General features: G+C 43.8%; 1 protein-coding gene and 1 long non-coding RNA gene across 5 annotated transcripts; one reads left to right on the plus strand and one right to left on the minus strand.

The window, feature by feature from the left end:
* Positions 1-7,444: 7,444 nt before the first annotated feature.
* Positions 7,445-9,441, minus strand: LOC136488706 (uncharacterized). Its single transcript, XR_010767403.1, has 3 exons — positions 9,373-9,441; positions 8,903-9,105; positions 7,445-7,595 (listed from the first exon to the last, which is right to left on the minus strand). It is a non-coding gene; the product is annotated as an uncharacterized lncRNA (long non-coding RNA).
* Positions 9,442-10,487: 1,046 nt separating this feature from the next.
* On the plus strand, positions 10,488-32,699 carry LOC136537006 (DNA-directed RNA polymerase III subunit 2-like). Of its 4 annotated transcripts, none has more exons than XM_066529118.1 (39): positions 10,488-10,980; positions 11,092-11,464; positions 11,547-11,649; positions 12,014-12,135; positions 12,222-12,314; positions 15,475-15,541; positions 15,624-15,714; positions 15,818-15,870; positions 16,039-16,103; positions 16,207-16,312; positions 17,366-17,476; positions 17,655-17,714; positions 17,833-17,862; positions 18,069-18,119; positions 18,201-18,299; positions 20,053-20,112; positions 20,181-20,270; positions 21,203-21,304; positions 21,388-21,498; positions 21,602-21,718; positions 22,441-22,557; positions 22,639-22,719; positions 24,835-24,939; positions 25,017-25,097; positions 25,171-25,317; positions 25,393-25,437; positions 25,702-25,779; positions 25,855-25,994; positions 26,166-26,265; positions 26,381-26,499; positions 26,624-26,759; positions 26,838-26,968; positions 28,079-28,204; positions 28,286-28,341; positions 28,709-28,779; positions 29,657-29,741; positions 29,833-29,936; positions 31,311-31,439; positions 32,174-32,699. In XM_066529118.1, the coding sequence occupies exons 2-39, from the start codon at positions 11,433-11,435 to the stop codon at positions 32,222-32,224; spliced, it is 3,465 nt and encodes a 1,154-aa protein (XP_066385215.1). In that variant the 5' UTR covers positions 10,488-10,980; positions 11,092-11,432; the 3' UTR covers positions 32,225-32,699. The 4 variants fall into 4 exon arrangements, 3 of the variants coding, with proteins under 3 accessions (XP_066385215.1, XP_066385224.1, XP_066385220.1); XM_066529127.1 differs by having other exon boundaries at positions 11,092-11,451; XM_066529123.1 differs by having other exon boundaries at positions 11,102-11,464.
* The last annotated feature ends 39,390 nt before the right edge of the window (positions 32,700-72,089 follow it).

Raw genomic sequence — 72,089 nt, forward strand, 5'->3', positions numbered from 1 at the left:
TATGTTGGACCTTACCGCATTATCAAGAAAAGTGGAAGAGTAGCCTATAAACTCGATCTACCACATGAAATGGGAGCTATATTCCTGGTATTCCATGTGTCTCAGCTGAAGAAGTGTCTCCTGTATTCCCAAGGAAAGAGTAGCAACTGAGGAAAATCAACTTGAAATCTAATCTTTCTTATGAGGAGAAGCCCTGTGCAGGTTCTGGATACTCAAGAAAGAGTGACTCGTAGGTGAGTAGTTAAGTTATACAAGGTAGTTTGGAATAATCATAGTTATCGGGATGCAACATGGGAGCGGGAAGATTATCTAAAGGAAAATCATCCAACTTTCTATACTAAATGGTACGCTTTCCAAATCTCGGACTGAGATTTTTCTAAGGGGGAGGGCTGTAACATCCCTATGTGTTTGGCTCCTACAAAATTAGCATTTCATTTCATAAACATGTGCATCATCTATCTCATCATGCCATTGTACTGAAACATGTATACACAACATTCTCAATTATGTTTGTTTCATACTTGATTGCTTGTTAGTGGTAGTAGTGCAACATGTGAATGCAACATGAGTTTCTCATACCTTGAAACATGGCAACTTGGTAGTATAATGTGACAAGTGTAAAATTGCAACAAAGTCATGAAACATGTGAAACATGGAATTGCAACATTAGAGTAAAATTGAGTGTTTTGTTGCTTCATCACATGTGATCCTTAGAAGTTGGTGTAGCACTTGTGTAGAGTGGTTAATTAGGGTCTAATACACCTTAACTACACTTAGGGAAATTGATGGGACATTGTTCATGTGGACCAAAATGACTAAATTGCCCTCTAGGGGAGGTTTGACTTAGAATGACCCATAGAGTGACTCTATTTGACTGATTAAAAAGTCCAACCTAGAGATCTTGCATGGCTGTGCACCCTTTACCAAAGTTGTAGCCAATTTATCAAGGAACAAAAGTCTCAATATGACCCTCTCATGAAAATGGCTAGAACATGTTCAAACAAGGCCCACAAGTCATATTTCCCTGCTGATTTCATACTTAGAAATTTTGCTAAGTCATAAGTACAGTTTCAGTTGGATCGAGCCAACTTTGGCTTGATGTAACTTCTGATCCATGATGAATTAGATGATGATCCTTGAATAGAAGTTGGAGATGGAAGGTAGGGCTACAATTTTCATGTACATGGATTTTTGTGATGGACCAACGGTTTAATCGTTTTAACGCGTTGAAGTTGCACTGTCAGGCTGTTCAAGTTAACTGAATGCGAGCTACAGTACCTAACAGCAATCAGACAATGAGCGCCGCGTGGGTGACACTCATCGCCGGCCATCTGACCGCGCTGCCACACGCCGCTGGATGCCCTAGCACGGCTGGCCAGCAACGTGAACATCCCGTGCGCCTGCCCGACCTGGTCATCAGCTCCATTTACATCTCCTTTCGCCTCCACCGCGCGCAGCGACTAGAGCCACAGCAGCTCCACCAGTTGCCGACCGAGCTTCGCCATCGCCTTGCGCGCTCGCCACTGCAAAAACGTGTTGGCCAGTTCGTCCTTAGCTTCGCTGTGTTCTTCTCCATCCTCCTCCACCTCTCAGCCAGTGTCGATTGGGGCTTGGTAAGGGCGTATTCGCCGTTTCCTCCACCGCCGCCATGATAGGGATCCTCGCCGGAGTTGGCGCTCCACACGGTCAACTACCACTCGAGGCCTTCCCATCCCTCCTCTTTGCTTGGTTAGCTTGGTAGCGAACTCTAGAAGCTCATACCGAGCTTAGCCGCGTCCTATGGGGTCAGACCTCGCCGGAGCCGGCCAACCCGTGGCCAGTGCGCCGCCATGGCCAGTCGCCATTCCCTCTAGCCGCTAGAATCGCTACAATAGATGGTATCCCTAGGTGCGCATGGGTGAGGCGAACATGTTGGCACCGATGGCCTCGCCGGAGCTGCCACCGGCGACGAGCTACTGCCTGTCGTCCTTCTTTCCCTCCCCTAGTCTGTCTCGCTGACTTGCGGGACCCATTTGTCAGCCACCGAGCGCAGGCGGGAGCCGACAGTGGGCCGCGCCGAGTTCTAGGGCTGCGCTGGCGCGCGTTGTGGGCCGTCGTGTTCTTCCGGGCCGGCCCAGTAGCTGAATAGGGTTTCCATTTTTGTGTTATTTATTCTTTTTTCATAGATTTGAGTACATATTCAAAAATGTGTATCTCTTGGTTGGTAGATCCAATTGATGTGGTTCCAATTTTGTTGAGTTCTTGATAATGTCTAGTTTATATTAAAAATATAATTTATGCCATGTTCTGTTATGAAAAATGGAGTTGCTAATTATCTCTTTTAATCATGAGGGAAATAGGGGTAATTATATCTTTTTCTGTGTAGCTCCAAATGGCATGAAATTTTTATGGTGTACTGCTCATATCATGAATAGCTTGTAGTTAAATTTTCATACATTTTGGACACTATATGTAGGAGTTAGGTAATTCTCTTGTTTGCATGGATGGATCTTGTGTGAATTTTCATAATTTTTCTATAGATCCAGTAAAGGTAAAATTTGGTGAGTGCTATTCTTAGGCTAGAATGATGCTAGGAAAAATGTGAAATCTGTTGCTTGACACTTTTCAATAGGGTTTCCTAATTATGCTAGAAATAGCCCTGCCATCTGTTATTTTTGATACAGCAAGTTCTGCTTGACCAATTGCTTTGAAATTTTTATGGTAGTCTATGTGAAGCATGAGATAGCTACTGTAATGTTTGTAGATTTTTCTGAACAATTTTACTATATGTTGCTTTAATCACCTAATTAACTAAATAAATTAGAAAATGACATTAAATAATTTATTTAGAGGTTGGCACTATACTTTCTGATGTTCCTCTGGTATGTACAACAAGTTGGTAAACTTGGTTTGGTCCAATTATGCTTTTGCATCATCACTAAATAATTAATTTAGTAAACCTATCATTTCTGGACAGATTCTATGTTTACCTTAATTTCGAATTGGTTAACGTAAGAATCATGCTTTGATGTTTACAAATGATTTGTAGAGAATTTCATAAGCTTTCCAGAATGTCCTCTTGCAAGTCATTTGAATTTATAGAACTCTTGTTGTGGTTGAATTAAGAAACTGCTCGTTTGCATGTGAAACCTTAACTTTGAATTAAGTATGCCTTTACTATTCCTAAGCTTGTGGTAATGTTCCTAGGTGTTAGGCCTTTAACTGAACATGAGTATCTTTATCTTAGGTTATGCAAGTTAGGTAAGTTGATCTCGTTCTTCTAAGTTAAGTTAGATACATGTTTTAAAGTGATTTGAATAGAGCTATTCTTAATCGGTAAACGAGTGTCCAGTGATGTTTCGTTAAACACTTACCGTGATCCATTCATCATGAGCATCATGTCATTTCCTTATGCATCCATGATATTTATCTTGTGCATCGGTATGCAATAGGTGTACCGAAGGAGTGACACTACTGGAATTCGAGGAACCGAGCGAGCAGCAGCAGCCAACACCGGAGGTTCAGGAGGTGCAGCCCTCGGGAGAAGTGCCAGACGAGGTCGCCGCTGAGTGTCCCGGATCACCGTCCGTGCAACTTTGTGAAAGGCAAGCCCCGGAGCATATTAAGCCTCCTAATTTTTGAAATGCAGTTAAAGTATTATTGTTACATATATATATTGTTGCATTAAGTTTAGGTGTTGGATGTAAACATTTGCTGCATTGGTTATCCAATCCTTGTCCAGATATTGATACCCTGAATCCTATGTAGTTCAGGTTCGTATAGTGCTTAGCCCTGCTTAAACGTGGTAGAAGTCAGGTGATTTCCTGTCACCTGCGAGATATAGAAATATACATATGGCACGGTTGGCTATATTTGCTATCGTGGAAAAGAACCTATCTTAATTTGAAATGAAGACCGGGTGGAGGCTTGCCGGTTTGCAGTGACTCCGTCTGTGTCGCTTAAGGACTGAATCTTAGAGCCTTTCCTGTTCATGTTGATTGCATGCCTCTCTCTTAGTTGGCCGGGTCTGGAGACCGACCACGAAGCCGAGTAGCTCACCTCAGGCCGGGAGTCGATAAGTATAAAGTACGCCTCGGAAGGGAGCCGTAGGCGTGAGTCCAAGGGTAGGTGATTTAAAAGTCCTGATCGTCCTGGCAGACGGGTAATCCCTGAGAGTGCTGGCGCTGATCGAACCCGCGAAGTTGGTTCCTGAGTGGTACCAAAGGTGACCCACGTCAACCCTTGCAAAGTATGCCAGGGTGAGAGTTAGGAATACCCCCTCAGCTGAGTTGTAATTCAATTTCGAGTCGCCGTCTCTCCCGGTTAGTGAGAATTTGACGGGCTTATCTCCAAAGTAGATACACTAAATAACATAATAGTTCGAAAATGATGATGACAGCCTTATTATACCTGCTATGGTTAATATTGTTTGCTCCTAATAAGTGAGTGCTCTAGTACAGGTGCAAATCTAGTGGACAGGTAAATGATGATAAACTTGATGCGAAGTTTAAATAGGTTACTATATTCATAAGCTCTTTTATGCAACTGTGTCCAGCTAGCCTACCTCATAAGCCTTGCATGACCATTGGTGTCTTTTATTTCTGGTTTTGATGGGTAAATCTAGCTGAGTACCTTCTCGTACTCAGGGTTTATCTTCCACCTATTGCAGATGACCAGTTCTACTTTGGTTGCTGCAAGTATTGTCTTCTCCCGGCTGGGGATGAAGACTAGACCGTTGGGCGCGGTCTCTCCTAGTTCTCGTACCTGAAGATGCTTTTGTGGGACATGACTAAGATCTAGCAATGTATTTGAAACTATGAAGTTATGTACTAAACTATATTGCTTCCGCAAATTTAAACTTGGTTTATAATATTTTATTTGAACTCTGATGGATGTAATCTGAATGCCACTTGTGAAATGTTGTAACGAATGATGTGTTGTGTTGAATCACTACAGTCTTGGTTTGTATGTCGAGAGTTGGTTGAAATCCTTTGTGATTTCCAGACTACCGGGATTATGGGAGCTTAAGTACAGGAATTTGATCACTTCGGTGATTATTTTTGTACTTACGTTCTTATGATTTGGTCGGTTCTGTTACAAGTATGACCGACAAGCCTTGGAGCTGAGGACGTGCCTCCGACGCGCCGAAGAAGCTGAGATCTTCACTCGGATGCTCCAGGTGCAACTCGCCGAAGCGCATGCCGGTGCTGCAGCTGCTGAGAGCCGGGAGACTGCCATATCAGAAGCTCTGAAGGAGGCTGAAGATCGGCATGTTCATCAGCTGGGTGAGACCTATCTGTTCACTAGGGCCAAGCGGAGGACGCTGGTTGATGAAAGGCAGGATGACCCGATCTTGGAGGGGGTCCCTATCCACCCGCCTGAAAGAAGGAGAACCGGTGATGTAGAACCGCCAGCACCTCTACCTTCGGAATTGTTAGAAGCAGAACCCTTACTTCCTCTCACTCAGCCATTGCCACGAGAAGATGCAGATCCATAGCCAGGGCGGTAGAAGAATCCGCCGAGCACAGGAATAAAGATATGTGGTTCCAAGGTAGATTAGTTGACTTGGGATGCTGTATCCGTAGTAGTAGTGCTTTTTGTCGCTGTCCTCCTGTATTGTACTCTTGCCATTGTTGTCGTCCGTAGTTGTTGGATGCGTGTTATAGTTTCACCTAAGGAGAGTGAATCCTAATTCACTTTTTTGTAAACCCTCGCGTTAGGAGAAGTACTTGTGTTGTAGTTTTTGCTATTTTCACCTATAATGTAATTCTATCCAATGTTGTACTTTAAATCTAAGTGTGTTAGTTGCTTGATCCTAACTCCATCAAATACTTCTTTCCACTAACATGTCATTGATTTGCTGGCTTAGAATAGACATCATGTAATGATAACCAACCTCTATGTTCATTTACAATATTGAGACCAACCTTCCGTACCAACACGATGAGAAAACATATTAGACATATGAGCCATATTTCTTAAATTTTTCCTATACCAAGCACATCACCCGCAGCGAAGCGCGAGCAACAATGGCTAGTATATATATATGAATGAAAGGTCCAGCCTCCGCGTCGCTTCCCGCCGCCGCCACCATCCCGCTACTCCGCCCGGCCGCATCGCCCCTTCACGACCCTCCGCCACCAGCACCTCCAACCCCTCTACGTTACAGCTCTCATCTAGCCAGTCTAGCCGGCGCCGCCTCTCTTCTTTACCATTGTCCAGAGGCGGAGCCACCACTAGAGCGAGCTAGGACGGCGGCCGCCCTAGCAGGGGCGAAGCTAGGTTGAGCGAATTTTGGCCACGTTGGACCCGGCAAAAATTACGTGCAACCCCCCGGCGGCTCAGCAGTTCCATCGCGGCAATGCCTCAGCCCATCCCTCCATCGTTTGCAAGGAGCAAGAATAAGCCCAGCAGCACACCCAATAGCCCAGCCCAGCTCTCCTTTCGTGGAACAGCAGCCCAGAAGGCCGAAACGTCGCCTCTAGCCTCCGCTACAGCCTAACCCTAATCACCGTTTCATCTTCCGATCTTCATTATTTTCACGTTGCAATCCGTAAGTCCTCCTGACGGTGCCGGCGCCAGCGGCTGCTCCTTAGTATTCATTCTCGACCACGCGTCTCAAGACGCAAATCTCAGCGACGACTTGCCGGTGGCCGGTGGCCGCTGCGTTAAGCTCTCCCTGCCCATCTGCTGTCCAGGTAACCCAAATATCTAATTCTGCAATCGGTAATCAACAATCAAGTCTGAAAGGTGATGTCTTAAGTTTTTTTTAGCAATACGATTGGAACATAGAAAGCGGATACGACGTTTGCGCTCCACTCTTCCAGCAAACAACATGTTCTAGCTCTTTCATTCTGGCAAGATGTTATAGGTATGTATACAGCTTAAGCTTGCATAGTTGCATTTCAGTACTGACTTTTAACAGTATACGCATGGCTGCTTGCACATATTAATAATTTAGTATGGACCTACTTTTTATTGCGTGATTATTTTCATAGGTAACCAAAGCTTTTTAGAAGGATTCTTTAAAAGAAAATTACCCTCAATTATTGACTTGCAGATTACAGAGTTCAGTGACGTTTCAATGAGGTACTGTGTTGTGAAAACTTATTTTGTTGCAATATACAATTTTTATTTTATTAATTTGATACTAGTATATTGCCCGTGCTAACGCTACGGGATATTTCATAATGCAAATCAAACAAGCAAAAGGCAAGACATATCTTAATATTCAAGTATAGAATGAGATATTAAGATTCATATTAGACATGGACGTGCAACCCACACGTGTGTCTATCAAATAAAAGAATTTATTAATGTATAAGATAATAACAAGAAAATTGACAAGTCAATACATGAAAATTATAATATGTCTTTAAAAAATCATTTTATTATGAAAATTCAGATCTCCTACATAATCATTAATTATTTTGTAGGTCCTAACTAAATTAGCAACATTGCCACATCTACTAATCCCCACTTTTCATCACCTTAGTGTATTAACCATCTCACCAGTAACCAAACCACATGAAAGCTATACAGTACAGACAACCTGATTGATGTAGCACGTTTGCATCTGAGAAGTACATAGACATCAATACTCAAGAGCCGAGTACCTGTACAAGAGTAGTTTGTTAGCCAGTTTACATCTGGTGTTAGCTAATATAACAGCTACCTGAAGCAAAAAATGTGTTACAGAGAACAATCCTTGGCAACAAAAATAAAATTTTCTTACTTCTTAAATGGTATTGACATATTGGCAAATAACTTGCATTGTGCTTTCTCAATAGCAGGCAGTAACAAAAACAAATTGCAAAAGAAAGATCAAATTATTACAAACATTGGTGGCTAGCTGCCTAGGAGCCTTTCCCTCCAATCAAATTATTACAAACATGTTTTAATCAGATTTTTCTCTACATTAATTCATCAAGCCTTTTTCTGTGCAAAGTGATCAAATTTTAGATTCTTCAGAGACAAAACCTCTTAGCTATCCGACTACCCTATACTCAGATTTACACCCCTCAAAAAGAACAAATTTAGAAACATATCTAGGGGGTTTGTGAAAAGTCTAGTCTTCTGTTCATCACCACAAAAAGAGATTGTAGGTAGATTTACGGTTTCAGACCCAACATTGAGTATAGAAGTAGGGAACATTTGCACATGAACCATTTTACCAATGTCTAGTAGAGCTGAATTCCAGTAGAAATTTCCATGCACCCCACCTCTCCTCTTTTAACATGCATGTCTAGGAAGAACAAATTATCGATTACTGGAACAGCACTGCAAACTCTCTAGCTTAAAATCTCAATAGTTATGAATATCCAGCTATATCCAATAATCAGCCTTGCGTTAATGCCGCATAGTCTCATTCATTCAGATTTAGTAGTTAGTGTGAAAACATATCTAGGGGGCTCAGTTTGTAATTCCGCACGTGGAAACAGTATAATCAGACCTTTAAGCCGGTAGTGCAATGAAAACTCATGATGTGTGGATAAAAACAGGAAGTACCACTCGTGCAACATGCCAGTCAACTTTGCCCAAGTGTACATTTTACTTGGATCTTAGAAAAACACATAATTTAGAAGGGTAATTCCTAGCAAACTGACTCACTACCATAACCCCAAACAATCTGTGCATGCAGATAGCAGCATGGACATTATCTAGACTTCTGCCTAAGGATCCATTCAGAGCACAAGAATTTCATAAGAGTTCCTTAAACTGAAGCAGATGTTCAGGAAATAACCAGACATTCCGAGATAAATTTTCGAGTGCCGTGAGAATTACACTAACAGGTCAATATAAGATTAGTGTGGCATTTGCATTACCTAGTATCAAACAGTTATAATTGAGAACAGAAAGGATATGTTACAAGGAAAAGCAGGTCCTCGCCGACGCCACTGCCATCGGCTAAGAAATCGCTTACCAGGTCGAGGACAAGGCGGGACAGGTCGATGGTCATGACGATGGCGAGGCTGGCCTCCCTCCGGACCACGGTGAGTTCCCGGTGGTGTGCAGCCATGAAGCAAAGAGCGCATCAGCATCCATGTGGCAGCATATCCACTGGAGCGCAATCTTGATGTCGGTGGGCAGTGGCTGATGGATTCAGTCTCGGCCTCAGCAACGTCTCTAAAATAGAAGAAATTAAACCAAACAATATATGATCGAATTAAGAAATGAAGAATAAAATTAACGATTCAGACATTTGTTCAGCAAGTTTGTGCTCAGCTTAAAAAATAGCTGTTTGTATTTCTGGCTTGATCAATGTTTGGTTACAGACCCAAATTAATTCTCATGTGTCCATGCATGCAGCGATGCAAATTTACAAAACAGTGAACCAAACACACGTACAGAGAGAGATGGAGTGTGGGAATTGGGAGGGCACGCATTGCATACCGTAACACATCGATCGGCAACGCGTCGGCGGCGCGGGGCGTGCCAGAGCGGCGGACAGGTGCGGATCGGATCCGAGCAGCGCGAGGGTGGTGCTGCAGCAGAAGACGAGCGCCCGGTACTCAGCGGCAGCCGCACAGAAGCGGGTTTCCTCCTCGTCCTCCGCCCCAATCTCCTCGTCGCACGGATTGAGTGACGCAGCAGCGGCTGCGGCGGGTGGCAGATCTAGGCTGCCGCGGCCCCATCCGGCCACCGGCCGCCGGGAGAGCGCGCAAGGGGCCTAGGCGCGGGCACCGGCTATCCCCCTGGCCGCCGCCGCTCCGGCAGACCACAGGCCACTGGCCGAGCGTGGGGACGAGACGGTCGGCCGCCGCTGCTACAACCCTAGGGACGGGCACGGGCCCCGCAGGCCTGGCCCGCTGCCGCATCCTTCCTCCGTGTTTCCTGAAGAGATTAGCAGAGGGGGGGGGGGGACTACCGAGGCTGGCGTGGGATTCGATCCCTGGTCGCCGAGGTTGCGCCCTGCGTGGGGGTGAGGGCGTGCGGGAGGGCGATGGAGGGTTGAAGGGGGGAACGAAAAAGCAAGAGAAGGCCGCGTGGGTGGGGTGGAGCGGGGAGAGGGGGGGGGGAGATCCAAATAATATCGGCTGTCGGATGTGGTTGAGTAGGGAGAGAGAATGAGTGAAAGTTAATTTGGTGTGCACGTTTTTAGTATCATCTTTTTTTGTGTGCGTTTTATGGGGTGGACGTAGTTTAGGTCGTGACTGTAGAGGTAGGATTTGTTTGGTGGCTGTAGGATAATTTGAAGTGATGTATTATAGAGATAGAGATTATGCACAGTATTTTATAATTATATTAAATACCGATCCAGCGACAATTTATCCTGGCTTCGCCACTGCGGCCTGGGTCCCCCTGGCCGGGCACCCGATCCCCACCCCTGGAGTTGCGAGTGGCGAGGACGAGGAGGCGAGGGGCCGCGGTGAAGACGGCTGACACGCCGCATGCACGCAACAAGCCAGCAAGGCCCTGAGCCAGCCTCATCCGTGTTATGGCCCTTGGTTGGACTGGGCCGCGGCTATCTCTGGCCCAGCAGCCGCCAGTCTAGGCCAGGTGCAGATAGGGCGAGTGGGCGACCGCGCAACTCCTGTCTACCCGCTCGTTGCTCGACTACGCTGAGCCGCACTCCAGGCTCCGCTCGCCGCCTGCCCGCCTCGCCTCGCCCCTCCCGGCCGCCCCCCTCCCCGCTTACCGCCTCGCTCTCGCCACCGCCGCGCCGGCCGACGGATCACGCACTAGCCCGCCTCCCGCCGGCCACTGGGCGCTCCCAGGCGGCCAGGGCTCAGCGCCACATCCGCTGGGCCGCTAGCTAGCCCCCACGCGGCCACACCGCTAGGCCACAGCGCCCAGCCACCGGCCGGCCACCAGGACCCAGCGGGCCCTGCCCCTGCTGGCTGCTGGTTGCAGGCCTGCAGCTCCACACTACAGGCTGCTGCAGGGTTTTTGGATTTTGGATTGAGGGATTTTAGAATTTTGGTCATTTGGTGATTGATGGGAGAGCAGATGAAGCCGTTGTGGGTTATGGAGGAGATGAAGCTGCAGTCTGCAGATTAGGTAGACATCTTCAATTCCACTATGCAAGAAGCGCTATAACAAACTAGTATTGTCAAATTTGTGCGTAATTATTTGATTTGATTACTTATAGTCAAAATTTTATAATACAAGTTCGCCCTAGGTCATTTCTCGGGCTGGATTCGCCACTGTATCGGCCACCTCGGACCCCAAAGACAACAGGCAGGGGCTGCGCGCCTGTGACGGCGCAGGTGCTGGGGTGGCGACACGCCCCTCTGCCCTTCAGCGCCGCTGTGCCCACCACCTCCGGCTCCTCTACTGTACTCCGCTCTCGGCTTGCCAGCCGGCGCCGCCTCTTTTCTTTGCCATCGGCTGCCTCGGACCCCTAAGACAACGGCAGGAGGCAGCTCACCTGTGAAAGCGGCGCCTCTCCTTCTGTTAATTTCCGCGTCACCTGGCTCCTCTTCCGCACTCTGCTTTCAAGCCCCTCTGCCATGGCCGTGCTCGCCAAAGGTGACAGCGAAGGGTAGCTCGCCTCCTCCACCACAAACCGCCTCGACATTTCCAAACCCTCACCTCACCCTTTTTTTTTTTTTTGCTTCGTGCAGTGGCAAGGTGGCCGATACAATGCCATTACCGACCTACCATTCGTTGGCAGCCCCGGTCAGGAAGCCTGTCGACAAGTTTGCGCTCCTCCCGGCCTTCCTCAAGGTCAGCATGACGTTCTCATTCAACAGTGCTGCCTGTTGATTTATTGTCCAACAATTTTGTCACACTCAGTTTTTAATGCTCCCTGCATTCACGGGGCGATCAAGCAGTAGGCGTGTGTTAACCCGATTATTGTTACCATGCATGTTTGTTACAGTCGTATGCACATCTCAGCTCCTCGCTCTGTTTGCCGCAGATTAAATTAGCTTCTTGCTCTGTTCCATACTTGGGTTATCTTGTATCTATGTCTAATTCATGACTCAAATATCAACTCATGCACATGTTTTTTTATGTGCCAACGACTATTCAGTTTGAAGCTCGTGTTGCTTTGATTTATTTTTCTCTCTCTCTCTGATGGAAACACTAGGTTAGAGGGCTTGTGAAGGAGCACATTGACTCATTTAACTACTTTGTCGACAAAGGAATCAAGAAGATCGTTGAGGCAAACAATCGAATTGAAGCGCGCAATGATCCATCCATTTACCTTAGGTATGCTCGTCAATTTGTGTAATATGTATTCTAACTATATTTTTAACTATTGTTATTAAGTATGTATTTTGTTGGTCACATTGCAGGTATCTTGATGTGCGTGTTGGCATGCCCTCGATATATGAAAATTGTAACGTTGAATCTATCACACCACATCTTTGTCGCCTTACTGACCGCACGTAAGCCTTTCATTTCCTCATATTTTGAACGTAAATTCATTTCCTCATTTGCATCGGTTTGTAGTTTGTACTTGCAAAACTAAGAAAGAATAAAAGAGAAATTATGTTACATATCATTTGAGCTAGATGGAATAAGCAAAAGATTTATGTGGGACTGTTATGGCGCTGGTATTGTTTTCTTGCCTAACATAATTCGGGCTGTCCACATCAAATTTCCTATTGTAGATGTTAATGATGTTAGATGTAAATATATACTTGTTTACATTTCCTTCGATGTATATATGTTTCTTTGTATTTGTGTATGCATATACCTCTTGTAGTTGTATATTATCCTTAAAGGCATGTTGAACAGAGATGAGTTGTTCTTGTAGTTATATATTAGCCTTAAGGGCATATTGAACAGAGATGTGCTATTGTTAACATGGTACCAGAGCTTCATGGTTATCCTAGATTCTTCTCGTCTTGCTTGTTGCCTCTAGTGAGCCGCCTGTTGCCCTGACTAGCTCTTTCCTTTCCTTCTCTCCTTTCCCGCTGACGTGGTGACGTTCTTTGGTCCTGTTTTGTGTACCTTCCCTTTTTTTTCTCGAACATGCAAGAGAATAGGTAATCCGGCCCAAGGCCGAGAACTGTCTGTCTTGTCAAGCCAGAGTCACCTAATGCGCAGAGGCCATCCTAAATACTCCAGATCATGAATAACAAGCCCTCCTTATTGTTGTGGCATTATGACTTGATTCCAGGAAACCAGACAGTTTCCACCATTTGCTTTTTCTTGACCGACCCTCAAGAATCCCCTCGTTATCAATTGCTTTAATCACCCATTTAGGAAGATCCAAAGCAATCATAGTAAATGGGTATAGCGGTCAGAACCACATTTACTGTAACAAGACAGCCTGCTCGATTCATAAGAGAAGCTTTCCAGTTTGGGAGGTTATCAGCCACCTTGTCAACCAGTTTTAGCCAATTTGCTTTGCTGTTTTTTTTTCGGATGCTGGTAAGTGCATGGAAAACCCTTGATTTCACAAGATAAAATGTTGGACCAGTACCCAATCATCATCTTGACATTGAATTGGAGATACTGAGCTCTTGGCAATATTGGCCACTAATCCAGAGACCTGACCAAAAATATCCAGCAGCTCCTTGAGGAGGTTATGATCATTGTGTTTGGCCATAAAAACATAATAACATCGTCTGCATACAAAGAGATACAGTACTGCCCACGCTCCATTGCAAGAGGCTGCAGAAACCCCAACTGAGTGGCCTGGCAAATGAGTGAATTCGGAACATCCATAACCAATATAAACAGCATAGGAGACAAAGGGTGCAGCTTCCCAATAAGCTCTTCCCTGGGAAGCTGCACAAATGGAGGAAAAGTAGGTTTGACCTAGCTTATGTGTTTTAGTACTAATGGGGGCAGTGGGGAGAAGCGTTACCAGGAGAAGCTGTAGAAATGTACGCCTTTTGGCTTGTAGTTTCAGGATACTTTGGTCATAACTCATAAGCACCTTATAAGCTGTACCTACCAGACCCTTTGTTTCCCAGCGACACCATCCCAAATCAGAGGGCTGCCACTATTGATTTTTGTAACCAATTTAGTCTGACACCAGCTAAAATTTGGCACCTGTGGGGCTGCTGGCTCAAAACGAGGAAGCAGCGGGTCCAATACTGGCTCAAGTTGTGGAATCGAGTGCCTGCAAGGCTGCTGCTTCAACTTGCGATGCCTGTGCCTAGCTTAGATCTCGTGGCTCTATCACCTTCTGAGCATGCAATGTGCCCATTCGTGGTTTCCCAATGTGCGTGTGATTAGCCCCGTCCTGGTCTCTGGCTAACTCTTGACTCCGCTGATCTTGAAGTATTCCGTGGGCACAAGTGATGACTACTCCACCATTTCCTTTGCAAACTCTTACTATTATCAGGATAGGTGAAAACACCTTAGCCCATCAGCGTATAGACTATAGAGTATATATTGAAATTTCTAACCCTAATTTCCAGTATCCCCACTCGGCCACCTCTCCCGCAGCCGTCGTCGCGCGAGCGCTGTGCCTAGTGCGGCAGCTCCTCCTGCCGATGCCCAGCTCGCTGCTCGCGCAGGCTCGCTTCAGGCTTCACCAATCCCGCATCCAACCTCGCCCCTATTCCCGGTCGCCATCGCCATGCACGCGGCGCGCCACGAAGACGACATGCGCCTGCTGTTCAGCGTGACCGCTACTGCTGGTGTTGCACTTGAATACTCGATCTCCGTCTAGGAAAACTGCATAGTCTTTCTCTGCTCTCTCTCTCACTCTCTGCTCAGTCCGGAGACCCAAATTCTCTCTTTGCTCTGGTCTGCACTCTACTGGAAGGCAACGTCAAGGACTCAAGGTGCTGAACAATCTCACTTGTGATTCGTGAGATCTGCATTAGATTTTGGCCACCTAGGGAGTGAGTTGGATTATTGGAATCCGTAAATCGGATTTGTGATCTGTAAACTACAATCTTGTTTGATGTTGTTGCAAGATGAGTTTTTTTTCAGTATTTTGTACACTTTTGGTTTGTCGATTTGAGCAGTTCTTTTATCCTGTAGCGGGGATGGGGATCCTCGTCGGCTACGTAATCCCCGCAGGGAACGGGGATGGGGAGAAAATGTCCCCCGTGAGTCTTAGCGGGGATGGGGAAATTTTCACCCTGTGGGGACGGGGATGGGGAGGTTGAACCCGACGGGGAATTCCCCGTTGCCATCTTTAAGTGGTCGCTTCTACACCCAAGTTCCAGGATGGTACAATCACTAGTACTTGGCCGCCACAAACCTTAGTCATGGCAGGACGGCATGTGGAATGCTAGGATGGTTGTTGAAGATAGAGTGATGTGGGAAACTCAGTCAATCTGACTTGATGGAATTTTTGAATGGGTAGAGAGGTAGGCAGTTAATTTTTCATTATGCATGATAGCGCATAGTGGTGGGAGATGTTTCATGAAGCACCAAGGGAGGATTGCTCTTGGTTTGCAACATGAAAGCTTGACATGCTGATCAATGGTGGCATTTGTAGATCTGTTGAACACCAATAGCTTGACTATCTTGGTGGTACAGTGGTGGTTTATGTTTCTAACGCATTCTTCTGCATGTTCAAATTCTATGTGACCTATCGAGTTGTCGTGCTTGCTCAAATTTCCTTTATTGTTTCAGTTATTCTGCTCCTATAGAAGTTGATATCCAATACACTGTTGGAAAGCAGCATGTAGTGAAAAGAAGGGTACCTATCCATCTGACTGAAAACCCTTTTGTTTGTTTGATTTGGTAACTAAGTTGGCCTTCTATTTTCCTTTTTTCTTCAGGATAAGTTTATCATTGGCTACTTGCCTATTATGCTAAGAAGTTGTGCCTGTATTCTGAATGAAATGGATGAAGCTGAACTAGCAAAATATGGTATATTAAATTCTTGTCCCTAAAAAAATATTTTCATTACTAAAACTTTGTAACCTTTTGTCTTACTTGCTGTTTTAATGGTCTCATCAATATGTTATGCCAGGTGAGTGCCCTCTTGATCCTGGTGGCTACTTTGTTGTCAAAGGAACGGAGAAGGTAACAGAAAACAGTGCTGTAATTTTCTTCTTTTCTTGCTGGTTTGATGTGGTCCGTGTTCCATGTGCTGCGATTGATTGCAAACCATAGTTATGGCCATTAACTGCTCAATGCTCTTGTAGTTGCTTCTTGTGTGTATTAATGATCTTGTGACATATTAATTTTCAGGTCATTCTAATTCAAGAACAGCTATCAAAGAATCGTATTATTGTTGACACTGATAGCAAAGGAAGGTTTGATTAAGTTATTTGATTACTTCAGAATATACTATTTTTGTTTGGCGACTGTAACATTAGACATTTATTGTTTTCCTTACTGTCACGCACATCAAATTAGGGTGATCGCATCTGTTACCAGTAGCACACATGCAATAAAAAGCAAGACGGTGATTCTTATGGATAAGGGGAAGATTTATCTACAGCTGAATCAGTTCACCAAGCCAGTATGGTTTATGTACTCCATTGTCCTGTTAATGAGTTTTTCCACTTTATGTATCAATTCATTTTGGAATACTTCATTGTGTTAATTCATTTTGAAATACTGGGTTGATTGGTGACATTCTTCATTTGAAGCTTTGGATATTTTTCCATTTTTCTCAAACATGCAGTATATTAGGAACAGAAGATCAAATGGGAACACCAAAGTTAACAAAGGCCATACTAACATGCTCCTACATGCACAAGCTCACTCAACCCTAAAACAAATGCTAACTAAGTGCAGAGCTGAAGTTAAATCTCAATTCTCAAATACACAAAGCATCAGTTTGTGCAGGCCTTTTGGTTCCATTATTTTGTAACAATTGGGGATTCGTTTGATTCTTTCGAAATGGTGAAATAGCTATGGGATGGCTGTTTGATAGGAGAACCCGTTCACCTATGAGCAATGGAATTTCCTTTGTTTTCTTAATTGCTTTGCATTGGCAGAATAGGACTTAAACAGTCCTCCATGATTAAGCTATAAATCCTATCTTAGCAACTAGCTGAGTGCCTCCACGATTAAGCTATAAACCCTATCTTAGCAACTAGCTGATTGCCTTACTTAAATTTCTAAAAGTTCGCTCTCCTAATGTAATCAGGATGTCATGCTTCAACGGTTCAACCTATTCCATTCCTACATTAAATCTGGTTACTATATATATTTGACCCTCCTAAATCTGAGAGAAATTTAAGGGGTCATAGATCTTAATGATATTACATGCACTGCCTGAGTTGGTCAATGGCATCAGTGTGTCACTGTTCAATGGCCACAAGCCCACTTGTTAGTCATGAGTTTCGGTTTATTTTTACATTTTATAAATGCTTGTAATGTATTGAGCTGACCTTCTCAAATTGAAATGATTGGCCATCTCATTTCATATATAGCAAGTTGACCTTAGTTGCCTTATCTATCTTTTGATTAACACTTGATGCCTCTGTAATAAATGTGTGCGAGTTCTAATATTGAATGCCTAAGTTGGTGAGCTATCACTCTATTTCTGAGCTTTTGAATTTTGCAGATTCCTATTATAGTGGTGATGAAAGCGATGGGAATGGAAAGTGATCAGGAGGCTGTACAAATGGTTGGCAGGGACCCAAGATATGGAGATCTCCTATTTCCATCTATTCAGGTAACTATTTTTTAAATAGCCATGATAAAATGGATACTACCTCAATAATTGTGAATTTGATTTTAAACCTGTGCTAAGTGTTTAATATTTTTTCGTCATCCATTTTTGTTTTCATTTTTCTCAATAGTTTATTTATATCTTATGTCTCTGGCTCATTAAATGTTTCATTATTGCTTAGGAATGTGCTTCAGAGAGAATATATACACGTCAGCAAGCCCTGCAGTACATGGACGAGAAGGTGAAACACCAAAATAAAAATCATTAACTTAATATCATTGATCGGTTATGCTGTTTAGCCATTCGTCTCGTTTTGAATTATGCCAAACAGACTGGTTTACTGTATACAATTTGTGCAGGTGATGTATCCTGGCACCACAAATAAGAAGGTAATTGTTGACCACACCTCTCTTCTTGGCTCTTACATTCTGAAATTGATTGCTAAGGATGAGGGGCTGATGCTGAGAGCTCAGCTTCTTATTAATCAATAAAGTTACTGTTGCTTGTACCTGTCTAAAAGTATGCATCCAAAATGCACATCATTTTTTTGTAGTGAAACCATCTATATTTGTTGTTCTTGATTTCTCACTTTCAGGAAGGTCGGTCAAACTCAATCCTCCATGATGTGTTTATTGCCCATGTGCCGGTGAGATAAATGTTTTTACTTATTGCAAGCCAAAATTGAAATTAATGGCATAGCTCATACACTTGCAAATCTCTATTTTAGGTTAAAGATGGGAACCTACGACCAAAGTGTATATACACTGCTGTAATGTTAAGGCGCATGATGGACGCAATCTTAAATTCTGACACCTTTGATGATAAGGCAAGTTCAATGATGACCCATATATCACTTCAGTGAAGGACTCAAATATTTTTCTGTCAGCTAAAGCTATTTTTTCCTTTACCAACTCTTACTGAAAAAAAATCATGCAGAATCTTGTGTGTCCATATGGTAGAATTAGGTTAGTTCTTTTTTTTTATAGGGAATTAGGTTAGTTCTGATGCAAGTGGTATGCGATGGGTGGTTCTGGGTCACTGACTAGTTTGTTTATGTGTTTTGGGTTGACCTAGTGACCCAAAGAAAAGGAAAATTACATTCATAACAATCATTGACTTAATACGGAGTTCTAAATTTGTCTTGTACTCCGACGTCAAGTGCTTAGTGGCGTGAGAGAAAGTGTGTACTCTGAAGGAAGATGGCGGGCTTGGCATCAGATGCTCTTAGACACACAAAACACATGTCTACTGATGAAACTGCTGCACCGGCTGCACCACCCTGGAGAATCATCGTGGGTGGCATGGACAAAAGAGCAAGTTGTCATTGCTGACCTGCATGGAGTGCTCACTGGAAACCATTGGGATGCCCTTCGGGGCCTCCTCCCGGCCTACTGTCAGATCTCACATGTTCAGGTGGGCAATGGGCAAGACACCTCATTCTGGAAAGATCAGTGGATTGGCGACCAGCCGCTGTCCTCGCAACTGCCTGCTCTACACAGCCACCTCCTGAGAGAAGGAGCTTCAGTTGAGGAAGTTGTCTTCTGGACTTGCAACACAATTCCAACCACGCTTGAGCCGGCAGGCGGCAATCGAGCTGCGCCAACTGGAGTCCATGCTGTTAGGTGTGAACCTGAGTGACAACCTGGACATGCGCTCATACTTCTTTGAAGATGAAGACCATCGACTCCACCAATCTCATCTACAAGGCCTCTGTCCAGATTGAAACTATATGCACCTGTCGTATACCTTCGTCTGGCGCAACTATGCCCCACCCAAGGTCAAATTCTTTCCTTGGCTTCTGATTCAGAATTGCATCCAGTGCAAGATCAACCTGAGAAAGAAGAATGTCCTTGACATAGACACCTGTGACATTTGCGGGCTCACCGGTAAGGACGCAGACCCCATTATCTCTCAGTGTCCGTTCACTCGAGCCTTCTGGATGAGAATCGGATGGAACCCGGACATGATCGCCGCGTGTGCAAGAACTGTGGACCTCCACAGCCCCGCCAGGAGTACCCAAGGACCCAAGGAAGCCCTTCTGCTCTGCAGCTGGGAACTGTGGAAACACAGTGACGTGGTGTTCAGGTCCCAAGCACCAAATGTTGAGCACTTGCAGCCTACAGAGAGACAGCAAAGCTATGGCTGTGCCGCCTACCCATACAAAAAGCCTGTTAAGTTTCATATTGGAGGCTCATGTTTCAGATGTAATCTTACTCCCCCTCTTTGCTGAGATCTGTATGATTCAAGGCTACAATGCCTAACCTTTTACCACCGGAAACACACTGGAATCTTTGGAAATATATCAGGTAGGGACTCTTCGTCCCTCCCGTTGGCTTTCAAAAAAAAATTGTCTTGTACTTTGTTTATGGTCTACTCTTTCTTGCAAAGAAACAAAATGTGCCTTATGTTTATTGACTTAATGAAATAAAATATACCTTGAATGTTAGTGATGGACACATGGAGTGATGGATGGTGATTTACTACAACATTTGTCCTTGAATATTACTTAGAAAAGAAGGGTGAAGGTTTTTTGACCACATGCTTATCATCTAGTTGACATATTTTCTTACATTTTCCAGGATTATGTTGGAAATAAGAGATTTGAGCTATCTGGCCAACTAATATCTCTTCTTTTCGAGGTGCATATTTTTCTCATAGTTTTTATTAGATGTTACATTTTTTGTTTCTTATGGTGTTTCTTTTGAAGGATTTATTCAAAACAATGAATTCCCAAGCTGTGGAGCGCATGAATAAAAATAGTGACAAGACTCGCTCTAGTCCTTTGGATTTTAGCCAGGTAATAGTATGCAAGTGCACATTTATGGATATGCATTTGTTCCCATTTTGCCTCCTGTTACTCTTGCAATGTTGTAATCACCAAAAAGGTTCACCTGAGTTCTGAATACCTAATATTGCTGTAATAACCCAATGTGACAGGTTACATTTCTAGCTGTAATATCTTCAGTTTTATCATTTTAATGGCATAACCTTGTTATCTTTGGTTGGCAATTTGTGTGGAAGATCTAAGGACCTTGCTGGGGCTTTAATATTTTTCTATTATTATATGCTTGTTTGGGTAACATATACTTCTTGGAAGATCTATTTGTTGACTTCAAAACCAGAGCTTAATCTGTTTTATTACTGGTTACTCTTTTCCAAACCGACACCATGTTTGACAAGAAGATATCAGAGCTTTTAAAACTATTTCTTGATTATTTAAAGTAAAAAAAAAGCTAACTGTTGATCGCAGTGTGCACGGTAGGTCGGTAGCACGTGTAGACAGTAGCAACTAACAATGACCCACTCTTGTAAAGCGTGGTTAGCTACACATTACTTTTGGTAGAGTTATTTTAGATACTAGGGGTTGCCAAATCATGGGATCCTCTCTAAAATTATGCAGGATCGTCTATAAATATACGGGGAGCCATACCTTTTTTGGATAGAGTAAGAATTAAACCAACCCATGCCCTGGCTTTCATGCTACTGCCCTTCACCACCACTATGCTGGTAGCGTCCTTGCTGCGTGTGCCATCCCCTCCTTTTCATAGTTAGAGATGGCTAGCCTAGGTGCAGCCACTCCTTTTTCTTCTCTTATTTCTTCAAACCCCTCTCAAATTATCCCCCTTCCGAAATATATCTGAGGGTGTTGTCTCATTAACCATATTTGTTAACCACTTAGGATGCTCAGACATGGTGTCTTGTTTATGTAAATGTGTTCCCTTTTTGCAGTTGATAATGCAAGATACTATTACCTTTGGTTTGGAGAGGGCCATTTCCACAGGAAATTGGGATATTAAACGTTTTAGGATGCATAGGAAAGGTGTATCTCAGGTACCAAGTTCTCCATACCTTTGATTTTTATTTATCCCCCCAGTTATTTTTTTAAATGTAACCTCTTTTTCTTCTGATTAAAGGTTCTTTCAAGGCTATCCTACATGGCAACTTTAGGCTACATGACGCGGATAACACCCCAATTTGAGAAGACTCGTAAAACAAGTGGTCCACGTGCTTTGCAGCCTAGTCAGGTGAAGAGAAATCTTACAATGTTGCTACATAATAGAGACAAAAATTTCGTGAAAACCAAGAATGTTAAAACCCATCTGTTCTTCCTAATTTTATTTGTAACAGTGGGGTATGCTTTGCCCATGTGATACTCCTGAAGGAGAAGCTTGTGGATTGACAAAAAATTTAGCTTTGCTTTCTCATATCACAACAGACCAAGAGGAGGGCCCACTGATATATCTGGTTTGTTATATTTTGGTTCATTTAATTGTACTTTTTGGTGTTGATGTTTTGTGCCTATAATAGTGCATTAATGATCCGATAGGCCCTTAAGACCATGATTAGATAGCTAACTTTCTATAGCAGTTTCATACTCTGTAACAACTCTAGCATCAAAATCTTTAATACCCAAATTGCTATCAATCGCGCTTTGTTGTTTACCATCTCGAACCTGTTGCATACAACAGTAGATCCTGCAATACCTTGATTGCAGAAGTATATCAACTAATATTTTCATCTTCAGGCTCTTCTAGGAGTTGCATTAGATTTTAAACTGCATTGTACTTTTCTAAATGTTTTCAGCTACAAGCTTTCTCAATCTTTTTGGGTGTGCTTTTAAATTTCTTTTGGAAATGCTTAAAATGCATACAAGTATGATCGGTATTGAATATAGTAATAACTACACAAAAGCAACCTTTTGGAAACCACAACAGCAAAACTGTACTTGAATTCAAAGTTCCTGTAACTAGCCGGACCTTACAGAGCAGCAAAGCAACCACAAACTGATCCTTAGTTACATAAGATACTTGTCTGTTTGCTTTAGTACCTATAACTTGGTACGCTGATTCAAAATTTTCTTACTCTCTTTTCACTTGGTTTCTCTACTTCTATTATAATCAAGTGCATCAGTTTATCTATAATATTATATATCTATTATTCTTATTTGTGTTCATTCTTTACTGTAGTGTTATAGTCTAGGCGTGGAGGATTTATTGTTTCTATCGTCTGAAGAAATTCATGCGCCGGGTTCATTTTTGGTCATGCTCAATGGATTAATACTGGGGAAACACAAAGATCCTCAGGTCTTATTCATTACAGATCGTACATACGTGTTTATTTATTTGACTTTTCTTCCATTATAAAGTTGTGTCTCATGCTTTCAGAGGCTTGTTATTGATTTGAGGAATTTACGTCGATCTAACGTAATTGGCGAGTTTGTAAGCATTTTTATTAATGAGAAACAGGTATGTCCTTTCTCTTTGTAACTATTAGGTTATAACGAATCTGACCATCATGCAAAAGAAGCTGTGTACCTATTAGCTGATATTATCCTAAAAAAGCTTGGAAATTAATTTTCAGTTGTTCCTTCGTCCCCAAAACACAACTCTGAATACAAACTTTTTAAAATATAGCAAAAATATACTAATATGAAATTACTTTTTCAAGATTTTCAAGACAAACTTATCATTTCATGTTCAATTATCCAAACGGAAAATCAATACATGAAAAGTAACTTGTAACTGAACTTTGGATCTGTTAACTCCTGAAACTCTTGTTGGATACCATTTGGTCATGAGTTCATGAGTGAATGGGATTGTGATATAGTCATATAGAGGAGCTAGAAACATTTGAACTTCTTAGGGAGGTAAGTATAGCATAGATCTGGAAACTGATTTCCTTGTTTTTCTGAATTGCATTTTGTATGACATCTTGCTAAGCCTTTAATACTTTCAGATAAGAAGACCTATGATATCATATTTTTCAACAAAAGTGAACAAAAATGGTTGCATCAACATTTCTACTGGTTTAACATTTTTAAGTTATGCCTTAATCTTGTATATTGCAAATTTGTTGTCCCGTGATTTATGTTTCTCATAAGGGGGACACTTTTTTTTTCCGAAGCATAGGCTGAACTGCATCTCATTGCATTAAGAAGGAGAAAATATTTACATTACAAGACAAAATTCACACCACACCTTACTTGTTCAAAGAATACACACGCCTGAAACTCATAAAACACTCAAACAGAACAACTAAAAATGACTTTTATTAGGCAGCAGCCCAAAGCTGCGCCAAACCTTTTGCACCAGCCTTACACCAGAGGTTCCCTTCAAAAATTCTTCTAAGAACAACCTGGGCATTTGGTACAGCACCATTAAAACACAATCGTTTCTGTGTCTCCCAATCGTCCATGCTCCTAAGGTGATCATTGAGTTTACTCCGCTATTCCAATGTCCTGGAATTAAAGTATCAATTCAAAGCCACCAAACACAGAATACCTCATCCTCAACTCGTGGAGGGAGGTCTGGTAAACCAGAACGTCATAAGAGTAAATACCGTCTAGAGAAGACAATTTGTCAAAATATGTTGAATTGTCTCCTGCTCTTGGTCTCATAATGGGCACTGATTTGGATGAGGCAGCCCTCTGCGAGCAAGTGTATCAGCAGTCCAACACCTATCATGTGCTGCTAGCCATAGGAAAAATTGATACTTCTTAGGTACCCAAGATTTCCAAATAAACTCCCATGGCTCAAAATTAACAGCCCCATTGAAGAAGGCCACATAAGCCGATTTTGCTGAATACTGATTGGATTCTGTGAATCTCCAACGATGGTCATCCTCTGCATTTGGATGCAGCTGCACGATTGTGTCCAAGTCCCAGACATCAAGAAAATCATAGAGGGCAATACCACTACCACCACTTATATCCTGGACCCATCGATGATCCATTAGGGGCTCTCTCACAGTAGGCTGGTTCTCTCTTCACTTTAGGATTAAAGCAAGAAGATTAGGGGCCAAACCAGCAATTGATATTCCTTGTGTTTCTATTACCCACATTAGTAACCATGTCAATTGGGAAAAGGCCCTGATTGAGGCATGGACTTAGATAGGAAAAGCAGCCCACTGCTTGTTAGGTTGCGTGTTGGCAAGCCAAAGTCATTACATCCGCAATGCCTATCCAAAGGATTTAAGATCATGAAATACCAAGTTCTCCAAGCTCTTTGAGGCGACAAACTTTAGTCTAAGCAATCAAACAATGTCCAACCTTTGTCTCTTTTCTTCCCCTCCAAAGAAAACTTCGGCAGATTTTGTCTATAGCCTTGACCTTGATGGCCCATGGAGGGAGGTCTAGGGCGAATTGGCGATAGCTAGATAGATCACTGCTGAGGTCATAACAACTTAACCTGAACCAATATCTGTCCCAAGGAAGGAGGTCTAGGGGGACATTTCTTGAATGTGTTTTTTTCCATGTCAAACATGTAATCTTTTTTTACTTGTTATCTGTAATTTAATGCTTTGTATGTTTTTTTTATCAACGAATAAGTTGCAAGATACTAACCTTGGACCTGCTTTTATAGCGTTGCGTTCACATTGCCTCTGATGGTGGCCGTGTTTGTCGCCCACTTATAATTGCTGATATGGGGATATCAAGGATCGATGAGACTCACATGACAAAACTGAGGGTCGGCATTTTGAGTTCCATAATTTCTTGACTTGTTATCCTTTATTTTCTCTTTCTCATAAGTTGGTTTTCCCTCAGGATGGAACTTATGATTTTGATGATTTTCTGAGTGGTGGGCTGATTGAATATCTTGATGTCAATGAAGAGAACAATGCACTGGTACATCATGATTCTTTTGCTTTTTTTATGGTTATCCAAATTGTGGTGGTGTGTACTAATATGATTCAAACAGATTGCGTTGTATGAGCACATGGATCAAGATGATGTTGAAAGAAGCAGCATCACACACATTGAAATAGAGCCATTGAGTATCTTAGGGGTTGTATCTGGACTTATTCCATATCCACACCACAACCAATCTCCACGTAATACTTATCAGGCAAGGATGTAGATTATCATTATATATCTCATTGTTTCTTGGTTTATTTTTCTATTGACATTTCACTTATTTCAGTGTGCAATGGGTAAGCAAGCGATGGGAAATATTGCATATAATCAGGCAAGGAACCTCATAATTTTTGTACCAGTTAATTGTTGCATTTTTTTGTTGAAAAATCTCTCGATTTAAATGCTACATTGGTTGGTTTGGTTGTAATTATTGCATGTATTCAGAATATTCAGAAACTTAAAGTTAATTTTTATATTGTATTTAATGACTTGTTTGATCTTCTGATGCTGTGATATCTGGTTCTATCTTCTTTCTCAGGTTCTTTACCTTTTATGGCAAAAGTAATGTTTTATTTTCTTTTGTAATGCACTGCAGTTGTTCAGAGCAGATTCACTACTGTACTTACTAGTGTATGCACAACGTCCACTGCTAACGACGAAAACTATTGAGTTGGTTTGTGTCTAAAATCTCACCCACACTCGTTCTTTGAATCAGTATGGTGGATATTTTACTGCAATTTGTTTTCAGGTGGGGTATGATAAACTTGGTGCTGGGCAGAACGCCACTGTTGCTGTCATGGGATATAGTGGTTATGATATTGAAGATGCAATTGTGATGAACAAGTCATCCCTTGATCGAGGGTTTGGCCGTTGCATAGCATTGAAAAAGTAATATTGTACTTCCAATCAGTGGCATGTAGCTTGTTTTGATTGTTTGATTGAAGTGCTTTGCTTTCATGTCTCTAGTTCTGTTGGTCTCCTATATTATTGGTTTTTTGTTTTTTTTGAATGAAAATTATATTATTAGTTTTTTGTACATATGTTATTTTCCACTTACAGGTACACAGTTTTAAAGGACAACTATGTAGATGGTGTATCGGATAGGATTGTTAAACCCCAAAGAGATAAAGATGGTGTTTTGATGAAGCAGAATATGAGAGTAAGGATATGGAGTTATCACTGCCCATATTCTGCGACTATTTTTTAGAACTGTTTCATTTTTCTCACCTAAGCATGTTCTAGTTAACACTAACAATATGATTACTTATTGATAGGCATTGGATGATGATGGAATTGTCGCACCTGGTCAAATTATTCGCAATCATGATATCTATGTGAACAAGCAAACTCCCATGAACACTTCAAAAGGTATAGGTAGGCCATTGACAGACAGGTAAGGATTCTTTCCCCTTGTACTTTTCCTTGTTTATGTGTCCACTCTTCAATTTTAGGGTTATTAAGTTTTGGTCTTGATGAATGCTATATATGTTTCCCTTTCCTGTAATTTTACCATCTAGGTGCTACAAGGACTCCCCTGCCATTTACAAAGGTGTTGATGGTGAGACTACTGTCGTAGATCGTGTAATGCTGTGCTCAGATACAAATGATAAGTTGTCCATTAAGTGTATTATTCGTCACACTAGAAGGCCAGAGGTATGGTTTGTATGCTCCATGCACCTTTTTTTTTTGCACGGATGGATATAAAATTTTTCTTTCATGTTTGTATTTCAGGTTGGTGACAAATTCAGTAGCAGACATGGGCAGAAAGGTGTTTGTGGTACGATTATTCAGCAAGAAGACTTCCCCTTCTCTGAGAGAGGAATCTGTCCTGATTTAATCATGAATCCACATGGTTTCCCAAGGTTTTATTTTGCTTGTTATTTGTTTTATTTTTGTTATTTTCCTCACCTATCTCGTTTTATCTGAGGAAGTTTCTTCTCTCATGATCATTAATATGAATATTGTAATTGTAGTTTTATTTTGTAACTGTATACCATCTGAGGTATTTTAGCTTAGCTCCAAATTAATATAGAATTTGGGTTCTTTAGTTCATTCTTTGCTGTCACTAACTATGGGGGTGTTAGAAGTTGATGTTTCCAGTACTGGAGATGACATTATATAGAGAACCTCATGAGCCATATGGGCCTATAGTATATGGACCTTGATAGACTTAACACTCCCTTCAAACTCAAGGTGGAAGTGGAGCATCTGAAGCACTGAGTTTGAGCAAGTGAAGCCAATGTTGCTCTCAAGTTTGTGCTTATAATTGAATAAGATTGCCACTTGCAATTTTGAAGGCACATACTGGAGATATTGCTTTCTGATGAAAATGAGACTGGGTGAAAGTGGCATGCACTAATGTGTTTTGTAAGTTCATGCTTCATGGGATCATTAGCAATCTGTATGGTTCTAGAATTATCACATTAAGAGGTAGGAAATGCCAAAATCAGCTAACAACTAATGAAGCGATACAATCAATGAAGTGGTAGTGCTTGAAGTTCATGCTTGTTGGACTTCCATACAAGAGGTCAAGAGCCCAGAAAAAATGCAATAATTTGTAACAAATGATGACCTGTTGAGTAAGCATGAGGGTGAAGCAGACTGACATGGGCATAGAACAAGCACTGATATGATCGTAGCACATGAAGCAATGCCCAAAATGGACTTAAGTAGGAGCACTAACAAATGGACTCAACATGTGGACTGCAAAAACAATACCACGACTGGTAACAGTATGATAAACAAGGCTGCCCACAGTATGCCGCTATAGAGAGGGATCCTCAAGGAGTATATTTGTCCTATAGGATCCATTGATCATGGGCATGCAAAATTGATATCAATGCTAAACCCTAAACCCTAACCCTAATCAATGCTACAAGGCTTTATATAACTAAATTGGTTTTGCTGGTATTATTATTTTTTCTGTGTTTATGCTTATTTCAAGGCTGCCTTACTCTTATTTTGCTTGCTAGTCGTATGACAATAGGTAAAATGATCGAACTTCTTGGTGGAAAGGCTGGTGTTTCTTGTGGTCGATTTCACTATGGCAGTGCATTTGGTGAGCCAAGTGGTAATGCTGACAATGTTGCAGACATAAGGTATACTTTGGCGTTTGGTCATCTTGGGACTGTAGGTGTGTTTATTACTACGAGTTTTAACACCCATTTCTTGCATACCAGCTCTACTCTAATTAAGCACGGCTTCAGCTATGGTGGAAAAGATTTCTTGTACTCAGGTATACTTGATATCAAATTACTTTATACTTGAGCTTTAGTTATCATGTTAAATCTATTGATTAGATTCGACAAAATTAGAAAGCACTTAACTCAATAGTCCTGTAGCGGACTTGTGGATTGAATGAGTCATTGGTGCACCAATTTGCAACAAGCTAATGTAAAAATATTACGATTAAATTTGGTGTTTATAGAAATACATAATATACAAAAGCTACATTGGGAAAAGGGGACAATCTTCATAATATACAAAAGCTAATGGCTTCAAGTGTACTACACTATTCTAGTCATGTAAATATCTTGTTTCTTGACATGTGTTCTCGACTCATGTTCCTGCCATAATTTTCCAGTCTTAATTTCTCCTCTCAGGAATTCTTGGTCAGCCACTTGAGGCATACATCTTCATGGGGCCAATCTACTATCAGAAACTGAAGCACATGGTAATGATGGTTCCATTCTTTTGTTCCTTTTAACTTGGTTAGGCTTTGTTTTCTATTGCTTCTGTGTCCTTATTTTTATGCTGGGATCTCTCTATAACATTACTGCATAAGGTTTCTAAATGCATTCATTACATATAAATTGGTGTCAGTTGTGTATCATGAACAAGCTTTTCTCTACCAACAATTGGTACAAGGCCAAATTATGGAAGAATAGTGTTTTTCACTTGAATTGACTATATTCATCGATGCAGCAAAAGTTTACCAGTCAAACCTCCAAAGTGTTTTTTTTAACATGCTGAGCACGTTTTTCATTAAGAAGAAATAGTGTTGAATGAGTATAAAGTGTTTAATGAGCAACTTCAGTGTGATAGGAGATGACATGTTAAGTAATCTGAATCCACATATAGCAAGATCTCAGTCCAAAACTCTAGGAAAAGATCTAATCAACGATCTGGAAAACATTGTGATCAAGGACAGTTAGGGCCTTACCCTCACATGTGCAATGCGAGGAGACCGCGACTCGAACCCGGGACCTTCCTGTCATAGGCGGTAAGACTCTACCGCTTGCACTAGGCTTGAACGAGAGGCAAGCAGGTAAAAGAAAGGATAAGGTGAGGGGTAGATCAAATTCATTAACATGTGGGGCCACTGTTGTTACCTAAATCCTTCTATCATCCAAGCACTCCCTAATGAAGTGGTAGCGCACATTGATGTGTTTGCTACGCTCATGGAACACTAATCCGCCCGACAGCGCCCAGCCAAGCAGCACAGCAATCTTTGCTACACCAGTGTCAGACTTTGGCAAGATTTGGATGTCTAAAAGTGGATTATTTCTTTTTGGTACCATTCTAATTTTCTTAAAACATGGATTCTCTAGGTTCTTGATAAGATGCATGCTCGAGCTAGTGGACCACGGGTGTTACTGACCAGGCAACCAACTGAGGGGCGAAGCCGTGATGGAGGTTGGCAATATCTTCTTGTGCTGTAGTCATATGGCTATATTTACTAGTACCTGTTGATTATCTTATTCTCATTCTATAATATTGTTTACAGGCTTGCGTCTTGGTGAAATGGAACGTGATTGTTTGATTGCATATGGTGCTAGCATGCTAATATTTGAACGGCTAATGTTGTCAAGTGATCCTTATCAAGTCCAGGTGATATCAGAAGTAGTTTGTGACTTATATTTTTTAGACGTTGGAATCATGCAGGGTGGCCTAAATGCTAATAGTATTATGGAGTGAAATGTACTGGATCTTTGAGCATTTCCTAGACTGTCACTTTGTGCATAAACTAGAAAAGCAAGGATCTAAGTCCTTCAACCTTTGAAGTGGTTATCATCTCTTGTTAACCCACTTAAAAAGTATGATGAATCGATCATCACTTTGAGGTGACTAGTGCATGTTACTCTATCATATTTATTTTGCCAAAGAATAAATTTGCCTCTTGACCATTGGGCCTCTTGTCTTGAAAGTGGAACTTTTTCAGGACACATAATGTTGTTTGATCCCTACTCCCTAGGACATACCACTAGTTGATTTTGTTTGAGGCACATTGTGGTTTTGTAGTTTGTCCCTAGGACTATCATATAATACAGTTGAGTTATAAAAAGAACATTTTGACCTTCTCCTTTTGGCCCACCTGTCATTTTTTTTAGAACCGAGGATCTTCCCCATTTCCATTACTAGAACGGAAATACAAGCAGTAAGAGTTTTTAAGAAAGTAGAAAGAAAAAGACCAGACAGCTAACAGGAGTGCGCTTAACCACCAGCGCAAGAGAGGACTCGAACTTAACTGACATAACTACTAGCGACAAAACCACCTTGACAGTATCCTGATTACATCACCTCTCAACACAGACCAGATAAAGAGCATTACATCTCTGCATACAGCGTCTTGGTCTTCTTGGACGCCAGCAGCGTCATACTCCTTTCCATTTACACTAGAACAAAAATCTCGTCTACTTGGGCTTGTTTCTGAATTCTTGTTGTATTTTAGGATAAAGCGACAATAAAAATGGTAACCGAATAAAGTGAACACAGAAATAAAAAAAACTAGAGACAATTGTTTTTTGTTTTTGTTTACATTCCATAATACTGTTTCTGTCAATATCATATTTGATTTTGTTTTTGAGAAAAAAATGTGGAACTAGAAATAGTTTAGGCTTTGAGAGACAAACCTGAGTCTGCTGGTAGGTTTTGAGATGATAAGTGCTGGCTTGGGGAGAAAAAGGAAAGAAAAATGAGAAAGGCATAATGGTCTTTTTAACCGATCTCCAAAATGTTTGTTTTCTTCAGCACCTAGCAAAATCTACGGGTGGGTGTTAGAGACAAACTGTTGTATCAGGTGTTATCAAATTCATATTAGAGTACTGTAATAATGGAGCTAACTTAGCCCAATGGCCAGGCCAGTTGACAATTTCTGTTATTTATGTCATTACTTATTTCAACCAGTATCATGAAGCACTCTTTTTTTTCCCCAATGGGTATTGCTGTGGCCTCACCTCGTGTATGAATGTGAACATTTTTCAGGTTTGCAGAAAATGTGGCTTGTTAGGCTACTACAATCATAAACTGAAGACATCATACTGTTCAATGTGCAAAAATGGGGAAAATATGGCCAAGATGAGGCTGCCATATGCTTGCAAGCTTTTGTTCCAGGTACTGCATAAGAGCGTAATGTATTGCTTTAATCATAGAACCTGATTTATTTTGGCCCTGCAATGTAATTGTTTTTCTAAGACTTCTTAACTGCCACAAAAATTTAGGAACAGTTTTTTTTCAGGTATAGTACCCATCTGGTATATGTGCTAACAGATCATTTGTGTTTGAATTTTTGTTACGATTAGTATCTCTTATGTGGACTACTCTGTTTAGTTCCCAAAATGAATGTAGGTTGTTTTAGCCTTCTCTCTAAATGAAACCAACCTAGAAGTTTTTTTTTTTGACTCTTTACTTCGTTGCCACCTTGATATTATGACTCACAAATGAAGTGCAGTGATGTTTTAAGCCTTATTCACAAGTCTAAAGTGATACGTTTGGAATTGGACTGATCGCATGCATGTATTTTTTTTGCAGTTTTTTTAGACAAATACATGTTAGAGCTATTTGCATTTTCGTTAATGGAGATGCTGGAGCTCTTTATCACCCCACCTATTTCTCTTTATAAATCTGCCTGCAGAAAATTCCACAATCCACTTAACCCAAATGAACTATCCTGGTATCGGTCCCATTCCCAAAATGATAAATCTCATTTCTTGGTAGGGGAAAGTAAGTCATACTATGAGGAATTTTGTCAGCATTACCTTAACTAATTCTGCTAGTACATGTAGGGTATAGCTATGCCATGCTGCATTTGATTTCATTATGTTCACTTGTTTGATTTTCTATTTCAGGAATTGCATGCAATGAATGTTGTTCCACGCTTGAAGTTAACTGAAGTATAATACACGATAGATGCTGGAACTGGACCAGAACATTGCTATCCAAGACAAAATACCTGGCAAGTGGCCGATTTTAACTGAAGTATGATAAAACGCCCCTTGTAAATTAAAGTCCTCTTTGATAGGGCTTCTTTGCAACTAGTCAAGAAGCCAGAGAAACCACGTAGGAGCGGTCTTCTCCCGCGAAGGTGTAGCAGATTTATTTCGGCCGCCGTGCAATTGTTGTATATGTAAGCATGCTATCCCAAATGATACAACAACAACAACAAAGCCTTTAAGTCCTAAACAAGTTGGGGTAGGCTAGAGTTGAAACCCATTCCAAGCACTTCTATCTAAGGCTAAGTCTTTGGATATATTTTATCCTTTCAAATCTTTTTTTATTGCCTCTACCTCATTCAACTTCGGTCTTTCTTTGCCTCTCTTCATGTTACTATCCTGGTTTAGGATTTTACTACGCACCGGTGTCTCTGGAGGTCTCCGTTGGACATGTCTAAACCATCTCAACCGGTGTTGTACACGTTTTTTTTCAATTGGTGCTACCTCTAATCTATCACGTATATCATCGTTCCGAACTCGATCTTTTCTTGTATGATCGTAAATCTAACGCAACATATGTATTTTTGTGATACTTATCTATTGAACATGTCGTCGTGTCATAGGAACATTCTGCACTATACAACATAGCAGGTCTAATCGTTGTCCTAAACTTGTCTTTTAGTTTCTGTAGTATCCTTTTCTCACATAGGACACCATATGTTTGGCGTCACTTTATCCACCTTGCTTTAATTCTATGGCTAACATCTTCATCAATATTCCCGTTTCTCTGTAGCATTGATCCTAAATATTGAAAGGTATCCATCCTGGACACTATTTGACTTTCCAAACTAATATCTTTCTCCTCCCGAGTAGTAGTGCCAAAGTCACATCTTATATACTCAGTTTTAGTTCTATATTATCATATATGAACCAATCTGGGTTTTTTTTTGTGACGAAAGAACCTAAAACTCATGTATATTACATGTCCTAAAGTTTTTGCAACCTAATAAAAAATTTATTGTTTAGATGATCGATGAGCAAAATAATATTACACTCGGTTTGAGCCAAAGCCATTGAAAAAATAATTATCTCGTGCCTGCGACGATCGAGCGAATTATGGGATGCTTGGTTTCTTATCAGCCTTGCCTTGTTCACCTCGCCTCATCTAGCCTTGCCAAGCTAGGCTAGCCATTTTGGCTCTCCCACGAGCCCAGATTCTGAGAGCCAAATGCAGCGCAAATGTATAGCGTACGGTAAAGACTTTAAGTCAGCCGTCCGTTTTTTATTCCCACCGGAGTGTTATATGTATACGTACGTAGTATAGTTACTGCAGCATGATTGTTACTGCAGTCTGAAGTCTGATGTAAATGGTTGCAGCACGTACGTAGCATTAGATACAGTAATTAAGAGTGTTTGGTTCCCCTGACTGAAGTCTACAGTAGGCATGCATGTAGCAATAATGCGTGTGTATATACGACCCATGGCCGCTTTGAAAGCCCAAGCGTACAACACTGGCCAGTGCGTGAAGGGACTCTGACTGCCCCTGTGTCGCTCTCGTCGACGCAGGCAAACATGTGAACATGGGTACCCGAGATGGCTAGCTACCCGGGCTTGTGTGATCTCTGACTCTACGAGCTCAACTATTTCCTGATCGATACTAGCCATAGAAGCCAGGCGTCTTGGTTAGAAATCCAGACAAGCGAAACATGCTTAAAGACAGGCATACGTTGTAATTAGTGTTCGTCCAGATTAATTAACAACAAAGCTGATCTAAGTATATAGTTAATTATTACTCGGACGGTCGAACCTGTAGTGAATACTTAATACATGAGTGCTACATATGAAACTCGAGCAAGAAAAATGCACGGTGTCGTTAACATAAACAAACAGAAACAGCACGGAAGAAGATTCAGATGCGGACGTCGCCATCACAATTTGCGTCTGGGACGACGGCATGGTGCTGTGCTAGCCTTGCCCTTGCTTGGCTTCTTTGCTTTGGCGTGTGGCGATGTGGCCCGCGCGCACGAGCACGAGTGCCCCCCTGGCCCGGCGCCTAACACAGGTCGACACGTAGGATAGGATTCAGCAGGCGTTTCTTCAGTCCTCCCGTTGAACGGCAAGTCTTCAGAGCAAAGAGAGAACAGTGAGCTCAACCCATGTACTTCTTCCTTGACGACTGCGACATCAGCGAAGCATCCTGGAAACTTCTCCACTGCACCGACTCAGATCAGTGTGGCTCGCGCCGCCGCTGCAGAGCTCACGCGCCCCGTCGGGCTGCTTGCGGAGCTCACGCCTGGCTGGCGGTAGCGCGCCCCTATGAGCGAGCCTCGGCCGGCGGCCTCCTCGACGCCACTGCTAGAATTAAAGCTGCAGTAGAAGGAAGCAGCAACGGCGGCGAAAAGGAGGAGAGGATGACGCTGGTGTTTCGCGTGCAAGTGCTCCCCGGTGGCCTACTGGAGGTGATGACCTCCAAGGGTGCCATGTCCGACGAGCCCCTCGTCGCCATGGACTAGTAGTAGTAGGAAGGAGATGAATCCAATTGCAAGCAAGACTCGCCCCGTCAACAGACATGAGACATCCATTAGGAGCACACAAGCTTTTGGTAGCATTATTTGCTAATTTGTTTGCCCTTGCTCTGTCGTCTACGGCAGAGTCGTGCGTGGTCGCGGCAGCCGGCAAAGTCCAGCGGTGACTGAGCGGATGGAGCAGAGGATCCGGGGAATAATAGGCTCGAGGGTAGAAAAATTGCATTGCGAAGCATAGTTTCTTGATACAGTCCTATTCTATAGAACCACTTCTAATTTTTGCATAGTTTCTTGATACAGTATCATAGTCTATAGAAACCACTTCTAATTTTTGCATTGGGAGTGCCCTTAAGGCCAATCTCAATAAAAGTTTCATAGAAATTTATGAGAATTAAATACGTTGAAATGTCATTATATTGATGAAGAGAGAGATAATAAAAGTTTTATAGAAGTAGAGATAGTTTGATGGAGATGAAACTTTTCTGCACTGTGTAAGAAAAATGGACCCTTGGCCCATTTACTTTGGATTTTAGTGTTTGATGACCAACACAACCAAATTGGACTAATGAATTTGCAAGTGTTTATTTTGTAGTTCAATAGGGTGCAAGACGTGACTTGGACGAAGGCGACGTGGTGATCCGATGATCAACACCTTAAGAAAGACCTTAGAAGCATAAGAGAAGACCCAAGATATCAAGCAAAGTCCAAGCACGAAGATTGGAACCAAGTCGTACGCAAGATCGCGAAGAAATGAGCTCACTGAGGTGACCGGACGCTGGACCGGACGCTGGACAAGCGACCAAACGCTGGGCCGAGGACTCGGCAGATAGGCGACCGGACACTGAACCGGACGCTGGCGGCAACCGACCGGACGCAGGACAGCAGCGTCTGATCGAGTACAGTAAGGTTCCAGAGCGGCAAATCTGCGATTGGACGCGTCCGGTGGCAGGCGACCGGACGCTGGCCAGCGTCCGATCAGTATATTGCCGGCTCAACGGTCGGGACGACCGGACGCGTCCGGTCAGGACGATTCAGCGTCCGGTCAGTAGCAGTTTCGCGGGAATTCGACCCCAACGGCTACTTTCTTAGTGGGGCTTATAAATACAACCCCAACCGGCCATTTAAGAATAGTGGAGCTGAGGAAACATACCAAGGGTGTTGATACACCATTTTAGTGATCTCCACTTGCATAGTGCTTAGTGTTTTATTAGGTGATTAGCATAAGTGATTTGCGAAGTGCTTAGGTTGATTAGACCACCGCTTATGCGCTTGCTCTAGGTTTATGTCTAGTGTTTAGTGAGGTTTGCATACCTCTTGCCACCCCGTGCTTACGAGCACACGTGTTGTACATCGAGGGGCTTGAAGTCTTGCGAGATCACACCAACCGAGTTTGTGGTGTGGCCGCCACCGTATACCAGAGGGAACAAGGCCCGCGACGTTTCGGCCGGAAGCTTGATAGTGAAGACGGCGAGGAGCATCCGGGAGAGGCTTGTCAGAAGGCACATCGGAGACCCACTTGCACGTGAGGAAGGCCTGAGGCTATCCACGGAGTGACCCGACCGGGAGCTTGGCCCTTTCGAGGGATTCCTTGTGAGGGGCTCCAATGAGGACTAGGGGGAAGCTCGCGCGCTTCTCGATACCTTGGTAAAAATACCGGAGTCGTCGACGGGAGTTTACAATCTCTACATTGCTCTTTAAGCTTCCGCATTTACATTGATTATATTATTGCTTTTGCGGTAGAGATAGCAACACACTAGCAAAACCGTAGTTGCACACTTGGATAGTTTATCTTTTGCATAGGTTTTGCTAGAGTTAGAAAAAGAGGCCATAGTTTTAAGGATTAGATTTTTAAGTTGCCTAATTCACCCCCCTCTTAGGCGTCACGGTCCCTTCAATTGGTATCAGAGACATGTTGGCTCATATTTGGACCTTTGGCTTAACCGCTGTTGAGCCGACGCTATTGTAGAGTGGTTGGGATGGATACCGCTAGGCCTCTACAATTTGATGGCACTAACTTCCTCTACTATAAGGCTAGAATGGCTTGCCACCTTGAGGTGGTTGATTTAGGTGTATGGAGAGTCACTCGTGACAGGATGAAACCCATTAAGAATCCCGAAAAGCCCACAAAGAGTGACGAAAAAGAAATGCATTTTAATGCTAGAGCTAAGAATTGCTTGTTTGAATCATTTAGCATGGATGTGTTTAACCAAGTGTTCACCTTAAATACGGCACATGAAATTTGGTTAAAATCCAAGAGCTCCATGATGGCACAAGTAATGTCCGTGAGCAAAAACATTGTCTAGCTAAGCAAAATTATGATTCCTTTGCTATGAATGATGATGAGCTTGTTTGTGATATGTATTCTTGATTGAATCTAATTATCAATGAGCTCCATTCAATAGGATTATTAAAGCTAGATGATGCAGACATCGTGAGGAAGATCATCTCTGTTCTACCACAAAAGAAATATGCAAGCATCATCACCATCCTTCACAACATGGAGAACTTGAGCACCATGACCCCGGGTATTGTCATTGGCAAGCTAGTGGCATTTGAAATGTCACGTAAGATGGGTCAAGGAGAAGCATCTTCATCAAGCAAAGGCAAAGCTCTCGCTTGTAGCGAGAAGAAAAAGATGAAGGGCAAGAAAATTGAGTCAAGCTCAAGCTCTAGCTCCTCAAGTGAAGAAGAAGAAGATGAGGATGATGATGATGATGAATAAGAATCAAGTGATGATGATCAATCTTCCTCCTCCACCTCCGACCTTGATGAAGAATCAATCAAACTTATCAAAAAGGTGGAGAAGATGATCATAAGGCTCAATGTCAAGGGTGTGCCCATCCAAATTCAAGACCTCGTTTTCACTAATAAAAGAAACGAGCAAAGAAAGAGAGGATGCTATGGATGTGGCGAGTTGGGGCACTTTGTGGAAGTTTGTCCAAACAAGCCCACACCCAAGGCAAAGAAGAAGGCGTGCAAGAACAAAGCCCTCACATCAATAAGGTCATGGGATGATTCTTCAAGTGAAGAAGATCATCACAAGAGGCGAGGGCGCAAGCACTCATCATCAAGCTCTTCTCGTGTGTGCCTTATGGTACGAGGTAATGAAAGCTCATCTGCAAGCACTCATCATCCTCTAGGTAATGAAAGATCATCACAAGAGCGATAGTGATGATGATTTGCCTTCTTATAATACAATTGTGCAACAAAATCTTAAATATGCTAAAGTTTGCACTAGTCAACAAAAGAAGCTCAAAAATTTAAAAGAAGAGCTAGGTAGTTCACAAGAAGCATACAAGAATTTGCTTGAACAATATGAAAACTTTGCAAATCTCAATGTTGAACTATCTACTAAAATTGAGCAACTTGAGGCTAGTGCAACAACAAATGAATGCACAATCAATGATAAACAACTTGAAAAGAAAAATGAAAAATTAAAAGAAAACTTAGCTAGCTCACAAAATGATTATCAAAGTTTGCTTGCTAAATTGGAAATCATGTGCAAACATTGTGATGAGCTAACTAATAAAGTTGCTAATCTTGAAACCGTCAAAAATACCCCCACCAAGGCATCTAAAAAGAAAAGTTCTATCATTAAAAAGGATGCCTCTACTTCTTGCAATGATTTATGTTTAGACTCACCTTTGTGCAACCAAGTTTGTGTTGAGAAAGTTATTGTAGATACATGCACACAAGAGGTTGCAAAGGAAAATGAGGAACTTAAGCAAAAAGTAGCTCACCTCACCAAGACTTGATTCAAGTAAAAGGCAAGGCGAAGCAAGCCCAACTTCATCAAGATAACACCATCAAGGGAGTGAAGAAGCTTGATGAAGGACAAACCGTGGTTTGCTACGTGTGCCACAAGGAAGGCCACAAGTCCTATGAGTGCAAGGTGAAGAATGGGGGAGGAGCAAAGAAGGAGGAGAAAAAGAAAACAAGCAAGTTCTCCAACACCTACACCAACAAGGTGGACAAGAAGGCCTCCACACCTTATCTCTTGAAGAAGAAGAAAAATGATAAGGTGGTGGCCATCAAGGTGAACAAGCAAGCCAACAATGGGGTCAAACGCTTTTGGGTGCCAAAGGAGATCATCTCAAACATGAAGAGAACCAAGAAGGTTTGGATCCCGAAAGGGAAGTGAGGAGTCCGTTGGACTTCGGGGAATTTGGAGACTTGGCAAAGTTTGGGTGCATTTCATGGGGTGCATCATGATGGACAAAGTCATTGCCAAGTAGGTTAGTGAATACTATGGACCCAAATTCCCCTTCCCATGTTAGGTAACTAGATGTCATTACTTTCAATTAGTATTCATTTCAATTGGTATTGTTTTTCAATTTATATACTCTTAAAGCATCTAGTTATCTTTCACGCCTATGTTTGCATTTACATGCTTAAATCTTTTGTCATGCATTCAATAGGTATATCATATGGTAGGCTTGCTCGGTTTCATTATCAACCCTTGGAGCAAACCTATATGGTTTAAAATTATTTAGGAGCATGGCACATAGCTTGTTTTACAATTATTTATCTAATATGTGCCAAAGTCCAAATTGTAGATAATCTCTCCCAAATATCATCTTTCAAGTGGTATTTTGATACTTAAATCAATGTGGACAAATTTTACAAGTATTCAACACTTGTGTGCACAAATTTAGGGGGAGCTTAATCTACAAGTTGGATGCTTTGAGACTAACACCTTTTCAAGCTTATCTTGTGTGTAGTAGTCTCATTGCAAGGAAAATGGAGTCCCTAGAGGAAAGCATTATACTTCAATTGGTAGAAATCAAATTGATTTTCACATGTGGTATTTCTAAACCGATATCACCATGTTGATCTCACTTTGATATTTATTTGCTTTCTCCATGCATTATATAGATTAATCTCTCTTGTGCAATAAATTGCTAATTATGCATATGCTTTGCTTTTTATCATATGTATGCATAAATTTAGGGGGAGCTTAGTCTATATAATGTGATAGTCAAGTTTTGTGACCTATTCCATGCTAATCAAATCCTTCATTTGGTTCACAAAGTCTGACCCTCCCTTGTGCTACTAATGTATTCCTTTTTGGGTGTTTGATGCCAAAGGGGGAGAATTTGAAGGACCAAAGACAAGCATTTAGTTATAAGTAGTAATGGTCCGAGAAAGGGAGGAAAGTGAATTATGGATTAGTCTAAGTAATGGGAGAATTTTTTAGAAAGCTAGGCTTTAATCCATAATATCACATGGAGACATTTGCAAGGGCAAGACAAGCTTTTAAGTAAAGTTTTAATTGGTATCTGTCAATTAGTATCATATAACCTTACCCTTTGCATTGCATCCTAGCAAGTAGGTAGTTTTTAATCTCTAAATTCTTATCATTTGCTTGCTTTGGTCGTGTTGTCATCAATCACCAAAAAGGGAGAGATTGTAAGGAAAATGGACCCTTGGCCCATTTACTTTGGATTTTGGTGTTTGAGGACCAACACAACCAAATTGGACTAATGAATTTGCAAGTGTTTATTTTGTAGTTCAATAGGGTGCAAGACGTGACTTGGACGAAGGCGATGTGGTGATCCGATGATCAACACCTTAAGAAAGACCTTAGAAGCACAAGAGAAGACCCAAGATATCAAGCAAAGTCCAAGCACAAAGATTGGAACCAAGCCGTACGCAAGATCGCGAAGAAACAAGCTCACTGAGGTGACCGGACGCTGGACCGGACGCTGGGCAGAGGACTCAGCAGATAGGCGACTGGACACTGGACCGGACGCTGGCAGTAACCGACTGGACGCAGGACAACAGCATCCGATTGAGTACAGTAAGGTTCCAGAGCGGTAAATCTGCGACCAGACGCATCCGGTGGCAGGCGACCGGACGCTGGCCAGCGTCTGATCAGTATATTGCCGGCTCAACGGTCGGGACGACCGGACGTGTCAAGTCAGGACGATTCAGCGTTTGGTCAGTAGCAGTTTCGCGGGAATTCGACCCCAACAGCTACTTTCTCAGTGGGGCTTATAAATACAACCCCTAACCGGCCATTTGAGAATAGTGGAGCTGAGAAAACATACCAAGGGTGTTGATACACCATTTTAGTGATCTCCACTTGCATAGTGCTTAGTGTTTTATTAGGTGATTAGCATAAGTGCTTTGCGAAGTGCTTAGGTTGATTAGACCACCGCTTATGCGCTTGCTCTAGGTTTATGCCTAGTGTTTAGTGAGGTTTGCATACCTCTTGCCACCCCGTGCTTGCGAGCACAAGTGTTGTACATCGGAGGGGCTTGAAGTCTTGCGAGATCACACCAACCAAGTTTGTTGTGTGGCTGCCACCGTATACCGGAGGGAACAAGGCCCGTGGCGTTTCGGCCAGAAGCTTGATAGTGAAGATGGCGGGGAGCATCTGAGAGAGGCTTGTCAGAAGGCACATCGGAGACCCACTTGCACTTGGGGAAGGCCCGAGGCTATCCACAGAGTGACCCGACCGGGAGCTTGGCCCTTGCGAGGGATTCCTTGTGAGGGGCTCCAACAAGGACTAGGGGGAAGCTTGCGCGCTTCTCGATACCTCAGTAAAAATACCGGAGTCGTCGACGGGAGTTTGCAATCTCTACATTGCTCTTTAAGCTTTCGCATTTACATTGATTATATTATTGCTTTTGCAGTAGAGATAGCAATACACTAGCAAAACCGTAGTTGCACACTTGGATAGTTTATCTTTTGCATAGGTTTTGCCAGAGTTAGAAAAAGAGGCCATAGTTTTAAGGATTAGATTTTTAAGTTGCCTAATTCACCCCCCTCTTAGGTGTCATTCTTGCAATTCTATGACGATTATTGAAATTCGTCATTGAATTGTATAGATCTATGACGAAAACTAATCGTCATAAAATTGCTTCGGCATGCGTGGCAGCCCACTGCCATGCTGGCCACGCTGGCGGGTGCTTCCGTTGGAGATGCTTTCCACGTATACATGCTATAGCCGGTTGCATTGGAGATGGTTCAGGTACGTGTCACCTTCTTATTGCATAACATAGCCATCTCTGGTTCTTGCATGTTTTAGGTTCTTACTGGACCACGTGTCATGACCCTGTTGTTCCACATGTCAGTTTTCTATTGGCACACGTGTCGTGTTGCGGTTGGGTCACATGTCACTTCTTTATTGGACCAAGTGTCATATTTTTATTGGTCCATGTGGCGTGACCACAATATCCCGTGTGTCTTTCTTTTGTTCGACCACATGTCTCAATTCTGTAGGTCTATGTGTCAGTATTTTATTGGGCCACGTGTCACGTCCTGAGCTACCCACGTGTCTTTTTCTAATTCGACGATGTGGCAGGACAGATTTGTACCACATATTTTGTTTGTATTGGCCCACGTGCCCTGTCGTGGCTGTTACACGTGTCATTCACTGGTTCATCCACGTGTTAGATTCTTATTTAACAACGTGCCTATGTTGGATCTACCACATGCACACCAATCATTACATCAGAGAAAATGATTTTAGATCTACAATGCTGCACAAAATGACTACATGCATAATTACATTGAACCTGAATCAAATAACAGTAGTTCAGCTTAGCAACAAACCACTGATAGAGTTCACATATCAAGCCGCCAAAATTTCACATCAAAACAGCAAATAAACCACATGTTCACTGCATCAACAAGACTGAGAGTTACCAGCGCTTAAGAGCATGATATGCTTACGGAGCTTATTGTACTCCTCCTGTTGATGTTTCTTGAACTCCTCAAACTCTCTATTAGTGTTTTATGCCTTTCTCTTAAGTTGATGCACTTGTTCGGCGAGGACAACTGAACTTTCTTGATGAGCAGCAAGCTGTTCCTGAAGTCTGGAGCAGCTTGTCCTGATACCAGCATTTTTAAAGAAAAGATATTACAGCTGGTCTGGGAGAGGACATTGGAAACAACTTCAGCAACAGGTTCTACTCGTATAATTTTTATAGCTTCCTGCGAAAACCAAGGAGTAAACATTAGAAAGAGGACTTAAATTATAGAACCAAGAGATTATTTGATTACATGTAATGCATAGGTCTTCCTCAGCCTACTACCGATAGAGATTCATAAGCACAATACATAGGTAACATATTAATTGTTGTAATATTACAACTTCAAAATGATGGTGCCACTTTAGGCTCCTACTTTTTCTTCTTTTATGCCAATGGCTTCAGCAAATTTCAAGGAAAGCAAATGAAGGTACTTACCACTGCTTCTCTTGCAGCATCGCTCAGTCCCATGTTGCTACTGGTATGGAAGTTGTTGAAGATTCCCACTGCATCAACATCTTCATGAGGTCGATCATGTTCTTCAACGAGCACTTCTTGATCGTGTCCTGCGTCCTTCCTGTTTTTGTCCTTCTGTTAAAATTGCACATGCCTTTTTGTTGATACAAAAGGCATTGCGTATTTGATATAAAAAGAGTAACACAACCATCACTTATATATGCTTGCAGGTGGGCAATATAGGAGCGAGATCTTATAACCTGGTGGCACTTGACTTTTGCACGGTTTCACGTGTTCTGCTTCGAGACTGCCTATAACCACAATTGTGTTAGACTACAGCACAAGTAGACCACATAAAGACTAGACAAGAAATAAATAAGTTCACACACACACACACACCTTATTCTTGGAACTTAACCACATGTGGACAAGTGCACACCACTATGCGTAGGGCTGGACAAAATACTCACGTCTCGCCAACTCGCTCGACTCATGGCCGACGTGGCTCGGCTCTGCTTGGCTCATTTTAACTTTTTCATGAGCTGAGCTAGAAGTCTAGCTCGCTGTTTTAACGAGCCAACTCATAAGCTGCTTACGAGCTAAGACCTATCAGCCCATGACCATGAATCCAAAAGATGATGAGGCTGACTTAGAAATGTCAACCTATTCTATTGGTATGTAATCCTTATTTTTAGTTGTTTCATATGGATTTTGATTTTATAATTGTCTTGTTACTTAAAAAATTGATTTATGGATTATTTTTTAGGGAGAAGATGATGATGCTGATATTGAATTTATAGACTTTCCTAAGTCTATAGTGGCAAGCAACTAGTAAGTATGCTGGAACTGCATGTATCATGGATGGACCAACTATGTTGCAGGTTGATACTTTTGATGAACTTGATGTGTATTAATCATGTATGGTTGCATAATAGTGGACATAACCTTCTAGAATTAATGTAGTATAAACATTATAAACATGTGTGTTCTATTTTTTTAGCAGCTCATGAGCTAAACGAGCCAGCTCGAGCTCGCTAACGAGCTGAGCCGAGCTGGACCGAGCCGAGCTGAGCCGAGCAAGCTCGATATCCAGCCCTAACTGTACGTCATTCATGCAAGACATAGGAGAGGTCTTTCTAATTTCATCAGCGGGGATGTTGTTGAAGTAAGATCGCTTGAACATATACCGTGTCTACCGTACAATAGACTAAAATATACTCGTGCATGCTTGTTTTGTTGCTTCCTCATTGTCATCAATGGCCAGCCTCAACTGTAGAAGTGTGAATGCAAATTAAATCTATTACTAAGTTGCTCAAGGAAGAGTTGAATGTCAACAGAGGATATACATACTTATAGATAGCTTGGCCACAAATCCATTGAGATGTTTGATCCATTGCTTGTAATGTTTCTAGTGCATAAAATGCCTCTGAGGCAAACTTGACAGCTTGCAATGGATCATGTGGCCTTCTATTCCCCTTGACAACCGAGATGGGCATCCTTGTTCCCGTTGATTGGTAGCTTCACTCTTGAATTGCCATCCCCCTAGACTCATATCGGTGCTGCATTTTGGCCTGTTGGCAAGGACTTCTCTATGGCTTGTTCAACCCACAGCCTAAAATTGGAGAAACAAATTTAAGCGGCAAGCATGTAAAAATTACATTGCCATCCACATAGCAAAGAATTCAATTGCATAGCTACCTAAACCAACCCCCCTCCCATCCCAACATGATAAGATAGAACAAGCACCTCAATTGCAAAGGGTACTCACTCTTCTAAATCTATATCTATATCACCATATCCCTGAACACGCTCCCCTGCTTTAGGGAGATATTCTAGATGTCAACATGTAGATCACAAAGGCATTTATTGAGTTAACCTTGTACCAAATGTCAACAAAACAGAGCAGGAGCGTGCAAATTAGGCGCCTAAACTACAGCTTATACGAAAGCCATTACTTGAATAAAGCACATGTGAACTACAACTTATACGAAAGCTATTATACTCGAATAAAACACATATGAACTACAATCAACTAAGAAACATGTAACCCCATCACAATATATCTACATATCCCAGGTTCAACAACTAGAGTACAACACGCATCATAAAAGGAATTTGGGTACCTCTTTCTATTCTTGGCTACGCTACATCGTCGGCACCGTCCTCTTGTCATCCTGGTCGTGGAAGTGGTGCGGCCAACATCAACGAAGGGGTAGCAGATCTAGTGTGGTGGTTGTGACAGGTGCCGACGTAGGGGGTCCAGATTCAGCGTGTACCACCATTGACGACAGTCCTTCTGTTGTCAGCAGACCTGCTATCGATGAAGGGGATTGGATCCGGCTCTGGCTAGGGTTCAGAAAGGTATGAGAGAGGGTGCGGCTAGAGAGTGGAGAGGGAGTCAAGCTGCTGTGCTAATGCGCCTAGCTTGGGTTTAGACATGGGTGGCAGAGGGGGCTAGGCTTTGGAGTGGGAGGAGAGATGGTGCGGCTGGTCCAGCTAGAGAATGGAGATGGAGGCAGAGACGACTTATGGCAGAACCGCCTAATTTAATGCCTCACAGGAGTGCTTGTCTTCCATTAGACACTAAGCACTCGAGGTAGAACACTAAATTACTTAGTTTCATCGGGCACACCCCAGGGGAGAACCCAAAAGTCCACATTTTTACCATTAGGATCACAAATGAGAGAATAAAGCTTACATCATTCGTAACCATTTCTTATATCACTTTTAATACAACATCGGAGTATAATATTTATTAATATAACAACGGAATGAAATCATGTTATCAAAGTTATAAACCATTTAATATACAGCGAAATATAAACATGTGATCAGAATTACAGCGGAAATAAATATCTAATCATGGCATGATGAATTATTGATACGTAAATTATGACCCAGTTGTAGTACTTTCATTCGTAAAAACATTTGGTGAGAGTTATAAATAACAACTACGATCACAGCATAAAGGAAATCCTCTCTGAGCCCACCAGGAGGACTCCACACACAAAGGTCAGCTCAAGCGTCCACCTGTTACCTGCAATAGGGGGAAATAAAACCCTGAGTACTCAATTGTACTCAACAAGACTTACTCGATAGAAGAAAAGAAAAGACTCCAAGGATATGCAAGGCTATCTGGCTTGTGGGTTGTATTTGCAGGAAGCATTACTAAGCATGCGTCCTTATGTTCGATTTTTATTAATAGCCGCATTGGTTCATTAACTAACCATTCTATATAAGAACCGTTGCTACTTTCAAGCAGGTGGTAAGCAATCAGATTTCCTTTGTCCATCTTCCATCTTTCATCTTCTAGTTCTTACTACGATGCTAAACCGTAGACAAGCCGTACTGGATAGCCTGGCGATTCGCGAATCAATGCCCCCAGCTGGGTACCCCGAAAACACACGCCCCGCTTGTACCCCAGGCACAAGCAGGACCAACCCATCACTCTCCTGTCCCGGGTGTCCAGGTCCCTGTCCAAACTAGGACTCCAAGCCCCCGCCCCTGAGTCCCAGACTCAGCGCGGTGCAAGGACCTCCTCCACCAAAATAAAACCCTAACAGTCGGTCCGGAAAGAGCTGGATCCGCGACAAGAGAACCACAAGTCTTCCAAGCGCCCATACACAAGTATGTGCTCGGGATAATAAGTCTGTGACCTGCCTAGAGTCATATGCAACGATCGGTCCTTAACCGACCAGACAGGGAAAAACGGTGTAACCAAGCTATGACCCGCCTCCGCGGTGACACAACTTCTTACACCCACCAATACCCAAACCATATCCCTGCCCGGTCACCATTTTTCCTTTCCACCATTTTATATTTTCCAAGTGATAGTAATCCAATAATATATTTCCTATCTCTTGCGAGTGACAGGCAATCACTCGACTTCTACCGGAGTCCTGTAGCATAGCATTCTACACGATCCTATCATACTAGTAAGACTCATAGGAATAAAGATATATATATGCAAGTGGGTTTCAGTCAACTCCTTAAAACTTAATGCACCGGGGCTTGCCTGGGTAAGATATATTAAAAAGTTAGTGTCTGCATCTTCAGATCATCCACCATCAGCTGAATAACAAGCCCATTGCATCATCTCCTAGAGAGAATACCATGACACCATCTGCAGATTCCCAACCATCCTTCAATCGATCCGTTGAGTCATCGTCGTACCTATATGATATGCATACGATGTGAATGCAAAGACATAATTAATCGACTGCAATCGTGACTCGTAAAATACGATTTACGCCTCTCAAGTTAACGAGCTAGATCTAACGACGATCATACTTAGGCTACATATACACGTTGTCGGATAAGACGTATTTCCCAATAATTATTTTAGTTATATAAACCTAAGTTGTTTCTTTATTCCGTTCTATCAATTTAATCTTTATTCACCATAGGACATAATTATCTATTTAGCAACTTATTATTTTAGAGCTACAAAAATTACAATGAGTGCCTAATATTGCTAGGAACCTACTGTAAAGATTTAAGATCCAATACTATTACCAACTTATCACGGGAATTCTTACAAGTTTATATTTTATAATATTAAGTATCTTAGATTAATTATATAGCTCCCAAAAATATTATCAAACCATGTGAACAAAATATACTATTAGATAGATCATGATTTTATAAACTCAACAAAACTAGTTTGGCATTTTTATGATTTTTCTATGATTTTATACGAATTTTACAAGGTTACTTCAGCTTTAAATTAGAAAATACCTTAAACCAGAAAAAGGGGGCCGGCGGCCACCACTGGCCTAGCAGCGTAGCATGAATGCGCGGCCTAGGTGAGGCAGTAGCAAGCTCGGGCGGCACAGCCGGCCCAGGCGGGCAGCGGCCCAAATGCCAGCAGCAGCCCAGCCAGGCCAACGATGGGGGCGTGAGCGGCCCAAGGCGGGCGCACGGCCCAGCGCGCGGTAGTGGCGCAAGACCGACTGCAGCCCAAGCAACCAGACAGCGGCCCAGGCGCGCAAGTCAGCCCAACACGGTGATATTTTTCGTTGCAGTCCCTTCCTTCCTCAAAAGCAGAGGCAGACAGGAAAACGTCGGCCGGCGGCGATGGGGCGCTGCGGGCACGAGGAGGAGGGCGCGGCGCTACGGGTACGGGCGTGAGGCGTGGAGCAGACCACGGGGCGGTGGCGCGGCCACGACGGCTCGGGCGCGCTGGACTGGAACGGCGGGGCAGCGGCTGCGGATCAGGCGCGGGTGGACCAGCGAGCTCCAGGCATGGATGACTGCGAGCGCAGTGGCGCGTCACAACGGGGACCCGGCGCGGGGCAGCGCGGGGCTGAGGAGCGGACGCGCTCGCGCGTGGTGGTCGGGCGATGGCGGTGTGATGCCACGGCTCGAGTGGCTCCGGGCGGGCGGCGTGATGCACTCGATGATGGCGTGCAGGAGAACAGGGGGAGCCACGGCAGCGGAGGGGCGCAGCGGGGAAGGAGGGGAGGGCGCGGCCGAGCGACTCGGGGAGGCAGAGCTACGCGCGGGTCACGGCCATGGCGTGCTGCGGCTTGCGTGCGGCTCGAGGAAGCTGACGACGGCGGACGCAGCCAAAAAAATGCGAAGCCAGCGATGGAGGCTCTAGAGGACGGCCCAGGCAGTGCGGCCAGCAGCGCGAAAGAAAAAGGTGAGGCCTGAGCAAGTGCAGACGAACACGTGGTCTGGTCGGCGTGGGCTGTCGGGGCTGCACAGCGTGAAACAACGTGAGGCGATGGCTGCGTTGACGACGTACACGATAAGGACGAGATGGGTTGCTTGCATGCATGCTCTGCTCTGCTCTGGTGGTTGTGCTAGTTCAATTAAAATATTAGATGTTCAAATAAATAAAGAAAAAAAATGTTGCATGCTCCGTCCTCAGTCTTCTCCGAGACGCTGATCCTTCTCACTACTTGCATGTGCGTGCTTCTTCTTAGTCCTGCTTGCGTACGCACTGCCTCAGAGGCATTCAAGGCAGAGAGAAGCAAAAGCACGTCAACTTGCAGTTGGACGGAAAGAAAAAAAACAAAAGGCAGACACGACAGCAGATGCATGGGTGGGGCTGACAAGACCGTGAACAGTGACGAGCAGAGGAGAGCAGGCAACCACATGCTTGGTCATAAAGGAGCTCGTTCAGGCATTTGCTTTACGTAACTTACATACACCTATATATATATATATATATATATATATATATATATATATATATATATATATATATAACGATTTAATAATTTACACAAACTGTAACGTCGAGGCACAGAAAAATATCAGAAAAGCTCGAATTTAAATTTGATTCAAACGCTATATATGTATATCGTTCTATTTATTAATGAACTTAATTTTTATTTTTATAAAAAAGTGGCTTTTCCTGCTTAATCTAACAGAACAACCCGTTCGCTAGCATCGTCGTTCGATATTCCTAAATATTTCTACACACTAAGTAATTTAACTTAGGCGTTGCTTTGAGTCCGCGAAACTAAGTCACACAAGATTCGCTTATCGCCTCAAGTACGATTTAATTTAAAAACCCGAGAAATTCGTTTCGAAAATTTTTCTTTGACTTAAATCGCAGTGCTAAACGAGATCGTAACACCGGGGTGTTACATGACTCCTTGCGCTTTTATGTGGCCATCACAATACCGCAAATATGCTTGTCTAAAATCGATGGCGTGGTAAACCAGTTTTCCACGAGGAGGGCAAAAGTGAGAGAGATCTAATTTTTGGTTCGTGTTGACGGCACAGCTGGGCGTAGGGATTTCATTTTTGCCCGAAATCAAATTTTCACACGGACAGATCGCTGCCCCGTCTGACGTCTTGTGGGTAGAGCCGAATTTTATATGATGAATGGTGATGATATATACGGAGTAATACACTAATGTGTATTAACCATTGGATCACCAATATTAATCCCCTAAGTTTTGGTGGACCCCCAAGTTTCGGTGGACGATGACTCTTGACAGCGTTTATGTGTCGGTGATGCAATTACGCGTCACATGAGACAGTCCGCTACTAAAGGCATTCTCTGATTAGTGAAAGGATCAAGATGCCCAAGAGGGGGGGGGGTGAATTGGGCTAATTCTAAATTTTCTTGCAATAATCAAATCCTACGGTTAGCCCAATTAACCCCTTGTGCCTAGAAAAGTGTTTCCTATAAACTAATGCACAACGGACTAGCAATCTATGTTCCAAACTTACTCTAGCATGGCAATTCTATGAATGTAAAGACAAGTATTGAATTGCTCAAAGTAAATGCTCAAAGTAAATAGAGAGAGAGAGGAACACGGCGATGTTTTGCTGAGGTATCGGAGAGTCGCCACTCCCCACTAGTCCTCGTTGGAGCACCCGCGCAAGGGTGTAGCTCCCCCTTGATCCGCGCAATGATCAAGTGCTCTCTACGGGTTGATTCTTCGACACTCCGTCGCGGCGAATCACCCAAAGCCACTCACAACTTGAGTTGGGTCACCCACAAGCTCCGCCGGGTGATCACCAAGCTCCCAATCACCACGAAGCCGTCTAGGTGATGGCGATCACCAAGAGTAACAAGCACGAACTCTCACTTGACCACGCGAAGCCTAATGAGAAGATGGATGCACACTTGGCTACTCTTGATTCACTAATGAGGCTACTCTCTTGGATTCTCAAATCTCAATCACCTCACTAGGACCTTGCTCTTCTTGGCACTCACAAACGTGTTTCTCAGCTGTTGGAATAAGCAAAAGTAACTCCACATACGAGTGGAGCTTCTATTTATAAGGCAGCCTAAAAAATGAACCGTTATGAGCTTCTATAGGGTGACCGGACGCTCCGGTCAGTTCAACCCGCGAACCAGTGAAAATGTGTTGATCGGACGCTGGTAGGGTTCGGTCACCACTGACCGGACGCGTCCGGTCGCATTAAACCCTTACTGGAACCTTACTGTACTCGACCGGACGCTGAACCCCAAGGTCCGGTCAGTACTAACCGAACACATTCGGTCACAGATTCCCTTCTCTGGAACCTTACTGGAGTCGACCGGACGCTGCCTCTCAGCGTCCAGTCACTTGACCTCTCTAGCGTCCGGTCGCACTGAATGTAGACTGCTTGATCAAATGAACTGACCGGACGCTGTGGCCAGCGTCCGATCGCACTGGAGCCAGCCTCCGGTCAGCATTTGACCCTCCATTCACTTCCAACTCTCGATTATATGTGAATGAAGTTTGCTCCAAAGGATCTTAGGCATTCGTAGGAGCTACCTAGAGCTAGTTTTAACAAGTGTGCACCACACCTAACTCACTAGACTCACCTAGGTCAAGCTACCCGTCCATACCCCCCTTAATAGTATGGCCAAAGGAAAAACAAAGTCCTAAACTACTCTAAGTGTCTCTCCAACTCCGATCGACACTTAGAACTAGTCATCCTTAACCTTGTCGTTCATCCTTTGAAAACCAAAACGATTTCCATCGTAGGGGCATGACAACCTTGATTGCCCAATTGATCTCCATTACCATGACCTAACTTAATTGCATCTGCAAAACACACGTTAGTCATAGTAATCTTGTATTGTCATTAATCACCGAAACCCAACTAGGGGCCTAGATGCTTTCAATCTCCCCCTTTTTGGCGATTGATGACAATACTACCTCGAGTATGTGAAAGAGTGAGGTTTTTGATGGGCTTGGTTCATATAAGCTTTTGTCAATAAGAACAAAAGTGTTAGTCAAGCTTATATGACCCTACCAACACAATGTACTCAAAGAATATGAATTAAGCATGAGTACGAGTAACAAAGCTCATTTGCATCGGAGTATAAACCCGGAAGCAAAGGCAAATGAGCATAACACAAGTGATATGACATATAAATAATGTAAAGTAGAGAGCACACATGTCATATATCACAATCACGTAGATATCACTATCACATAGATATAATAATATGCATGAAAGTAACACACGAATGCATAATAGTAATAGTGTATCACATAGATAAAACTCCAAATGTATATAATAAGCTAATACTAGATAACTAGCTCCCCCTAAAAGTCGCTCCCCCTGAATCTACATACTCGAACCCTCTCCCCCTTTGGCGTCAAACACCAAAACCTAAGGGTCGATCGGCGGGGCTGCAGCGGACGAGCCGAGCGCTGAGGTACGAGGGGCAAGCTAGAACTAGGTGCCATCATCATCTGACCCTAAGCTCTGTACTGACTGACCCTCTGTGGTAGGAAGTGTCTCTGAAGCGGTCTGGGTCTGAGCTAGGGCAGGTGCTGCCTGTGATGCTGCTGGGACATCTGTCGTAGGATCTAACGAGGCAACAGACGAGGGGAGCCTCTAAGTAGTCACAACGACTGGGCCTACTGTAGAAGGACCGACGGTATGCATATGAGGCAGTGTAGGCATGCCAGTCAACTCGCTGAAGGATGCTCCAAGACTCCTAGAGACTGACGTGTTAGGCACAAAAAGCGAGGGTGACTGCTCCGGTGAGAAGCCCATGTGATATGGTGTGAACTATGGGGCTACCACTGGTGAGGACAACCACTGGGACACCTGAACTGTAGGTGAAGCAAACTGAGCTGAAGGCTGTCCCTGACTCTGAAGCCCACTGGGCTATATAGCTGGAGTCGTCGAAGTGGTGGCAGGCTGAGCAAGCTGGGGCGAAGGCTGTGGCTGTGGGGCCCCAAGTGCTATCACTACATGCTACATAAATCCCATAAGCTGCTGCTGCATGAGTAACTACTACTGATGCATCTGCTGCTGCTGCTGTTGAAGGAGCTGCTGCTGCCACTAAAACTCGTCTTGACGAGCCTAAAACTATGCGAAGTTGGCAGCGGTCTCCTGAGCCTGTCGTGCCTGATCCTGCTGCATCTGCTCAAGAATAGCAATCAAGGCAGGGTCCATCTATGGTGCAGGTGGAGCTGAGCTAGAACTGCTGGCCTTTGCATCATGTTTGCATGGAGGCATCTAAGGAATCGGTAGATAGTCATCATCCGAGCTGTCACTAGACTCTGTCGCCTCCTGCTGTGCCTCAAGCTGCTCCTCCTCAGTAGCGGCTATGCCTCTGATGATCTCATCCTGCTAAGCTGCTGACTCTGGAATATCTAGACGATGGCTGGACTGAGTGGGTGCCTGTGGTGTGCTGTGCCTGATCCTCTATGCCATGTTATATGCTGGAAACTTAGTGGTGGCACCCTTATACTCTACAACCATCTCAGGGGTCCTGACCTGCATAGACTTGAGCATCAAGAATGTGATCCAATGTGCATAAGGAAGCTACCTACGACCCTTGAAGCCCTCAGCAATAGTATCCTCCATCTCTGATAGAAGGAGGTCCCAAATGTCGAACACGGTCTGCTGCATCAGGGCATTAAGGAGCCAGAGCTGTAAGCGAGTCAAACCCTCTCTGTATCCCAACCTGGGAAGTAGTGTCCTCCTGATGATAGCCTCTAGCACACAAGCTGTAGGAGTCAGGTCACTGGGGTTCCTCCTCGACCCCTCACCAAAGGGCTCCTTGAAGCAATGGCGCACAAGATCTGTAGGGGCACCAATCCTCCATGAGGATGCCTAGGAGGCTCCTGCTGTCCATAACATACCTCATGCAATTTGACAGGCTGATCCTGTAGCCTAAGTATCTCCTAGGCCCTGAAACTCATCACCCTGTAGTCTCTGCCGTTGAATGCAAAGTGTATGAAGTTATGCTGTGGATCAACGTAGAGTGAAGCATAAAACTGCTGAACCCAAGATGGCACATACAGTCTAGTCTGGCCAATCAGATCTGACAACCCTGGCAAATATGACAAGTAGGGGCGGATATGCTCTCTGGCTGCTGCCACAATAGACTCTATACTGTATACCCGCTGAGATCTAAACACTGCCCCACTATTGAGATAAGCGTTGTAGAAATCCTCCTGCAGTGGCGTGTAGAAACCCTCAGCTGCTCTCTCATCCCTCCTCGGAGGGAACCACACCTCAAACTCAACAAACCGCAGCTAGCAAACTTGTCTGGCTGTGTCAGCCCTCAAGTCAAGATGTACTACTAGAGGCGGGCCCTATGGTCTAGGCGGTGGGCGTGAACCCCTACGCCATGTAGCTGGCCTCGGTGGAACTGTAGCACTAGTACGACCAGAGCGGCGTAGCTAGGGTGCCGGCTCGGTCTCCTCGGCCTACTGACCCTCCTAAGTCTCCTGAGCTGGCTGAGGCTCTACTAGTGGGGGCTACTGCTGTGGCTCCTACTGAGACTCCCCCTGATGCTGAGGCTCCTCAATAGCTAGACGATGTCCTACCATCATGACAGTCCCAGGTGGACTACCATGAAGTCGCTCAATCTCCCTCAGTCTGCCCTACACGTCTGGTGCCAGCTGATCTGCTATGACAACTCCACTATGGGCACCTCCTCTCTCGGCATGCTCTGTGGCCTCAGCGACTGCTGCTGCTCTCGCTGTCTCTGCATCGGGGTACTTGTGCTTCTTGGATGTCACCTGCTTTGTTGCCTTGCCTTTCGATCCTACAGGCTGGCGAGGCGGGGGCCTCCGATCATCATCTCCTGGACCACCACCAACATTCTTCGTGCGAGCCATCTGATCTGACAAGAGGATGAACTACCACTGATGAAGATCAACTATCAAACTGGCACTCCTGAGGCTTGGCCTCGATCCTTACTCGTGAGCTTGGCTCCGAGTTGTCTGACAACTGCCACAAGAACCTCAACGGCACTGACTCGCTGCACGATGGAATAGATGGATGTACGAGTAAATACAATATATCTAATAGATGCGAAAACCCTAGGAAGCAAGCAATGTAGGTATGAAATTGAGACGACGGGCTTTCTACCTGACGAACCGGCGATCCGAGAGAAAAAGAGAAGTGTCACATGGGGGAAACCTCAGAATCGACAGGGGCTAGGGTTGCGAAGAACTACGATGAACCGGTGGCCCTAGATTATATGAAATTGGTGCATTGCAATTTGATCTAGGTCACAAGCAAATCGAAATTGGAACAACGGTCTGGCCTTACCAACGAGAAGGTAGGGCTAGGGCACTGGAAACAACCTTGAGTGGCACTCGGTGCCTAGGAGCCGATGGTGGCACACGCGGGCGATGACGGCGTGGTGACGTGCTCGGCTATAGGCGTCACCGTGGTGACGCACTGTGGCTGGCTTGGGCATGGGAGGCGTGCGATGGCTTGAGAGGCTGGCGTGAGGTGCTCGGCGGCATGGGCAAGGGAGCTGCTGCGGTGAGCTTGCGGTGGTGCGCGGTCGTGGGAGGCACGAAGGAGCTGCGGCAGCACTGGCGGCGGCTCGGACTAGGGCTAGGCAGTGGAAAACAGGGTTAGGTCAGAAGTACGCGATGGCTCGGTTAAAAGAGGACCCCCAACGCGACAGATAAGGAAACGGAAGAAGAGTCCTGATGCCGCACGAGATCCACTGACCGGACACTCCGGTGGTAGCGACCGGACGCTACCACCCAGCGTCCGGTCGATTCTAGAGAGGTCCAATACCTCTAGAATCGCGATCGGATGCGTCCGGTGGTCCATGACCGGACGTAGGCAGGGTCCGGTCAGTACAACCTGTTCCTTCTTCAAACGACCGGATGCTGGATCCCTTCCTGACCGGACGCACAAACGCAGCGTTCGGTCACTCCTTCAGTAGCAGTTCACCTCCTGTGAACTGACCGGACACTGGACAGCAGCGTCCGGTGCAGCGTCCGGTGGTCCTTTTCTAGCAAATCTTCAAAGTTCCTTCGCGCTGCCTATTCCCAATCAAGTCCCAACTTGAATAAGATCCAAATAAACACCAATTGGGACTGATGTGAGTGACCTCTCTTAAACCCTCATATTTTTCAAAATATTTTGCCTTAGGCTATAATTCTTTTTAAGAAAATAGGCAATAAGAGGGCAAATGGAACAAAACGATAAAACAACATCCATGCATATGCAATACTTTGTAAGTAAATCTAGTTTCTTGTCAAGTTTGATCCAAGGTTAAGCTTCTTCACACGCTTTTCGGTGGTTATCTTAACCATGTTAGACAAGCCCTATATGCATTGCCAAAAATTAAACATGTTGTATATTACAATGAATGCAAGGGACAATACAAGCTCAATTTTTAGTGAAGTTGCTAAAGTCAAGTACATTGAGCTCATTCCACAATCTACAAAATGTAGCCTCATCTAGCGGTTTAGTGAAGATATCCGCTAATTGATCTTCGGTTCTTACACCTTCTAGGGATATATCATTTTTAGCAACATGATCTCTTAGAAAGTGACGACGGATATCTATGTGCTTGGTGCGAGAGTGTTGAACCGGATTATTTGCAAGTTTTACCGCACTTTCATTGTCGCACAAAAGAGGTACCTTTTCTAGAACTACACCATAGTCTAGCAAAGTTTGTTTCATGTATAAAATTTGTGCACAACAAGCACCCACGGCAATGTATTCCGCTTCGGCGGTGGACAAAGCCACACTATTTTGTTTCTTGGAGGACCAAGACACAAGTGATCTACCAAGCAAATGGCACCCTCTGGATGTGCTCTTTCTATCCACTTTGCATCTGGCATAATCCGAATCGGAATAGCCAACTAATTCAAATATAGCTCCTTTGGGATACCAAAGGCCAATGCTTGGTGTGTGCTTAAGATACCTAAGGATTCTTTTTACGGCAATTAAATGTGTTTCCTTAGGACTAGCTTGAAATCTAGCACACATACACACACTAAACATGATGTCGGGCCTAGATGCGGTTAAATATAACAAGCTACCAATCATAGAATGATAGAGAGTTTGATCAACCGGGTTACCTCCCTCATCTAGGTCGAGATGTCCATTGGTAGGCATTGGTGTCTTGATTGGCTTACATTCATCCATCTTGAATCTCTTGAGAAGATCTTTTGTGTATTTCTCTTGAGAGATGAAGATGCCTTCTTTCATTTGCTTGACTTGAAAACCAAGAAAGAATGTAAGCTCACCAATCATAGACATCTCGAACTCCTTCGACATCAATTTACCAAATTCTTTGCATGAGTCTTCATTTGATGATCCAAAGATGATATCATCAACATATACTTGACAAATGAAGATATGCCCATCAAGCTTCTTGGTGAATAGTGTGGTGTCGACCTTCCCAATGGTGAAGCCCTTCTTAATGAGGAAGTCCCGAAGGCGCTCATACCAAGCTCTTGGGGCTTGCTTAAGCCCATATAGTGCCTTAGACAACCTATAAACATGATTAGGATATCTAGGGTCTTCAAACCTGGGAGGTTGATCAACATAGACTAGTTCATTAATAAAGCCATTTAAAAATGCACTTTTCACATCCATTTGATATAGTTTCATTTTAGGATGTGATGCATATGCAAGTAGGATATGGATGGCTTCTAATCTTGCAACCGGTGCAAAGGTCTCTCTAAAATCCAAACCTTCAACTTGAGAGAACCCCTTTGCAACTAGTCTTGCCTTGTTCCTCACAACAACACCTTGATCATCTTGCTTGTTGCGGAACACCCACTTTGTTCTAATGACTCTTGCACCTTTTGGTCGCTCTTCAAGAGTCCAAACTTCATTGCGAGGGAAGTTGTTCAACTCTTCATGCATGGCATTGATCCAATCCGGATCTTTGAGAGCTTCTTCTACCTTGGTAGGCTCATAGCAAGAGACAAAAGAGTGATAAGCAATAAATGAAGCAAGTTTTTGAGATCGAGTCATTACACCCTTTGATGGACTCCCTATGATGAGATCTTGTGGATGATCTTGTAGGAGAGGTGTATTTCTTCTATTGACCACTTGAGGAGGAGGTTGTGGAGCATCAACATCTTGTGCTTGTACCACTATTTGCTCATGGGAGATATGAGTATCTTCATTTTCTACTCTCCCATCTTTTTCACCATCTTGTGGCACACTTGATGAAGAAGGTTGATCAATGACTTGTACATCATCTTCATCATCTTTTAGCTTGATGTCTCCCACTAGAATATTCTTCATAGCCTCCCTCAATGGTTCATCACCTACATCATCAAGATTCTCATGTGCTCCTTGGGAGCTGTTAGATTCATCAAATTCCACATCATATGTTTCTTCAACCAAGCCGGTGGCATGATTAAATACTCTATATGCTTTGGACTTTGATGAGTAACCAACAAGAAAACCAATATCACAACGTCTTTGGAACTTCCCTAGGTGTTGCTGCTTCTTGTAGATGTAGCATTTGCAACCAAACACCCTAAAGAAGGAGATGTCCGGTTTCTTCTCATTGAGCAACTCATAAGGAGTCTTGCCAAGGAACTTTTGAAGGAATAGGTGGTTTGATGCATAACATGTGGTGTTGATTGCTTCTGCCCATAGAGCTTCGAGGGTGTTGTACTCATCTAGCATTGTCCTTGCAAGAGTGATCAAAGTCCGGTTCTTCCTCTCAACTACACCATTTTGTTGAGGAGTATAAGTTGCGGAGACTTCATGCTTGATCCCAACTTCATCACAATAAGCTTCAATGTTTGTGTTGTCAAATTCTTTTCTGTTGTCACTTCTTATCTTCTTGAGCTTCACTTCAAATTCATTTTGAGCTCTCTTGGCGAACTTCTTGAAGCAAGATGCAACTTCGAATTTGTCGTGAAGGAAGAATACCCATGTATACCTTGAATAGTCATCAACAATCACAAGACAATAGAGATTCCCTCCCAAACTCTTGTATGTTGTTGGTCCAAATAAATCCATGTGTAGGAGTTCTAGCACTCTTGTAGTTGACATGAAGGCTTTGGTTGGATGAGTATTTGCAACTTGCTTGCCAGCTTGACATGCACTACAAATCTTGTCCTTCTCAAACTTCGCATCCTTCAATCCTCTCACCAAATCATTCTTCATAAGCTTCTTGAGTGAGCTCATCCCAACATGAGCAAGTCTTCTATGCCATAACCACCCAAGTGTTGTTTTGGTGAATAGACAAGTCTTCAAATTTGCATCTTCGGAGGTGAAGTCCACTAGATATAAGTTGTTGTATCTAAATCCATTGAATATCACTTGATTGTCATCAACCTTGGATACAACAACCTCCTTCTCGGTGAACAAGCATTGGAAGCCAAGATCACACAATTGTCCAACAGATAGCAAGTTGAAGCTCAATGAAGCAACATAGAGCACATTGGAGATGGAATGATCATTTGATATTGCCACTTTGCCCAATCCTTTAACCTTGCCCTTTGAGTTATCTCCAAATGTTATTTTCTCTTGTCCATCTACCTCTTCATCTAGTGAGGTGAACATACGAGATTCACTGGTCATATGTTGAGTGCAACCACTATCAATAACCTAATGACTTCCACCGGTCTTGTAGTTCACCTACACACAAGAGATTCAAGCTTTAGGAATCCAAACTTGTTGAGGGCCCTTCACCTTCTCAACAAGTGATTTAGCCACCCAAATCTTCTTAGGCCTATTCTTGTTAGGGGGACCTAAGAACATGACTTTCATCTTTTCACTAGAGTCCTTTCTAAGCATGTAGTGAGCATTGAAGGCAAAGGGTCTAGCATGCTTGGGCAAGGGTTGTGGCAGTGGAGTTTGACACTCATGAGCAAAGTGGCCTTCTTGTCCACACTCAAAACATCTCTTTGGCTTTGGCTTTGGCTTTGATTGTTATTGTTGAACTTGAGCCTTCTTCTTCTCTATACTTGCCACATATCCAATACCACTTCTATCCATCTTCATGATGGTGTTCATGAGTAGCTCACTTTGGAGGTGCTTGCCTCTAGCAAACTTGCTTAACCCAATCTTGAGATGCTCTTTCTCCAACTTAAGCTTCTCATTCTCAAGGATCAACTCTTTGTCATGATCAAGAGTTTCTAGTACAATGATGTTGTGGCTTTTCATCTCTTCAAGATCTTTCATGAGCTTCTCATTATCACTCTTGAGCTTGACATACTCATCATAGTCATTGCACTCAACCACTTGCTTGCCTTTGCTACTAGATCCTTGCTCAATGCTCTCATCAATTAAATCATCACATGAAGTAGCTATATCAATCTTGACAACATGGTTAGTAGCATCATGTGGCTCATTTGGTAAAAATTCTTGAGCAATAACAAGAGTATCATGATTGATCTTAAGAGTAGTGTATTCATCTTTTAGCTTGTTGTGGCTAGTGATGAGCTCATTGTGCACCCACTCAAGTTTATCATGTTTATCTTTAAGATCTTTCTTAGAAGATTTGAGCTCCTTGAGTTTGGATGATATAGCATCATTAGTTTCTCTAAGCTCATCATTAGTCTTTTCCAATGTATCGCACTTAGCTAAGAGTGAATCATTTTTAGCATCAAGCTTTTCATTTGTAGGTCTACTCTTTCTAATGATCTTAGTGTATTTTCTTAGTATTTTGACAAGATCATCATATGTAGGTGAATCATCATCATCGCTATCGCTATCATCACTAGCTTGCTCATCATCACTACTATCATCATTTTTAGTTACCTTGCATTCACCCTTGGCCATAAGGCATAGGTGTGTAGAGGATGATGGCAATGGTGGCAGTGAAGATGCAAGATCAATAGCAATGGTGGCCACCTTCTCATTGTCACTATCATCATCTGATGATCCACTTGATGAATCAATGTCCGTGAGCCAATCACCGACAATGTAGGCCTTTCCACTCTTCTTCTTCTTGTGGAAGTCTCTCTTTTTGCCATCTCTCTTCTTGTATGGCTTGTTCTTTTTCTTCTCATCTTCATCTTCATTACTTGAGTCATCTTTCTTGCCCTTGTTCTTGTTCTTGAACTTGTCTTTCTTGGGCTTTGTGCATTGATGAGCTAGATGGCCAAGTTCGCCACAATTATAGCAATCCATCTCGGAGATTGGCTTTCTTCTTGAGCTAGTGAAGAACTTCTTCTTCTTGCCGTCAAACTTGATGCCACTCTTGTTTAGCTTCTTTAGCATCTTGGCGGTCTTCTTCACCATGAGAGCAAGACTTTCTTCATCATCTTCTTCATCACTTGAGCTCTCATACTCAAGTCTTGCTTTGCCCTTATCTTGGCTAGCTTTGAATGCTAAGTCCTTCTCTTTCTTCTTTGTAGAGGATGAGCCATCTTGTGGCGTGATGTGCATGTACATTTCATGAGCATTGATCTTTCTCAAGATTTGTGTCGGTGTAGCGGCGGAAAGATCACCTTGATGTAGCACGGTCACAATGTGCCCATATTTGTCAATGGGGAGGACACTCAAGATCTTTCTCACAACATCGGATGGTGACATTTGAGTAAGTCCAAGCCCATTAACTTCCTCTACAAGAACATTTAAGCGAGAATACATCTCATTAGCACTTTCTTTGGGAAGCATTTCAAATGAATTTAGCTTTTTAATCACAAGATGATAGCGTTCCTCACACTCACTCTTGGTTCCCTCATGGAGTGCACAAATGTCCGACCATAGTGCATGGGCATCTTTGTGGTTCCTTACACGGTTGAACACTTCTTTGCAAAGGCCTCTAAAGATGGTGTTGCGAGCCTTTGCATTTCATTTTTCATAATTAACCTCATCGCCTTGTAGGTTAGTAGCATCCTGAGGTTTTGGGAAGCCTTGTGAGGCGGCTCTAAGAATACCAACGTCTAGAGCTTCTAAGTACGCCTCCATGCAGATTTTCCAATATAGAAAGTCATCTCCCTCAAAGATAGGAGGAGGTCCATCCCCGTGAGACATCTTGCTCTAAGCGGTTAAGCTTAAAAACATGAGCACGAGTCTCCGATACCAATTGAAAGGATCAAGATGCCAAAGAGGGGGGGGGTGAATTGGGCTAATTCTAAATTTTCTTGCAATAATCAAATCATATGGTTAGCCCAATTAACCCCTTGTGCCTAGAAAAGTGTTTCCTATAAACTAACGCACAATGGACTAGCAACCTATGTTCCAAACTTACTCTAGCATGGCAATTCTATGAATGTAAAGACAAGTATTGAATTGCTCAAAGTAAATGCTCAAAGTAAATAGAGAGAGAGAGAGGAACGCGGTGATGTTTTGCCGAGGTATCGGAGAGTCACCACTCCCCACTAGTCCTCATTGGAGCACCCACGCAAGGGTGTAGCTCCCCCTTGATCCACGCAAGGATCAAGTGCTCTCTACGGGTAGATTCTTCGACACTCCGTCACGGCGAATCACCCAAAGCCGCTCACAACTTGAGTTGGGTCACCCACAAGCTCCGTCGGGTGATCACCAAGCTCCCAATCACCACCAAGCCATCTAGGTGATGGCGATCACTAAGAGTAACAAGCATGAACTCTCACTTGACCACACGAAGCCTAATGAGAAGATGGATGCACACTTGGCTACTCTTGATTCACTAATGAGGCTACTCTCTTAGATTCTCAAATCTCAATCACCTCACTAGGACCTTGCTCTTCTTGGCACTCATAAATGTGTTTCTCAGCTGTTGGAATGAGCAAAAGTAACTCCACACATGAGTGGAGCTTCTATTTATAAGGCAGCCTAAAAAACGAACCGTTATGAGCTTCTGCGGGGTGACCGGACGCTCCGGTTGGGTTGACCGGATGCTCCGGTCAGTTCAACCCACGAACTAGTGAAAATGTGTTGACCGGACGTTGGTAGGGTCCGATCACCACTGACCGGACGCGTCCGATCGCATTAAACCCTTACTGGAACCTTACTGTACTCGACCGAACGCTGAAACCCCAGGGTCCGGTCAGTACTGACCGGACGCGTCCGGTCACAGATTCCCTTCTCTAGAACCTTAACGGAGTCGACCGGACGCTGCCTCTCAGCGTCTGGTCACTTGACCTCTCCAACGTCTGGTCCACCAAACGTAGACTGCTTGATCAAATGAACTGACCTGACCCTACGGCCAGCGTCCGGTCACACCGGAGCCAGCGTCCGATCAGCATTTGACCCTCCATTCACTTCCAACTCTCGATTATATGTGAATGAAGTTTTCTCCAAAGGATCTTAGGCATTCGTAGGAGCTACTTAGAGCTAGTTTTAACAAGTGTGCACCACACCTAACTCACTAGACACACCTAGGTCAAGCTACCCATCCATACCCCCTTAATAGTATGGCCAAAGGAAAAACAAAGTCCTAAACTACTCTAAGTGTCTCTCCAACTCCAATCGACACTTAGAACTAGTCATCCTTAACCTTGTCGTCCATCCTTTGAAAACCGAAATGATTTCCATCGTAGGGGCATGACAACCTTGATTGCCCAATTGATCTCCATTACCATGACCTAACTTAATTGCATCTGCAAAACTCACATTAGTCATAGTAATCTTGTATTGTCATTAATCACTGAAACCCAACTAGGGGCCTAGATGCTTTCAATTAGTACCCATCTTTTCCTCTTTTCTGCACCATTTTCGTCGCCGTTCGCCCCCTCTAGCGCCACCCACCCTATGCCATCTCCCCCTCCTCTCTCCCCCCCACACACCAAAACCTCTTGCCTAGATCCTTCCATACCGTGGGGATCTACTGCACCACGATGATCTATCGCATCACCATCTATCAGCGTGCCACTCCTCTAGCGAGCATTCAGGTCGAGATCACCTTCTCGCCTTGGCACGGTGAGGCCGTCTGTGATCTCTTTTTTTCTTCATGAATTTATGGTGTTTGATGAATCGAATGTGTAATTTTTTCTGATTGTTGCAGATGGCGCGAGTTAAATCAAAGTGGGTAGAACTACCACATCACAGAAAGTGCCAGAGGCAAGCAACCATTCTTCGAGAAACAGAGGAACAGGCACCACCACAGCCCAGAAAGAGCCAAAGGAAGGCTCGCAGTGTCCTAGAAGCAGAGGAACAAGCACCACCATAGCCCAGGAAGAGGCAAAGGATGGCGGAAAGTATTCGAGAAGTAGAGGAAGAAGCAACCAAAGCTATGCTAGCCCTAGGGTCCAGGAATTCTCACAGGCGAACTCAAATGGCCTACCGACAACAGCAGCATGAGGAGAGTGGTGAAATGGAACATAGGGAGGAGGAGCTCACTGAGGAACAACTACAACAAATGACCGAGTTCCACTCCAAAAACTAGACCAGTCACTTTGCACCTTCTTAGATCAAATCTGCAGCTACTCATGGGGGGGGGGCTCTTACTCGTGGAGGTTTGATGTGTGCCACAATTAGTGGTACAAGGAGCAGTCATGGAGGTAATTTGATGTGTGCCACAATTGGTGGTACAAGGAGTAGTCGAGGAGTTAATTTGATGTCTGTCAATGGTGGTACGAGGAGCAGTCGAGTAGGTTTGATGTCTACCAATGGTGCTATGAGAAGTAGTAATATTGAGAGAAAGAAAGAGGTGGTTCAGTCCTATGACTTTTGGTATTATAGCTCAAACAAGATACAGAGCATCAGGTTCTACGATATTGAGTTCTAGTTTCCACTACTCAAAGCCTAACACAAAATCATAGTTCTAGACTATGACTCTAGAGAGTTTCTTTAGGAGCTACCATGCTAGAGGGATGGCACTAGTAGACCAAAGGATACTTGGTTGGGATAAGCTTGAGAGAGCAGCTGGTATACCCATCCGGGCCCTCTTTGAGCAGTTCTCGGGCTTCATTCACCTTTTCAGTGAGGTTGACCGAATTGTGATAAGCTGGGTGCATCAGTTCTATGCAATAGTGTGGATTCATCCAGAGCATGACTACATTGCTTTATGCTCCATGGTTGGCTAGAGCAAATGTCCTATGACTGCCTGCAAGAACTCCTCGGGGTTGATACTTCAGATAGGAAGCTCCATGAGATAGTCTACGGAGATGCTTTGTGTCCGCGTCATAGTAGGGCTAGAGGTACTTTTCCTACAGACCAGGAGATTCGGCTTATGTTCTACACATGGTTTTGAGGAAGACAGTCCTTCCTCATGGTGGCAACAGGGAGTCATTGACTAGCTTGCAACAGTGGCTACTACTATCAATATGGAGAGGCGAGCAGTTTAACTTCTTACACTTTTTCCTATCTGAGATTGAGGATGTGATAGCTAATGCTATCAGTACTAGATGGTAGCACGTGTACCCTAACATCATCAGCTATCTGCTATGCACAATTGACTCTAAAAAGAATGGGCCATTGTACAATGAGTCGATCTGCGAGGTTATGACCTACATGCTAGCAAGTCCAGATGATCGTCGTCGTGGATAGTGTGCCCTTAGGTCCATTCAAGAGCTGTTACCCATATAGGATAGAGAAATAAATGAAATGATGGATGCAGCCCTAGAGCAGGCAGAGCACCAGTCTAGGATTAGAGGAATCTTGAATGTACAAATGAAAGATTTAGATTCAGATGATAGTGACTTTCATAACCCTATGTCAGACGACCACAAAGAGGGAGGGTTGTCCTCCGGTGGTGTGGCTGACAAAGAGATGGACGATGTTCCACCTACTATAGAGATGTTAGCCAAGCAGGAACCACCTCCAATGTCCATTTAGCAACCATCGGAGCTTGGATAGATACCTACTAGGCTAGTTGTCGGCCAGGAAGAAAACCAGAAGCGTATGGAATGACAAGACAAGCATGTGGAATGACAAGAGAGGTGTTTGAAAGCAAGTATTGATAAGCAAGTGAAGAGTGTGGTCCTTCTCAAAGAGCAGATGAGCTAGCAATCATCTACTTTTTGTGAGGCCATCAACCTACAAGGCCAAAAAATCGACCTGATGTGCAATGTGTTCACTGGTTGCTTTAATCAACTGTACAGTGCCATAGGGGTTAAGGCCCCTAACATTCAAATGTTTCAGTTACAATGTGGTAGTCAGGTCAACCCCATTACGGGTTATCTGACTGATCCTAACAATTCAACTATCCACAAAGAGTTACCCATTGCAATGATGCTACTTTAGTATAGTTTAGCTTTAGGTCCTGATCAGGCCAGTGATCCACTTTCTTCACCCCCTTAGGTCGAGGTGCAAGTCACCACGGAGGCACATATAGAGCCTCTTAGGGCTTCTCCAATGTCCAAGATACCTGAGCTAGCTTCAGGTTCTGATGAGGTAGGTGATCCACCTTCTTCGCCCCCTTAGGTCGAGGCGCAAGCCACCACGGGGACACATATAGAGCCTCTCGGGGCTTCTCCAATGACCAAGATGCCTGAACCTACTAATGCTAGTATTACTACAGTTGAACATAAGCAGAGTTCAACTTCAGCTCATGAGGAAGCTAATCGACCTTCTCCACCTAATCAGGTCGAGGGGCTAGATACTACGTGCGATGCCACAGGGGCACATACAGAGGCTCCTAGGGCTTCCCCAACAATCGTGGAGCCTAATGCAACCATCGAGCCTACTAATCCTACCATTAATAGAGCTGAGTCAACCCAGGGTCTGACACTACTACTTTAGTTCAGCAGACCGGAGAGTCCACCATTTATCCAAGTAACCACATCATTGAGCATGATGAGACATCAGATTTAGACGATGAGATTTTAGCATACTCATCAGGCGAGATGCACTCAACAAGCGAGTTCGACCTCAACAACACCGTCATGACTTTGATGCCTGCCTCATCGTCATCACCACATCCTTTAGATGCGTATACACCTTGATTCCCTATCGAGGAAGGGATGTACAAGAGATTGGTGATAGTTCAATAGTCAAAGGGAGGGATGCGATAGAAGGTGAGGGAATGGAGGCATCAAAATTTGGGTTTAGAACGATTCTTGATGTAATAATTGAAGTCTTGCTCATGACACAATGTCTATTTTATGGTTCTGTAATAAGTTTTACATGTTGAACCCTTTTTATCACTATGTTGCCATGTGGGCATCAAAATTTGGATTTAAAATGATTCTTGATGTAATAATTGAAGACTTGCTTACGACACAATGTCTATTTTACGGTTCTGTAATAAGTTGTACACGTTGAACCATTTTTATCACTATGTTGCCACTTTAAATTAATGCTAACATCTAAGTGCGATATGTGTGACATCTATCTAGTCTGACTACCTTGTTGCAACTCGAGCCGTTCCTCTTAAGAGAGAACTACAGGGTCAAACAATCCCATTGCAAGTTGAGGAGTCGCCCGGACATGAAATCTATTGTCCAATGCGTTACATCATAGAGTAGGGTACTTTCTTTCATGCACAATCAAATCTTGCGCGCGCATTTAGAAAAGAGTAATACATATTGTCTGACGCGTTACAATCACATAGTGTCGGACTTTCTTGTATGTGCATTCCGAAAAGAGTAATACACATTGTGCCAACGATTAACATTTACAATGGCTGACGCAGGTGGAAGCATTCAGAACAGAAATATGCGAAGTTACTAAGTTACCCATGGTGTTTCATAAGAGGGAAGGAAGCTGGAAACCTAACTCCCTTTCAAGAGGGGAGGCAGGATCTGGCCCATGACCTCATAATCACCTCATCCGAGCATGTCAGTCACATAAGCCGATCACATCGAAGCACAAGAAGCAAACACCATGAAGGACAAAGCGACATGCATAAGTTGCTCTTCGAATTAAAGTAACAAACTAGCCTTTCATTAAGATTGAAATGACCCTAGATACAATCTTAGCTCAAAGAAGGCAGTGAGGACGATGTATCTCGCATGTGTGGCCACCACGATGGCCTCTACAGTGGCGGTAAAGTCGCCAGTGAGCTCCTCCTTCTCCTCCTCACCGGCGCCAACTGGAAAGCTAGGTTCAAGAAGTCGGAGATCGTGGCCAGAACAAAGCTACACCGTGGCTAGGGCTAAGGTAGCCCCATGGTGCACCCCGCTAAGGGCCACTATCCTAACCCGAGCTGGCATGGCCCGTAAACGGTCCTCAAGTTGGAGACCCCCTACGTTCATGTCATTGACGGCGATGAGGGCCGCCTCTCAAAGAGCGGCCAACTCATCCTCCAGGGCTAACAACACTAAAAACCATCAAAACAAGGCCGTGGACATTTGGACAGAGCTTCTCAATGAAGGAAACCTTACCGATCGTCCTGGCCTGAGCATCGGCAGCTACCGCCCGGGCATCATCAGTCTCCCACTCTAAGGCGGCAAGGGCAGTCTGGATGGCGTCAAGGCAAAGCGCGAGTGGACTAACCTTGCCCCTAGGGATAGAGTGCGGGTCACAAGCCACACCCCGATTACGGAGGGGCTCATGGACTTCCTGGTGGCCAGGGGGAGAAGACCCCTTTGATTCCGTAGGGTGTGCGTCCGGAGAGTGGGCAGCACAGAATAATTGCCTGACCTCTAGCGTCGCAAATGGGAGCGGAGAAATGGCCCTAAAAGGATTAAGGAGATCAAAACGAAATGACTTTGACAACTAAGAACAAGATTGGCCTACCCAAGGCACCGTAAATGGGAGCGGAGACATAGTGGAGGCCCGCTCCCCTCTGGAGGGTTCTTCACCAGGCACTTCCCATAGTCCATCACTCTAGCCGAAGACGCGACTCGCCCGAGGCTAGCAAGAAGGCAAAGGACTACTATAGGAAGATAGAGAAGAGCAGTTACCTCGCTCTTACCTCTCTCATAGGCTTATGGCTAAACCAGGCACACTGGGCTCTTCGAGTTTCATGCAAATTTAATACAGATTTAATTGCTATGGATTTCCAAGCAACAAGTTGTAGTAGGTGAGTTAGAAAAATAGTAATAAATATTGTCTGGCATGTTATAATCACATTGTATTGGACTTTCTCGCATGTACATTCAGAAAAGAGTAGTACACATTATGCCAACGATTAACATTTATACAATGCCTGACGTAGGTGAAAGCACTCAGTCATTGTCTGGCACATTACAATCACATAGTATCAGACTTTCTTGTGTGTGCAATCAAAAAAGAGTAGTACGCATTGTGCCAACAATTAACATTTATACAATGTCTAACACAGGTGAAAGTATTTAGTCATTGTCCGATGCGTTACAATCACATAGGTTTGGAGTTTCTTGCATGTGCATTCAGAAAAGAGTAATACATATTGTGCCAACGATTAACATTTACAATGACTGACGTAGGTTGTCGACAAAATATGGTCGACAGTCCATCTAGGGGTATGCCCATGATGGTAGATTGTCGATAGACGGTGCATGTAATCAGGAACCAGATGGTTACAGAGGCACAAGACACAAGATTTATATAGGTTCGGCCGTTGTGTTGGCGTAATACCTACATCCTGTGTCTCATTATTCTGTATTGATTGAGGTAATCTCTGAGGGGGACCCCTGCCTCTCCTTGTATACTCTGGAGGAGGAGGGTTACAAGTAAAGTATCCTATTTGGTACTATTACAATATCTAGTACAACTTGTAATCTTGCCGTGCATGCCTCGATCTTACGGGCCAGGCCACCTCGGATGGTGTGGCCCATGTACCATCTTGTGGTATCCGGGTATATCCCCCACAGCTAGTCCCCGAGCGCCATGTATTCTGATGTGACACGCCATTTTAACCTTCTCCGAACAGTGAGGCTTGAATTCTTGACATCTCCGACCACCATTGTCGCCGGAGAAGTAGGTTGTTCGAAGAATGTATGGTGCTCTTAAGAAGAAAGAAAAAGATTTCCGTCCTAGGAAGTGTGCCCACTTGGGTTTCTGTGAAGAAACATAAGGGCATCTTGAAGCGTAGCGTCTTTGATCATCAGAGGCATAGGGGTTGAAAAACAAACACATTCACCGCAAGGTGAAGTGTGCCCACTTAGTCCTCGAGCCTGGTAGTAGGTGATGTAGGCACGTGGTGCCAGGGTCTAAAAAGAATTCCCAGTTAAGTTGAGAATCCAATCGTCGTACAGGCGATACGAGATGCACCGGTAGGTGCATCGTACCGATGTAGTCCCCGAGCTTGCTGGAAGGTGAGGTATGAGCCTTATAGCAAGGTCTGAAGGAGAAAAAAATATCCCAACTGTATGCGAGTTGCCAGTCGCATGTAGTCGAGATGCAAAGTCCCTGAGCCATGGTTGGAGAGTGGTCGAGGCAGTCCCCGAGCACAGGTCGAGGAGCGAGCGATGAAGTCCCCGAGCTATGATCGAAGAGTGATCGAGGCAGTCCCCGTGCGTAGGTCGAGAAACGAGCAACGAAGTCCCCAAGCTGTGGTCGGAGAGTGATCAAGGCAGTCCCCGAGCATAGGTCGAGGAGCGAGCGATGAAGTCCCCGAGCTATGGTCGGAGAGTGATTGAGGCAGTCCCCAAGCATAGGTCAAGAAGCGAGCGACGAAGTCCCCGAGCATAGCTCGAAATTCTTGCAATATAAATATGTAGAATGGTAGTACATGATGTATAAAATAATAAATTATGGAGAAAAATCAGCGGTGAAGAAATAGTGTATGATGCTCAGTAGTCACTTGTAAATGAGCATGATGTGATAAAGTAGTTGGTGCTTTGTAAACATCAGTGTTAATGTGAAGTTTGTGTTTATACTTAATATAAATCGTTCGACCAGTTAGTTTGTAGCTGAGCCTCCAGCCCTTGCTAGCTTCACTGTAGTGTGGAGCGCGGAGCCCGTGTGCATGTAGGAAGGCGTCGCTAAGGAGCCATTGCCAACGACCCGTAACGCAGAGGGCGGACGCTCATACACATGTAGAGAGAGTCGATAGATAGGGCCATTTCTGGAGACATCGAGCGTCAACGTGACTAGTCGGGGATTTGCGTTAAGTATAGCTGTATGTTATCTTTAAGATGGTATACATGGACAAATGTTATTTGAAGAATAATCATGACGAGGACGTTTGTGGAGAAACATCATAATGAAAAATTATATTAAATATAAATATTAGAAGTGTACTTATCTTTGGATAGAAATCTGGTTGGCGGTGATGAAGTTGTCCGGTCCTTGAGCTTTCCGACCTGTCGTCATGACAGTGGTCGCAGTTGTCGTAGCGCCGTTCTTCGCTGTGGCCATCATTGCGATGTGGTCTAGTGGTCAACATGGTCGGAGTTAGGTGGAGCCACTTAGGACGTGGTTGGCATGGTCTATGGTCGACGTGGTCGGAGCTCAGCGGAGCCGCTTGGGACGTGGTCGACGTGAGCTCGGTGGAGCCGCTCGGGACATGGTCAACTTGGTCGACCTAGTCCATGGTCGACGTGGTCGGAGCTCGGTGTAGCCATTGGGACATGGTCAATGTGAGATCAACGGAGCCGCTCGGGACGTGGTCGATGTGAGCTCGGATGGCTTGCTCAATCGGCCCGCTTGGCTCAACGTGGCTCTCTAGACGGCTTGATGTGGCTCGCTCAGTGGCTTGATGGCTCTCGACATGGCTCGCCAGATAGCTTGTATGGCTCACATAGTTGCTCGGTTCTGGCTCATTGTCTTCGTAGTCACCATTGGAGTAGATAAATCCATGGCCTTGACGCTGAGTACATGCAACGCACATGCATGAATATAGGTAACTCCTGATTGCTTGCATGCCAGATTGGATCATGTCGTGAAGACGTCAGACTCTTGTAGTAGCAGAGGCAAGCAGCGCGGAAGCCAAAGCCCACGTCGTGTCTGAGTTGGAGTCGAAGCCAATCATCAAAGATAGAGTTAGCAAGGTCTGGTAGTCGGACATGGTTCGGATGACCTGTTCGTGCATGCATATACCCATATACGCCTTGGCCTTGCTTGCTTGTGGAAGCTATAATTAGCTTGCATGATGACATAGATCATGAACCCGTCCATGCAAGCCGGAATTAGCCAACACGCCTTTCAGATCTTGAATGCTCCTTTGTTTACTGGATGGATGATTTTGGAATTGTCGGTTGGTGGCGTATCACCACGTGATGATGCGTACTGCCCCGTGCCGGATGTTGTAATCTCCAAGTGAGGGCATGGTGGATATTGAGTCGGAACCGGGACGTAGAGTTATGCCGGAGACGTTAGGGCTGCTGCTTGACTTCGTGCACCATAACGTGCCATTGGGAGCTGCCCTTGAAACACACCGCCACAATGTCGTAGTCCACCCTTGGATCCAGACGACGGTCTGAGTTGTCGCGGATGTTGTTGATGTTGATGTACGCCATCTGATTCGCCATGGATCAGCACGCACACCCCCTACCTGGCATGCCACTGTCGACAAAATATGGTCGGCAATCCATCTAAGGGTATGCCCATGATGGTAGATTGTCGGTAGACAGTGCGTGTAATCAGGAACCAGATGGTTACAGAGGCACAAGACATAAGATTTATACAGGTTCAACTGCCGTATTGGCGTAATACCTATGTCCTGTGTCTCATTATTCTATATTGATTGAGGTAATC

Source organism: Miscanthus floridulus, chromosome 1 (assembly GCF_019320115.1).
Source record: "Miscanthus floridulus cultivar M001 chromosome 1, ASM1932011v1, whole genome shotgun sequence".
In the NCBI taxonomy this organism is placed as follows: Eukaryota; Viridiplantae; Streptophyta; class Magnoliopsida; order Poales; family Poaceae; genus Miscanthus; species Miscanthus floridulus.

Bases quoted from the DNA above. Each gene is read 5' to 3' on its own strand.
- LOC136537006 (XM_066529118.1), top strand. From the start codon at position 11,433: ATGGCCGTGCTCGCCAAAGGTGACAGCGAAGG. The intron at 28,342-28,708 runs GTATACTTGATA...TTCTCCTCTCAG, and splicing joins AAAAGATTTCTTGTACTCAG to GAATTCTTGGTCAGCCACTT. The intron at 29,937-31,310 runs GTGATATCAGAA...AACATTTTTCAG, and splicing joins GTGATCCTTATCAAGTCCAG to GTTTGCAGAAAATGTGGCTT.